The sequence below is a fragment of the Bactrocera oleae genome, chromosome X (genome assembly GCF_042242935.1).
Source record: "Bactrocera oleae isolate idBacOlea1 chromosome X, idBacOlea1, whole genome shotgun sequence".
Lineage (NCBI taxonomy): Eukaryota > Metazoa > Arthropoda > Insecta > Diptera > Tephritidae > Bactrocera > Bactrocera oleae.
The window spans coordinates 35,070,522-35,142,610 of NC_091541.1; the positions used below are offsets into that span (position 1 = coordinate 35,070,522).

Sequence of the window (72,089 nt, forward strand, 5' to 3'; positions counted from 1 at the left end):
GTGGTACATTCGTTCGAACTGATTGTACTAATTCATGTGGATCATATTCACGTTCACGTTCTAATTCTCTATTAAATGCGCCATTCATTCCGCTATCGGGCGCTGGCATTCCTAACCTGACTAACAAACTGCCGCAAATGAGGTAACACATATCTTCGATCAAGAGCAACGCCTGGTTAGCATCTCCTCATTCGCCTCAATATCGGAATTTCATGTGTTGACACGAATTCGATGTAAAATGTCTTCTGAGATGTTATCTTTGTATATGTTCCACAGGTCACGTGGGTTCGATGGAAAGCATGTCGAAATGATGATAGCAAATAACGTGCGTATCTGATTTGGAGATGCAGAAACAATTGCTTTAGTGATTGTTGTGTTCCAATTATCGTCCATTCTATTTTGTTGTGGCATTCATGTTCACCTCAATATTAATATGGATCGCTATCCAAATGTCGCAATTAAAGTTAAACGTATAGCAGCCTCAAATCCCTACATTGTTTTTTTATTCAATTTTGCTTTCATTTTGTCACTTTTTGTTTTCCACATGAGCAGTTGTGTGCACACCGATCGTAAAAAATCTAAAATTTTCCTCAATATTGTAACGGATTTCTCGATAAATCATCTACCTTATAACTCAGTCTTGAGTTCGATTACTGGATTGTTAAATAAAAGTCCCAATTTAATTGCTATATAAAAGTTCGGCACTAAAACATACTGGTAACTACGATTTAACTGTCTAGTTGCTTCTGGCAATTTATCGTTCTATCAGCCATGTTCGTCACACTGCCCTCTTCTTAAGTTTGATCGTCCCGATTAGACATATTTGCGGTGCCAAACATAAAGCACTTATGTCTCTCATCTCGTCTTTTAGTATGGTGTTAACTTCCTTAGCCGTCCTTCTCTTGTTGGAGTTAATTCCATCCGTTTTCCGGATACCGAGTTTCTGGTACATCCCTTGACTTAAAACTGACTCGAGACTCCATTCTTGATCAGAACGTTAATAAATTGGAACACCGAATTGGGTTACCCACTTGTTGATGAATACGTCCGTTACTGGTTCAGCCTCTTGCTTAGGAATTGTGTATACTGCTGGCCAGTTGTTGAAGTTCCTCGAATATGAACACATGTTTATTTTCAGATTTATTTGCGGGCAATCATGGCAATTAACTCAAATGGTGCACCCGGATTGTACTTAATCTGTCCATGACTCTTGAACCTCAATCCTGCAATGCGCTCTATGCAACGTTATTGAAGTTCAATAACATAAAGATCATTGAATATAAGCAAATATCCACTTCAACTCTAAATCGATCGATATCAACAAAGCATAAAAAGCAAGTTCTGGTGACTATTGAATGTCCGCTAAATTCTGTCGCCAATTATTCCGACGCCGCTGCAGTTGACCCACAGCTAGTGTAGGGTACTTTTAAGAAACTATTGTCAGTCACACTTTGCTATCATACTTTATATTTGCTTTTTAATTTGATAACTTTATTTGAGCTTGTGCAAGTGAAAGAGAAGACATTGATTGCTAAGATAAATAATATTTTGCTTTCAGCTCTGTGCCACATATTAAAAAAAAAGCATGGAAAACATCGATAAATGCAAAACGGAACGGATTTGGCGAATATAACCATTTGTATAAAGATTTAAGACGGTATCCACAAAAGTTTTTTCTATATACAATAAATGCGCCATTTCAGCGGGAGTCGGCGACAAAAAACGCTTCAAAACAGTTTTCTCGCATTGATCAGCTTTACGCTTGGCTTTGGTCAGCTTCCACTCTGCTCTGTCTGTGCACTTTCGTATGAAAAAGTGCGCATGCAGTTTGAAGCTTATTTCTCGCATTCGTCAGCTTTGCACTAGGCTCGGCTTTCAGCGTCTACTCTGCAGGTTAAAAACTGTTAGGGAGCCCATATTTTTAAATTGTATTGGATGAGAATATTGTTAGCACACGTCTCGATCAAATATTTTTCATAATATGACAGATAATTCATTTTTAATCATTTATTTTTAAGTAAAACCATTCACACAAAAAAATAAAATCTATTTTTCCCCAAACAAAAAAAATATACGTTCATGTTATTAATTCATTTTAAATTTTTTTAATGTTACATATTTTTATTTTTTATTCCACCTGAGATTATTCACATTTTTAGTTTAGTAAATCTTGCAGGTACACGAGTATAGGTACATACATGTGTCGACGTTAGATGGCAATAAGGCAGATAACAGACGGTGTGGCAAGACAGACAGCGAGTAGAAAGTCGAGACGAGGCAACGAGACTAGACAGGCAAGGTAAGCGCGAGTTGCATCTTATTTCATTTGATTACTATTATTAGTAAACATAAATCAAACGGGTCTAGCTGACTTAATTTGATCTACATCTCAGAAGCGGACTGTGTATCCAACGTCTACAAAAGAGAAAGTAACAGTAGTGCACGGTGTGAAAAAAGTATAAGTGCATACGTACATACGCATAGACACAAGCAAGAAGAATTTTACAACGATCCAAGGGTTCAGCAGCGCAAAACGGCGCAAAGGCAACGTCCCTTGTTCAGAAGAATTGTCAACGGCGCAGCGAAGTCTGCGAAAAGGCACCAGAGCGAAATATTAATGTCAAAGTCTTATGAAATAAGACAAACTCAGCCAGCTGAGTACACTTCTAAGAGCAAACGATTTACCACCGACGGGTACCAAGGTAATCAAGGTATTAAAACAGCAAGAGGTTCTGGGTGCCGACGAAGTAGATGCAATCGAGATTAAAGATGAAAGTTCCAGTCCTTCAAGTGATCTACAAATGCAACTCAACAGCTAAAGAGAAGCAATCGTAGGTTTAACGTCCTCTATAGTGGTGATTACCCAAAATTGAACAGCGGTACAGAATAGGGAAGAAATTCAACAAGCTGCAATTAACAATGACCAAGAGATACCAGGGTCAAGTGTATCAACATGGGAATCAGCTCACGATTTAAGAAGACCAATGCAGCGAGAGATGTCGATTCTGGATATGATAGGAATTATGCCCTAATTTGACCCAATAAAAGGTTCAACGTCAGTAACACAATTTATAATGCGAACAGAACAATTGCAACAATTCTACGGCTGGAAAGAGAACAGAGTCTTGAACGCAGTTCAACACAAAATAAAAGGCATGGACAAACATTGACTGATTACACAATCAGTTTTCCAGACCTGGTCCGTGTACTCATTTAAAGCGGATTTTCCAACAACCCACAATACAGCGGAGACACATAAATTGCTTATAAAACAAATTCAACAAGCTACAATTAACAATGACTAAGAGATACCAGGGTCAAGTGTATCAACATGGGAATCAGCTCACGATTTAAGAAGGCCATTGCAGCGAGCGATGTCGATTCAGGATATGATAGGAATTATGTTTTAATTTGACCCAATAAAAGGTTCAACGTCAGTAACACAATTTATAACGTGAACTGAACAATTGCAACAATTCTACGGCTGGAAAGGGAACAGAGTCTTGAACGCAGTTCAACACAAAATGAAAGGCATGGCCAAACATTGGCTGATTACACAATCAGTTTTCCAGACCTGGTCAGAATTTGTGTACTCATTTAAACACGTGGCGGTCACTAAAGCGACAACACCACTGCTACCGCGAGTGGCGAGGTAGGTAGGTTCACCGCGGAGGTGCAGAGAATACGTTAGCTGATTGGTTAAACAGATGTCCAACGCTCCCACCAGAATAACCTACAGCGAACGCCGAATCAATTTATCCAGCGGTGAAAATCATCAAAATTTTAAACGGCAAAGAAGCTTTTAACGCACTTCAACTGAAAGATGGCTACCAATGGCAAGGTCAGCGGTTATATCGCGAAGTACAAAGTTTTGGTCTAGATGAGACATGCGAACGATTATCCAAGGACTTTTGGTTTTCTCGTATGCGACCTTATGTGAAGTTCTATATTGCATCGTGTCCAGAATGTTGAATTAACAAGGCATCAGGTTTCAAGAAGAGGCAACGAGACCAGACAGGTAGAGCGAGCGCGAGTTGCATCTTATTTCATTTAATTACTTAATTGCTTAAGAAAGCAAACGGGTCTAGTAGACTTTATTTGATTTACACATATTACATTTAGTATCACTTTATATATGTACATATGTATATAGCACAACAAAAATTAGATGTTCTTCAGGCTTATGTGCTAAACTATATTATCACTAAACATATTAAAAGTTAATGTAAATATGCATAGCAAAGCAAAAATAAGATCAAGATCAGGAAACTATTTAGCAACGCTGCCACTGAATATGATTAGGGCGATAATAAAAAACCCTGTTTATTTATTAGACAAAGAAAATTTCCTAAAGCATTGCATTCAAAATGGACCATTTCACAAAGTGATGGACTAATCGCCTAAGAGAAAAAAAAATGCACCAAAATTGGTTCAAATGGACCAAAACGGTAACCATGTACATAAGCAAGAAAAACACGCAAGTAAGCATGAGGTGTACTCTTTGTTGCAGTTCACCGCTGCAGGTCTCTTCTATATGTTACACTTATCTATATTTCTGCAACTTAACGCTTTACTACGCATTATTCGAGTTTATAACTTCTTACTTATGTATATCGCATTTACTCTATAGACAGCTGCAATTGCAATGAATTGATAACTCTTTGTGATTGATAATATTGTGGCGAACACGAGTACGAGAACAAATCAGAATTGACGATAAACTGCCAGAAGCAACTAGACAGCGAATTCGTAGTTGCCAGAATGTTCTAGTAGCGAACTTTTGTTAAAAATTTATTATATAGGGGCCGCCGGAATGTGCAGCAGACACAGTTCTAATTAGAGTGTTTCCGTGTAAAGAGCAATTAAGCTATAAACAATAAGTTGTAAGCTCGAATAGCGAGCAATAAGTGTTAAGTTGTTGGAATTGGAAATAATGATAAGTGTATAGCATTAAATTGGGACTTTAATTTAACAATCCAGTGATCGGACTTAAGAGTGAGTTACAGTTAGACGATTTATCGAGAAATCCGTTACAATTGGTGCCAGAAGTGGGATTGTCAAATAAATTCCCAAAGATATAATTATTTGAATATGGCCAAGTTTAACGATCTAAAGATTCTACAACTGAAAAAGAAGCTGGAGCAACGTGGTTTGGCGACAAATGGATTAAAAACTGAATTACAATCACGGTTGAGAGAGGCCATGGAGGCGGAAAACATTAATGTTGAGGAATATGTCTTTCACATGGAATTAGGGGAAGAGACAACAAAGATAGAAGAAAAGGAAGAGGCTCAATGCTCGTCAAAAATTGTGGACATAAACATGATTTTTGCTGCAATATCGCAGATAGGGAAAGAGATGTCAACGCAAATATCGACACAAATAGCAGTGGTGTCATCACAAATGTTAGCACAACAATCCCAATTGTCCGCAACAATCCCAAAAAAACGCAGTTAGAATAGCAGTTCGCAGCGCAAGATGCACGTATATCAGCACAGGTGTCCACACAGTTGGAGGAACAGTTTGCAGCGCAAGATGCACGTATATCAGCACAGGTGATCTCACAAATAGCAGAAGCGTCCTCACAGATTTAGGAAGAGCGGGATAGAATTAAAAGAAGTGGATGAATTGAGAGATCTTCTCCGTGAGCTACAATTAAATCGCCCAACTGTGTCAACAGCTTCTGCCAAGGTAAAACCTACATCCTTTGATGGCACTGTTCCGTTCTACGTTTTTAAGCTTCAATTCGAAAAGACGGCATCTTCAAATAATTGGAACGCTGAAGATAAAGTAGTTGTATTGTTCGTTGCATTAAAAGGATCTGCAGCGGAGATATTACAGACCATTCAGATCTTTCAAATCGAGCAGATCTTTCAAATCGAGTTGCGAAATCGCCGCCAGAAAGCCAATGAATCCCTGCAGGAGTTTTCTACAGAGATTGAGAGGTTAGCTCACTTAGCTTATGCACATAAATCCATGGAATACATAAATCTGTGGATACGGGCGCATCACAATCCATAATTCGATCTGATCTGGTTGAGAAAGAAGTGAGACCGTTAACTGGGGCCGTTGTCTTAATACAAAATTAACCGACTTGTATTTAAACAGTTCCAATTTTAATTTCCATATAATTGGATTTACAGAAACATGGTTAAAACCTCACATTTTTGATGATGAGATTTTAAATAGCGAATTTCAAATATTTAGTTGTGATCGACTGAACAGAATCGGTGGAGGTGTTCTATTTGCCGTACATTCCTCTATCCCATCTGAAGATGTTCTTGTTCCAGAAACCGACTCATTTGAATTTAAATCTATTAGAGTCTATGTTAATAGTTGCTTTATTTATTTAACCCTGTCTTATATACCACCCCATTCAGACTTATCTGTATACATGCAGCATGCTTCTTTAATAAATAGTGTTACTTCGATGGCAAATAATGCAGATTCAATAATCGTATTAGGAGATTTCAATTTACCGTGTGCTTCGTGGAAAGCTTTCGATGACTATATCGTACCGATTTGCAATCGGTCATGTTTTCATGAGTTTTTCGAAAAAATGTCCGAGTTGGGTCTGAACCAAATTAATTTGATTCCGAATTAATTTGGTCAATGCTTAAATTTAGTATACGTTGATACCTCTTAAAGTGTCATTCATAGGATTTTTCTACCCGAGTATTCGTATCATCCTGCTTTGGAAATATCTGTCGATCATGAGCAATGTACGCGATAATAATTATCAAACTTCGTGCTGCCGTACTCGGTTCAACTTTGCAAAAGCTAATTTCAAAAATTTAAATACAGAACTTTCTGCAATATCTTGGCCTAATTATAATGGTGATATTGAAGAGTGTCTCTCATTTTAATAACATTATTACGAAATGATTTGAAAAGTATGTTCCAATGGTAATTGTTAATAAAAGTAAAAGTATAAGTCCGTGGTCGTCGAAAGAGTTACATAAATTGAAAAACAGAAAAACTCGAGCCTTTAAACATTTTAAAAAAACTGGTTCACTTGTCGACTATTCTAAATATTCTCTATTGCGTTGACAATATTTTGACCTAAACAAAAAATGTTATAATAATTATTTAAATAAAGTAAAAAAAGAATGTTATAAGTAATCCAAAATTGTTTTATGATTTCGTCAACTCCAAACGTAGGATTTCCAAATTTCCATCCGCGATGAAATACAAATCTATCATTTCAACTGACAATGTTATTATATCCAATATATTTGCAGAATTTTTCAAGCCACACTACTGTAATAATTCTTCCAAAACTTTTTCTTATCAGCACGTGCTGTGTTCGAATACTTTAATTAACGCTCCAATTATTTCTGAAGAAGACGTCCTACTTAAATTAAATAAGTTAAAACCATCCTTTAGTTACGGCCCAGACATATTTATTTACCTTTGACAAGGATATTTAATTCCTTTCTTAAACACGGTATATTTCCTTCAATATGGAAACAGTCATTTATGATTCCATTGCATAAAAGTGGATTTAGATCCAACATTGAAAACTATAGAGGTATCGCAAAACTATCACTTATACCTAAACTTTTTGAAGCTATTATCACTGACCATATAACCTTTTCGATTTCTCTGTTAATTTCCTCATCTCAGCGTGGATTTCGTAAAGGGAAATCGACTCTAACAAACTTGCTTGAATTTGTAAACCATGTATCATTGGGTTTAAGGGAACATAAGCATACGGATGTTATATACACAGACTTTATCAAAGCTTTCGATAAAGTAAACCTCTCGATTCTCATACATAAACTTGATGTACTGGGCTTTCAGCCAAGATTTCTTCAATGGGTAGCTTCCTATCTTTATAATAGAACACAACGAGTGATATTTGAGGATTGCAATTAATGTTTCTTCAGGTGTTCCGCAAGGTAGTCATCTTGCCCCGATTCTGTTTATGTTGTTTATTAACGGTATCTCTTCAGTAATTGAATTCTAAACAATTTTATTATACGCTGACGACCTAAAGCTTTTTAAATCATACACTTCAACTGAGGAAAGATGTCTGTTGCAAACAGACTTAAACAATATGGTTGCATGGTGTGATAGAAATGATTTGCCATTGAATCTGAATAAATGTAAGACGATCTGCTTTTCCCCTCTTCTTATGTAATAAACACCGTATTCTGGAGCAAGTTTTTAACTATGTTGATTTGGGAGTTAATATGGACCCTAAGCTTAATTTTTGTCATATTGACACCATGGTCTTCAAAGCAAAAGCTGTCCTTAGTTTTGTTAAACGTTGGTCTAAAGAATTTAGAGATCCGTATAACACTTAATACAACTTTGGTTTGACCTATATTGGAATATGGCTCTGTTGTATGGAACCCTAACTACCAAATCCATTCTGACAAGTTAGAGTCTATTCAAAAACAATTTTTATTTTTACCCTTTGGCGCATTTCCGATGGGATTCTAGGGTAAGTCTACCTCTAGTCGTTTACAACTTATTAATCTACCTACACTTTTTAGTCGTAGGGAAATGCTTGGCATAATATTCTTAGTGAAAATCTTGAATGGAACAGTTTGCAGTTCTTTTCTCCTGTCTGAAATTAAATTTAATATCCCGATTCGCTTTTCGAGGCAGTTTAGACCTTTACTGTTAAAATCCTGTAGATCAAATTTTGAACTAAACGAGCCATTCTGCCGTATATGTCACGATTTTAATACTCATTCCAGCATATTTGACTTATCTGACTCACTTTTCAAAATTAAAAAGACTTTATTGTTGTCTCTTAATTAATGAAAATGTAACAATTTATTATATTGTAACTATAAATCTTAGCTGTTGAAATGTTTGTTTCCGTAGCGGAGCAGTTTTAGATCTCAACACTTAAAAAACTCTCTTGCCTTTTCTGACTCGGCTAATTCCGCAGGTATGCGGACTGCGCCCCTCGCGTCGGTTGGGCGGGAGGAGGGTAATCGTTGGGTTATTATTATAAAGTTGCGTACTGCAACTGGAGAAGATACCCTAGTTTTCGGAAAGGTAACGTGCGAGATCGTAATTGAAAAGACAGCCGTGTTACACAATTTTATAGTGGCAGATATCGTTGACGAAGTCATAATTGGAGTAGACTTTCTAGTGAATCAAGGAATCAAAATTGACATGAAAAACAGGATTATGTCCTATAGAAATATGTAAGTGCCACTTATGTTCGGTTATGATAATAAGTACAATGTTAGACGAGTGATAACAACAGAGAGCCAGCAGATTCCACCAACATCAGAAGCAGTTATTTGGGCAGAAATAGATGGAGACTATGGGTCGAACAAGGGTGGATTGTTGAGGCCACAAAAGAATCTACACCAAACTTACTTATAGGCAAAACCCTGGCTATGACAAGACAAGATAAACGTGTTCCAGTAAGAGTACTTAAGGAGTGCAAGTTACCAATCAAACTCTCCAAAGGAGCTGTATTAGGGCAGTGTCAAGATTTTGAGGCCGTGATAAATTGCGAAATAGGTCTTGAGGAAGATTCCATGGACGAAAACGATATATCGAGCGAAATTAACGCGTGGACCGAGGAACTAGAGGCAAACTATCAAACTACGGCTAAACAACTTCTTCTCAGATACTCATCCATATTTGATAAAGACGATGCCAAACCAGGAAGAACCAAAGTTGTGAAACATTTTATTAACACAGGTGATGCAAGACCAATCCGCCAGGCTCCTCGGAGCATTCCTTTAGCAAAACGTGAAGTTGTCAGACCATGCATGAATTGAGCGTAAGCGGCGTAATCGAACCATCACAGAGTCCGTGGAGCTCACCTGTAGTACTTGTGAAGAAGAAAGATGGCAACATGAGATTTTGTGTGGACTATAGAAGGTTGAATGATGTAACGAAGAAAGACAGTTATCCACTACCTATAATCGATGACACACTTGACTCGTTATCAGGCACAAAATGGTTCTCAACACTTGATTTGAAAAGTGGTTATTGGCAAGTGGAGGTAAACGAAGAAGACAAAGAAAAGACGGCTTTCAGCGTTGGAGATGGTCTATGGCAATTTACCGTAATGCCGTTTGGATTATGTAACGCTCTTGCTACTTTTGAGAGACGTATGGACCTTGGTCCATATATTAAAAGGATTACACTGGAAGACCTGTTTGGTATACCTCGACGATATCATCGTGTTGGGTAAAAGCTTCGATGAACACCTTAAGAACTTGGAAGAGGTTTTCCAACGGATAGCTAGCGCTGGTCTGAAGCTGAGTCCAAAGAAGTGTTCCCTTTTCAAAAAGGAAGTAAGCTACTTAGGACACAAAGTGACAACGAAAATCGAGAAGATCGAGGCAGTAAGAGATTGGCCCACTACTAAATATGTATATGAATTGCGGAGTTTCCTTGGACTATGTACTTATTATAGACGATTCGTTCCAAATTTTGCCAGCGTAGCTAGTAGCCTCCATGAACTAACGAAAAAGAACAGAGTTTTTCAATGGAATAGAGAACAGGAAGTGGCGTCCACTCTGCAGGTTCAAAACTGTTAGGGAGCCCATATTTTTAAATTGTATTGGATGAGAATATTGTTAGCACACGTCTCGATCAAATATTTTTCATAATATGACAGATAATTCATTTTTAATCATTTATTTTTAAGTAAAACCATTCACACAAAAAAATAAAATCTATTTTTCCCCAAACAAAAAAAATATACGTTCATGTTATTAATTCATTTTAAATTTTTTTAATGTTACATATTTTTATTTTTTATTCCACCTGAGATTATTCACATTTTTAGTTTAGTAAATCTTGCAGGTACACGAGTATAGGTACATACATGTGTCGACGTTAGATGGCAATAAGGCAGATAACAGACGGTGTGGCAAGACAGACAGCGAGTAGAAAGTCGAGACGAGGCAACGAGACTAGACAGGCAAGGTAAGCGCGAGTTGCATCTTATTTCATTTGATTACTATTATTAGTAAACATAAATCAAACGGGTCTAGCTGACTTAATTTGATCTACATCTCAGAAGCGGACTGTGTATCCAACGTCTACAAAAGAGAAAGTAACAGTAGTGCACGGTGTGAAAAAAGTATAAGTGCATACGTACATACGCATAGACACAAGCAAGAAGAATTTTACAACGATCCAAGGGTTCAGCAGCGCAAAACGGCGCAAAGGCAACGTCCCTTGTTCAGAAGAATTGTCAACGGCGCAGCGAAGTCTGCGAAAAGGCACCAGAGCGAAATATTAATGTCAAAGTCTTATGAAATAAGACAAACTCAGCCAGCTGAGTACACTTCTAAGAGCAAACGATTTACCACCGACGGGTACAAAGGTAATCAAGGTATTAAAACAGCAAGAGGTTCTGGGTGCCGACGAAGTAGATGCAATCGAGATTAAAGATGAAAGTTCCAGTCCTTCAAGTGATCTACAAGTGCAACTCAACAGCTAAAGAGAAGCAATCGTAGGTTTAACGTCCTCTATAGTGGTGATTACCCAAAATTGAACAGCGGTACAGAATAGGGAAGAAATTCAACAAGCTGCAATTAACAATGACCAAGAGATACCAGGGTCAAGTGTATCAACATGGGAATCAGCTCACGATTTAAGAAGACCAATGCAGCGAGAGATGTCGATTCTGGATATGATAGGAATTATGTTTTAATTTGACCCAATAAAAGGTTCAACGTCAGTAACACAATTTATAACGTGAACTGAACAATTGCAACAATTCTACGGCTGGAAAGGGAACAGAGTCTTGAACGCAGTTCAACACAAAATGAAAGGCATGGCCAAACATTGGCTGATTACACAATCAGTTTTCCAGACCTGGTCAGAATTTGTGTACTCATTTAAACACGTGGCGGTCACTAAAGCGACAACACCACTGCTACCGCGAGTGGCGAGGTAGGTAGGTTCACCGCGGAGGTGCAGAGAATACGTTAGCTGATTGGTTAAACAGATGTCCAACGCTCCCACCAGAATAACCTACAGCGAACGCCGAATCAATTTGTCCAGCGGTGAAAATCATCAAAATTTTAAACGGCAAAGAAGCTTTTAACGCACTTCAACTGAAAGATGACTACCAATGGCAAGGTCAGCGGTTATATCGCAAAGTACAAAGTTTTGGTCTAGATAAGACATGCGAACGATTATCCAAGGACTTTTGGTTTGCTCGTATGCGACCTTATATGAAGTTCTATATTGCATCGTGTCCAGAATGTTGAATTAACAAGGCATCAGGTTTCAAGAAGAGGCAACGAGACCAGACAGGCAGAGCAAGCGCGAGTTGCATCTTATTTCATTTAATTACTTAATTGCTTAAGAAAGCAAACGGGTCTAGTAGACTTTATTTGATTTACACATATTACATTTAGTATCACTTTATATATGTACATATGTATATAACACAACAAAAATTAGATGTTCTTCAGGCTTATGTGCTAAACTATATTATCACTAAACATATTAAAAGATAATGTAAATATGCATAGCAAAACAAAAATAAGATCAAGTATTTTAAATTAAAAGATCTTAAGAGCATTTAAAAAATCTTCATTTTGAAGATATATCATCACTGCTGACAACACTGACCTTGTCCCAATTTTCACAGCTGTTTAGTGTAACCAGATTCGATAACTTGTAGTAGAGTCAGGAAACTATTCAGCAACGCTGCCACTGAATATGATTAGGGCGATAATAAAAAACCCTGTTTATTTATTAGACAAAGAAAATTTCCTAAAGCATTGCATTCAAAATGGACCATTTCACAAAGTGATGGACCAATCGCTAAAGAGAAAAAAAAATGCACCAAAATTGGTTCAAATGGACCAAAACGGTAACCATGTACATAAGCAAGAAAAACACGCAAGTAAGCATGAGGTGTACTCTTTGTTGCAGTTCACCGCTGCAGGTCTCTTCTATATGTTACACTTATCTATATTTCTGCAACTTAACGCTTTACTACGCATTATTCGAGTTTATAACTTCTTACTTATGTATATCGCATTTACTCTATAGACAGCTGCAATTGCAATGAATTGATAACTCTTTGTGATTGATAATATTGTGGCGAACACGAGTACGAGAACAAATCAGAATTGACGATAAACTGCCAGAAGCAACAAGACAGCGAATTCGTAGTTGCCAGAATGTTCTAGTAGCGAACTTTTGTTAAAAATTTATTATATAGGGGCCGCCGGAATGTGCAGCAGACACAGTTCTAATTAGAGTGTTTCCGTGTAAAGAGCAATTAAGCTATAAACAATAAGTTGTAAGCTCGAATAGCGAGCAATAAGTGTTAAGTTGTTGGAATTGGAAATAATGATAAGTGTATAGCATTAAATTGGGACTTTAATTTAACAATCCAGTGATCGGACTCAAGAGTGAGTTATAGTTATACGATTTATCGAGAAATCCGTTACAATTGGTGCCAGAAGTGGGATTGTCAAATAAATTCCCAAAGATATAATTATTTGAATATGGCCAAGTTTAACGATCTAAAGATTTCACAACTGAAAAAGAAGCTGGAGCAACGTGGTTTGGCGACAAATGGATTAAAAACTGAATTACAATCACGTTTGAGAGAGATCATGGAGGCGGAAAACATTAATGTTGAGGAATATGTCTTTCACATGGAATTAGAGGAAGAGACAACAAAGATAGAAGAAAAGGAAGAGGCTCAATTCTCGTCAAAAATTGTGGACATAAACATGATTTTTGCTGCAATATCGCAGATGGGGAAAGAGATGTCAACGCAAATATCGACACAAATAGCAGAGGTGTCATCACAAATGTTAGCACAACAATCCCAATTGTCCGCAACAATCCCAAAAAAACGCAGTTAGAAGAGCAGTTCGCAGCGCAAGATGCACGTATATCAGCACAGGTGTCCACACAGTTGGAGGAACAGTTTGCAGCGCAAGATGCACGTATATCAGCACAGGTGATCTCACAAATAGCAGAAGCGTCCTCACAGATTTAGGAAGAGCGGGATAGAATTAAAAGAAGTGGATGAATTGAGAGATCTTCTCCGTGAGCTACAATTAAATCGCCCAACTGTGTCAACAGCTTCTGCCAAGGTAAAACCTACATCCTTTGATGGCACTGTTCCGTTCTACGTTTTTAAGCTTCAATTCGAAAAGACGGCATCTTCAAACAATTGGAACGCTGAAGATAAAGTAGTTGTATTGTTCGTTGCATTAAAAGGATCTGCAGCGGAGATATTACAGACCATTCAGATCTTTCAAATCGAGCAGATCTTTCAAATCGAGTTGCGAAATCGCCGCCAGAAAGCCAATGAATCCCTGCAGGAGTTTTCTACAGAGATTGAGAGGTTAGCTCACTTAGCTTATGCACATAAATCCATGGAATACATAAATCTGTGGATACGGGCGCATCACAATCCATAATTCGATCTGATCTGGTTGAGAAAGAAGTGAGACCGTTAACTGGGGCCGTTGTCTTAATACAAAATTAACCGACTTGTATTTAAACAGTTCCAATTTTAATTTCCATATAATTGGATTTACAGAAACATGGTTAAAACCTCACATTTTTGATGATGAGATTTTAAATAGCGAATTTCAAATATTTAGTTGTGATCGACTGAACAGAATCGGTGGAGGTGTTCTATTTGCCGTACATTCCTCTATCCCATCTGAAGATGTTCTTGTTCCAGAAACCGACTCATTTGAATTTAAATCTATTAGAGTCTATGTTAATAGTTGCTTTATTTATTTAACCCTGTCTTATATACCACCCCATTCAGACTTATCTGTATACATGCAGCATGCTTCTTTAATAAATAGTGTTACTTCGATGGCAAATAATGCAGATTCAATAATCGTATTAGGAGATTTCAATTTACCGTGTGCTTCGTGGAAAGCTTTCGATGACTATATCGTACCGATTTGCAATCGGTCATGTTTTCATGAGTTTTTCGAAAAAATGTCCGAGTTGGGTCTGAACCAAATTAATTTGATTCCGAATTAATTTGGTCAATGCTTAAATTTAGTATACGTTGATACCTCTTAAAGTGTCATTCATAGGATTTTTCTACCCGAGTATTCGTATCATCCTGCTTTGGAAATATCTGTCGATCATGAGCAATGTACGCGATAATAATTATCAAACTTCGTGCTGCCGTACTCGGTTCAACTTTGCAAAAGCTAATTTCAAAAATTTAAATACAGAACTTTCTGCAATATCTTGGCCTAATTATAATGGTGATATTGAAGAGTGTCTCTCATTTTAATAACATTATTACGAAATGATTTGAAAAGTATGTTCCAATGGTAATTGTTAATAAAAGTAAAAGTATAAGTCCGTGGTCGTCGAAAGAGTTACATAAATTGAAAAACAGAAAAACTCGAGCCTTTAAACATTTTAAAAAAACTGGTTCACTTGTCGACTATTCTAAATATTCTCTATTGCGTCGACAATATTTTGACCTAAACAAAAAATGTTATAATAATTATTTAAATAAAGTAAAAAAAGAATGTTATAAGTAATCCAAAATTGTTTTATGATTTCGTCAACTCCAAACGTAGGATTTCCAAATTTCCATCCGCGATGAAATACAAATCTATCATTTCAACTGACAATGTTATTATATCCAATATATTTGCAGAATTTTTCAAGCCACACTACTGTAATAATTCTTCCAAAACTTTTTCTTATCAGCACGTGCTGTGTTCGAATACTTTAATTAACGCTCCAATTATTTCTGAAGAAGACGTACTACTTAAATTAAATAAGTTAAAACCATCCTTTAGTTACGGCCCAGACATATTTATTTACCTTTGACAAGGATATTTAATTCCTTTCTTAAACACGGTATATTTCCTTCAATATGGAAACAGTCATTTATGATTCCTTTGCATAAAAGTGGATTTAGATCCAACATTGAAAACTATAGAGGTATCGCAAAACTATCACTTATACCTAAACTTTTTGAAGCTATCATCACTGACCATATAACCTTTTCGATTTCTCCGTTAATTTCCTCATCTCAGCATGGATTTCGTAAAGGGAAATCGACTCTAACAAACTTGCTTGAATTTGTAAACCATGTATCATTGGGTTTTAGGGAACATAAGCATACGGATGTTATATACACAGACTTTATCAAAGCTTTCGATAAAGTAAACCTCTCGATTCTCATACATAAACTTGATGTACTGGGCTTTCAGCCAAGATTTCTTCAATGGGTAGCTTCCTATCTTTATAATAGAACACAACGAGTGATATTTGAGGATTGCAATTAATGTTTCTTCAGGTGTTCCGCAAGGTAGTCATCTTGCCCCGATTCTGTTTATGTTGTTTATTAACGATATCTCTTCAGTAATTGAATTCTAAACAATTTTATTATACGCTGACGACCTAAAGCTTTTTAAATCATACACTTCAACTGAGGAAAGATGTCTGTTGCAAACAGACTTAAACAATATGGTTGCATGGTGTGATAGAAATGATTTGCCATTGAATCTGAATAAATGTAAGACGATCTGCTTTTCCCCTCTTCTTATGTAATAAAACACCGTATTCTGGAGCAAGTTTTTAACTATGTTGATTTGGGAGTTAATATGGACCCTAAGCTTAATTTTTGTCATATTGACACCATGGTCTTCAGAGCAAAAGCTGTCCTTAGTTTTGTTAAACGTTGGTCTAAAGAATTTAGAGATCCGTATAACACTTAATACAACTTTGGTTTGACCTATATTGGAATATGGCTCTGTTGTATGGAACCCTAACTACCAAATCCATTCTGACAAGTTAGAGTCTATTCAAAAAAAATTTTTATTTTTACCCTTTGGCGCATTTCCGATGGGATTCTAGGGTAAGTCTACCTCTAGTCGTTTACAACTTATTAATCTACCTACACTTTTTAGTCGTAGGGAAATGCTTGGCATAATATTCTTAGTGAAAATCTTGAATGGAACAGTTTGCAGTTCTTTTCTCCTGTCTGAAATTAAATTTAATATCCCGATTCGCTTTTCGAGGCAGTTTAGACCTTTACTGTTAAAATCCTGTAGATCAAATTTTGAACTAAACGAGCCATTCCGCCGTATATGTCACGATTTTAATACTCATTCCAGCATATTTGACTTATCTGACTCACTTTTCAAAATTAAAAAGACTTTATTGTTGTCTCTTAAGGAATGAAAATGTATTTTACAATTTATTATATTGTAACTATAAATCTTAGCTGTTGAAATTTTTGTTTCTGTAGCGGAGCAGTTTTAGATCTCAACACTTAAAAAACTCTCTTGCCTTTTCTGACTCGGCTAATTCCGAACGTATGTGGACTGCGCCCCTCGCGTCGGTTGGGCGGGAGGAGGGTAATCGTTGGGTTATTATTATAAAGTTGCGTACTGCAACTGGAGAAGATACCCTAGTTTTCGGAAAGGTAACGTGCGAGATCGTAATTGGAAAGACAGCCGTGTTACACAATTTTATAGTGGCAGATATCGTTGACGAAGTCATAATTGGAGTAGACTTTCTAGCGAATCAAGGAATCAAAATTGACATGAAAAACAGGATTATGTCCTATAGAAATATGTAAGTGCCACTTATGTTCGGTTATGATAATAAGTAATGTTAGACGAGTGATAACAACAGAGAGCCAGCAGATTCCACCAACATTAGAAGCAGTTATTTGGGCAGAAATAGATGGAGACTATGGGTCGAACAAGGGTGGGTTGTTGAGGCCACAAAAGAATCTACACCAAACTTACTTATAGGCAAAACCCTGGCTATGACAAGACAAGATAAACGTGTTCCAGTAAGAGTACTTAAGGAGTGCAAGTTACCAATCAAACTCTCCAAAGGAGCTGTATTAGGGCAGTGTCAAGAGATTGAGGCCGTGATAAATTGCGAAATAGGTCTTGAGGAAGATTCCATGGACGAAAACGATATATCGAGCGAAATTAACGCGTGGACCGAGGAACTAGAGGCAAACTATCAAACTACGGCTAAACAACTTCTTCTCAGATACTCATCCATATTTGATAAAGACGATGCCAAACCAGGAAGAACCAAAGTTGTGAAACATTTTATTAACACAGGTGATGCAAGACCAATCCGCCAGGCTCCTCGGAGCATTCCTTTAGCAAAACGTGAAGTTGTCAGACCATACATGAAATGAGCGAAAGCGGCGTAATCGAACCATCACAGAGTCCGTGGAGCTCACCTGTAGTACTTGTGAAGAAGAAAGATGGCAACATGAGATTTTGTGTGGACTATAGAAGGTTGAATGATGTAACGAAGAAAGACAGTTATCCACTACCTATAATCGATGACACACTTGACTCGTTATCAGGCACAAAATGGTTCTCAACACTTGATTTGAAAAGTGGTTATTGGCAAGTGGAGGTAAACGAAGAAGACAAAGAAAAGACGGCTTTCAGCGTTGGAGATGGTCTATGGCAATTTACCGTAATGCCGTTTGGATTTTGTAACGCTCCTGCTACTTTTGAGAGACGTATGGACCTTGGTCCATATATTAAAAGGATTACACTGGAAGACCTGTTTGGTATACCTCGACGATATCATCGTGTTGGGTAAAGGCTTCGATGAACACCTTAAGAACTTGGAAGAGGTTTTCCAACGGATAGCTAGCGCTGGTCTGAAGCTGAGTCCAAAGAAGTGTTCCCTTTTCAAAAAGGAAGTAAGCTACTTAGGACACAAAGTAACAACGAAAATCGAGAAGATCGAGGCAGTAAGAGATTAGCCCACTACTAAAAATGTATATGAATTGCTGAGTTTCCTTGGACTATGTACTTATTTTAGACGATTCGTTCCAAATTTTGCCTCCATGAACTAACGAAAAAGAACAGGAAGTGGCTTTCCAAACTTTGAAGAAACGGTTAAGTACTGCACCAATGTTAGCATACCCGGTCCCAGGATCACCGTTTATTTTGGATACGGATGCTAGTGGATTTGCAGTAGGAGGCGTTCTATCACAAGTCATTGATGGGCATGAGAAAGTGGTTGCTTATGGTCTATAAACAAGCCAGAGAGAAATTATTGTGTTACTCGGAGGGAATTACTGGCGTTGGTGAAGTGCATCAAACATTTTCATAAGTACCTTTATGGCCATCGATTTCGGGTAAAGACAGATCATGCAGCATTAAAATGGCTTCTACAATTCAGGAACCCAGAAGGACAGTTGGCACGGTGGATTGAGAGCCTCCAAATTTACGAATTCTCTATAGAACATCGCAAAGGTAGTAGTCATGGCAATGCTGATGCCATGTCCTGCCGTCCCTGTAATCTGGAATGCAGACATTACTCAAAAGCTGAGGCTAAAGAAGACATTATAGATATTCGATTAATGACTCTAACATCAGACTGGAATCCGGAGGAGCTACGGAAATGTCAGCAAGAGGATCCAGATTTGAAAAGTGTAATACACGGATTGGAGATGAATAAACGTCCAACGAGAGAAGAAATAGCTGCAGAAAGCCCAGTCGAAAAGGCTTATTGGGCACAATGGAATAGTTTTAAGTTTGTATCTGGCTGCTTGCATCGCGTATGGGAAAGCGAAGATGGGCAAAATTCCCGAGCTCTGATGATTGCTCCGAAAGTCAGAATTCTCGAAGTTCTCAGATTCTCTTTTCAGAGAATTGGTCAGATGAAGCCGTACAATTCAGGTGCGCCGTTTAAGCGAATTGTCATTGATGTAGGTTGTACATTTCCTATCAGTAAATTAGGAAACTAATATGTTTTGGTAGTCATAGACTATTTCAGCAAATGACCAAAGGGACGCAATTACTAACCAAAAGGCACAAATAGTAGCGGATGCATTCATCAACAACTAGATATCGAGATATGGTGTTCCAATAAAATTATATTCTGACCAAGGGAGAAATTTTGAATCATCTCTACTTCAGGAGATATGCCAGAAACTGGGTATCCGGAAAACTCGTACCACTGCACTACATCCGGAGCCCGATGGCATGGTAAAACGATTCAATCGAACTTTGGAAGAATATTTGAGGGAAGTTGTAGACAAGTACCAAAAAGATTGGGATACCCCTATATTCTTGTTCCTGATGGCTTATCGTACTGCTGTACATGAAACAATCGAGCAGCCTGTGCCAGCCCAAAGGCTCCGATTTTGATTTGTTTCACCCAACGGCGGCACACAAATCTATGTCGCACTTTATCTGGCGGCGCACATTTCTCGCATGTTGAGACTAGCACGCGCGTCTTGTTTCCTCAGTAGTACATTGAGTGCTTACTTTGCAAATTGTGTGGCTCGTACCGTTTTGTATATCCTGACCATAGATACAAGTAGTACACGCCGCCCGATGGCGCAATCAAGCGCGTATCACCGGTGGTACACGCCGCTCGATGAGGCGGTCTAGCGCCGGCGTGAATGTGTTAAGCTGAATTTTTTAAAACGGCCGTCAGCAAGAAAACGGAAATTTTGTGGTAATGTTGCTTCTTCTCATTAAGTATAAAAAAACCAAATGATTCCTTACTTAAACGAAAATAACTTATGGATCTGCAACAAACAATATTTAAAGCCATTTAACATAATTGTCAATAAAAATTATTATAATAAAACGTAAAATCATCTAAAATTGTTTCTAAAGTTTTGGTTGACTCGAAAAGCTAAGAATTCCAGCTTTCCATTTGAAAAACTTCGCGGACCCGAAAGTTTTGATGTTTGGCGTCGAAATGCCTAATCGTATTTATTCCAGCAACTTAGAACATTACGCAAAACGGCTTATCCGAAAAATCATCAGAAAAAGATTGCGGCAGTAATGAACATTCATTGGAGGAGATTACGCTCATGCTGGAGCCGAAGAATTTCTCGCATATAGCAGTGATGACAAATGACGCATGGGATTCGTTAATGGCGGTGTATGAAGACAGTGGTCGAACTCGCAAGGTAGAGCTTTTGAAAAATCTGATGCAGTTAAAGCTGGAGCAGTTTCAATCCGTACAGGATTATGTGAACGAGGTGGTCATGACGTCAATCAAGTTGAAAAATGCAGGTATAAACGTAGGTTATTTGAATTAGTTGCATAAATATTGCTTACTGGGTTGACTAATAAGTACCAAGCACTCGTTGTGGCTGTGGAAAATTCGAAAGCGAAGTTAACCGTAGAACATATGCGTAAAGAGTTTCGCAAGTCTTCGCAATCGAAGAATGTAACCGAGAATGAAGGTAAAAGTAAGACGGCAACGTTTTCAAATTCGTTCTTTGCGTGTTTGCATTCTCAGAGCGGCGACAGTATATGGTACGTCGTCTCCGGCGCAACGTCACATGTGACGAACGATCAGAAATTATTATAGTTGAGAGCGGCAGAGCATAATAAAGTAATTATGGCGAACAGAGAGCGAGTTCCTGTTAAAAGTATAGGTGAAATCAGCATAGTTTTAAATGTGAACAACCAAAAAGTCGAAACCAATATTAGAAATGTGGAATATGTTCTCATCCTTTGTGCTAGTTTTCTTTTCAGTGTGGCAAATATCAAAGCAAAATAAAAAGGTGGCGTTCGAAGGCAATGTATGTAAGGTTTTTGATGCGAAAAACAGATTAATTGCAAAAGACATCGAAGGTTGGCACATATTTGCAAGAACAGCATAAAGCAGGTGCAGAATTCAACGCAATGGAGTTAATTTCAAGGGCGCAAGTGAGAAAGGATGCATTGTATGCTGTAAGGGTAAAAAAAAGAATAGAAAACATATTCTGCTAATACGGCAGCGTACTTAGTAAATCGCATTCCGCGTAGAGGTAATAGTCGAAGTCCGGAGGAAATATGGTCTAGTGTGAAGCCGAATTTGAAGCTAGATGCAAAATCAGATGAGGGTGTTTTTGTTGGAAGTTGCGTTTTATCAAAAGCGTATCTCCTTTACCGAAAATCTGACAACAAGTTTTTTGTGTGTCGTGATGTTACATTTTTAGAAAATATCAGCAGTAAATTCAAGCGCGCAGAGCCAAATCTATTTGTTGCCATTATTAATGAAAAAGAAGCTAACAGCATTAACAATTCAGGGGAGGTGAATTAGGGCGAGTTGTCTGATGTAAGTAAATCTTCGGAAATTGAGAACGATACTCCTGATGAAAGTAAAGCAGGTGATCAGCGTAACCACAAGTGTACAATTGGTCGATCGGAGCGTATTGCAAACAAGGCAAAAGGAAGTTTGTTGTTGAGCGTAGTGTCTGATGCTGATGATCCTGTGAATCTTGAAGAGGCATTGAATAGTCCAAAAGCAGGTGACTAGAAACGCGCAATAGAAGAGGAGATAGATTCTCACAATTAACACAACTTGAGTGCATACGAAATTACCTGAAGGTAAACGAGCAATACATTTGAAGTGGGTTTTAAGACTAAGTGCAATGCTGAAGGTACGCTTGTTCGTTATAAACTAAGGCTCGTAGTTAAGGGTTGCCCGCAGAAAGAAGACGAAATTCATACGGGAGAGGCTGCAAGATAAGTCATTACAGCTGGAATATATTTCTACACGTGAAATGTTAGCAGATGGTTAAACAAAGGCGATACCTGCTGTTAAGAATGAATTTATTGATGTTAAATTAGGCTTAAAGTAAAGTCCTGTAACATTTAACATATTTTAAATTTTAACAAACATACATAATTTTAGTGCTGTCAGATGTTCTATTAAAGGGAAGTGTTATAAAATAATATAAATCTGGCATCACTAAATTTAATTTTCTTTTTACACTGTTCTTATGTATAATATATTGATTAAAGTCAGTCGCCATCATACATTGAAACTGCGTGTACATATTTTGGCTCAACAAGTTCCCACCAAAAATTTTAAGTGATTAATCGAAGCGGCGGCCTTTTTCTCGCCACAACTCTATTGGATCGGCTTCGGTAGCCTAACTTCGCATTACTCTCCTTTTTTAGATACTATTTTCTGCTATATTCACTTATTTACTTGACATTGCTTCAATTTTTTACTTCTTATTTTATTTGTTTGTTTATTTTTGCCCTCCTTTGACAGTTTATGTTGTGGGTAATGGTAAATTCCTCAACTGACAAACAGATGGCCCTAAATCAAAGTCGCACAGATAAATTTCGAGTAGATTAGCTTCGAATCTCCTCGTTGACGAGTTTAACAAGTGAAATTTTTGTATGGCGAAATCTTGCTTAATTTTGTAGATTAGTGAGATTTTACTCAAGAGCCAAAATCTCGTGATAAAGTGTCGGTTGGAACATAGTATTAACTTCAATTTAACTGAGTAGAGTGGAAAACCGTAATAGGGGTATTAGTTTTTATTTCTTCCATTTTAGCATTTGTATTCATAATCTGGGTTATTGGCTGTATGGGGTCTATTACTGTTATCATCTGTGCGTTCAATTATTTAGTGTTGTTCTGATTGTATTAGTTGTATTTCGGGATATGTACCTAAATTTGGTAATTTTCTATATTGCAACATACAAATTTAACACTTACTGTTTGTTTATGTGTTAAGTTTGATGGCAGATAAGCGTTTATTGTTTATGATAGTTTTTTCTTGATCAGTTAATCTTTGCGCTATTACTAGGTTCTTAAAATGCGGGATGAGACACCGCTGCGGTTTCCCACCTTCCGAAACACGTTAAGCTGATTGAACATGTGTTGGTCGGTGGACATCTTGTTCAGGCTTTTTATTTCCGCACTAATTTCGATATGCTGATCTTGGCGGTGCTCGTCCGAAGCCCGGTCTTCTTGCTGAAACAGTTGGTTTTTCCCAATGTTGCAAAAAATGCATTGAAAAAGTAATTGAATTAACATTTGAATTAAAATATATTTCTTTCTTTCGTAATCCTAAATACGGGATTAAAACAGGAAATTTTTCGTACCAAATACTGTATTAAAAATAATTTTTAAAAATTTACTCCCAAATACGGGTTGAAACAAAATAAGATAGATAGATAGAAATAAAATTGAAGTTTGCACCGCGACCTAAGGTCTATTATACCCTCCCCTCAGTCACAACGACCCATATAGACCTAGCATGGATCCTGATAAATTCCAGTATTCTGCTAGGTACTACTTGGATACATTGATCAAAGGACCATTTAGATGCTCGGTAATTTCCGGCTCCATGTCGTCAAACCGGCAGTTTGGAATGCGAAAAGTAGCGGGAACTTGTCTCTCGGGAGATTGATTACATTTTTAAATCTAGTGAGGCTTTAACCACCTATTAGCAACTTAGCCTGGCGCCAAGACATGCGCCATGCAGTTATTGCCAATATTTCTCCCAGCCTACTCTTTCCTCTTAAAAAGAAATCTTTTATGTATGGGGACGGACCGTAATATAGGGTTCCAGTCCTACCATTCTAGTGGCAGCTGCAGAGCGAGCAAGCTCGTCAGTCAGTTCATTTCCGGCTATACCCTAGTGACCTCGCACGCAAATAAGGTGCACTTGGTTACGAGCTGCTAGGCTATTTAGCCGTTTTATGCACCCCAAAACCAGTAGCGATTTAATCTCGTAAGTTGAAATCGCTATAAGTGCGGCTTGGCTATCGCTGAGTATGGCGGCACTGTCGGTGCTGTAGTTCCGTTAGAGGTTTATTCCTACACACCGACTTATAGCAAAGACATCTGCTTGGAAAACGTCCCGTAGGTAAGATAATTTTAGTACGCCGTCCTGCGAGTCTCGGAGCAATTCCCGCCGACGTTTTTGAGCCGTCGTTGCACCACTTAATTGTGATTTCCTCTTGCAAAATGTCAAGCGTGGAATCAATCCATTCAGCCTTACCTTCTGAAGTTTACCTATTTAGTAATGCTATCCCTTGCGAAAGGGACCATTGGTGTTTCATCACTTAGAGTCTTCATTTGTTGGGACGAGATTACCTTCCCTACCAAACCCATCTGCTGACATTTGAAGCATTGTTTGTTTGGCTGTTTGATTGCTTGCTAGCTGAAGCAGTGTGAGTTCCAGCATGGCTTCAAATGCTGCCGCCGAGCACGTACGCGATGCACATGATGCGCAGATGCAGGCAAGTCCTTGCAGTTTCGATAGTTGTAGTCCTGCCGAAATCTGCGATGCTTTCGAAGCTCAAGCCACCGCTCCAAATGTAACAATCGGTCTCACGATCATGGTGTACATTCATCTAATAACCCTTAGCTTGCAGCCCCAGCAAGTCGATTGCACGCCATGAGTGCTTTTGTAGCTTTAACTGTGGTCAGAGCCATATGCTGCTTTCACCGAAGAGTGGAATCAAGAGTGAGACCCAGCTATTTGAAAATCATAAGTCATCTCGAACTCTCTGCCGCCAAGGGATAAGTTCCTCAGTCCCGGCAGGGACCTTCTTGTGATGAAAGAGACGATGGTCGTTTTCGAAGGGTTGATGGTCAATCCAAACCTACTGCACCACTCCTTTGACATGCCTAGTCCCCTTTCCAAGATATCATGGAAAGTATTCTCAAATTTGCCTCTTGGCTAGGTGACTTCGCCAGTGAATAGTCCTTCCTTCCTACTCCGGGTATAAAGATTACCCTATTAGGCTATCTCTCATATGCCAAACATGGTGGAGCAGTAAGGCTTGTACAACCTATTGCAGAAGTGTTGAAAGGATTCCATCCGCCCCCAGGGACTTATATTTCGAAATAGAAGCCATAGTCCACTTGATTGAGTCTGCGGTAAAAAGATGTTGACATTGGTCTTCCCGTATTGTCTCCATGAAAGGCGCAAGCTCTTTCTTCTGCAATGGGTGTATAGGTCCCATCCGATCTTTTAACAGCTAATAATGTGTCGTTCTTACCTCTAGCTGCTTCCGGTATTGAGGAAACATTTTCATAGAATTTCCTAAACCTTTACTATTACAGACCTAATCTCTTTATTGTGAAGCGTTAGGTTGTATTTATACTCCTCCCAGTTCTCTGTATGCTTGGCTTTGTTAAAAAGCCTACGTACTGTCTTCCCAAGTTCTTGGAATCTTCCGGACCATCAAAGACAGCTACGCGTTTTGGTGATCGCCTTTAGGAGACAGCCGCAATGATACGCAGGAATTGGTTAATTGCAGTTAGCTGCACCACTCTACTTATATTCAACCCTTACGTATCCCGAAGACAACCAAATCTGTGTTCCTAGGAATACATCTGGAATGGAGTTTCTTCACTTCTACTTTTAGTGCGAACTTATGATTCTGTGATCTGATATGGAGGGCTCTGATGACACCCTCCATTGTGAGACTAGTCTAGTCATAAGCTCGTTACTGAAATTGATGTCCAGCTCTTCCCTTCTGTTCAAAATGTCGGGGTACTCGACGTTGAGTTTGCCGGTGTGCCAAATAAAATAAAATGTTAATTCAAATTCAACAAAATGTAACTTTAATTACTTTTAGTATATAGGGTAGAAATATAGACAATTTATGTGGGTTAATTGTACAATATTTATGTGTGTGTATGTTAAGTGTTATATGTATAATTCAAATTATATGTTATTTACAGGTTAGGCTTAAATAATATAAATAACTAGCTGACCCGACAGACTTCGTCCTGTCAAAAAGATTTGTAATTTGGCATTTTTTTCGCCTACGTATTTTAAAAAATTCTCCTGAACAGAACCGTCACCCTGGTGATAGGGCGTTGTGAATAAAAAATAATTAAATAAAACATATATAAGGATTTAAAAATAAGTAATCGCTTTATTGTTAATCATGTGAATCATAATTATTATTATTATCATTGTAGTGCCTTGTGGTATACGATGTCTTTTGTTTGATTACCTGGCGCATAGATAAACAAATCTGATGGTTTTCCAACACGGGAACAGGCAACATACAATTGACCATGTGAGAAACATGGGTTTTCTAGATTAATACCACAAACACTTAATGATTGCCCCTGGGACTTGTTTATAGTCATAGCAAAAGCAAGCCGCACTGGAAACTGTAGTCGTTTAAACTCAAATGGCACATCAGTCGGAATCATTGGGATGCGCGGTATAAGAACATCTTCGCCTTTATACTTTCCTTTGAGTATAGTTGCTTCTATCACATTGTTTAGTAATTTTTTTATCGCTAACCGTGTACCGTTGCAAAGACGCGGTTGGTTGATATTTCGCAACATTATAACCACCGATCCAACCTTTAATTGAAGATTGTGAGGTGGCAATCCTGGCAAATCCAGCGAGTTTAAAAATTCCGGTGGATAGTTGACTACATCATCTTGATTAGTAGCCGAATCAACTGATTTATATATCCTCAATTCGCCTGTAATTTGTTCTTAAATTTTGAAATTTAATTCATTTACATCTATGTTTTTTGCAGCCAGTATAGCTCGTTCGCTCAACCAATCATGGTTTCTGTAATTTTGAGAAACATCTGGAAACACCTTCTGAATAAGTTCATCTTTTGATCGAGTTAACTGACAAAAACTTTGAGGAAAGTTAATGCAGCCAGTCAACATGTCTATAGGAAATTTGCCATTACCAATGTCAATGAGTTGTTTAGAGAATATGTTTCCAGATTGGTCATTTTGCAATTCGACACGCATATTCTTACTTAAATGAAGTACTTTGACATGTTTCCACAAATTGGAGGACTTTAGACATGCATTGAGTTCATCAGCTGGCGTTGATCGTGGAATCACTGGCAATGTTTGACGAAAATCTCCTGCTAATAAAATCATTGCACCACCAAATTGGTTATTATTGCTCCGTAGATCTTTTAAGGTTCTGTCTAAAGCCTCCAAAGATTTTTTATGTGCCATCGTGCATTCATCCCAAACAATCAATTTACATTGCTGCAAAACCTTTGCCATTGCAGAGTTCTTCGAAACGTTGCAGGTTGGAGTTTCATTGCTTTGCATATTTAATGGCAATTTTAGTGCTGAATGGGCTGTTAGACCACCTTCAAGCAAAGTTGCTGCGATTCCCGACGAAGCGAGTGCAAGTGCAATTTTATTTTGTGAGCGAATTGTTGCTAATATTAATGAAATCAAAAAAGTTTTTCCTGTACCACCAGGTGCATCTAAGAAGTAAATGCCTCCAGTTTCATCATTTGTTACTTTCATAAGAGTTTCAAATACATACTTCTGTTGTTCATTTAACAGTGGAAGATTTGTTTGAATTAATTCTTTCAAAGAGTTGAGATCATACAGTTTTTCTCGATGCAGCTCTTGGTTAAAAGCGTCATGCATTGGACGATTGGGCGCGGTCAGGCCTAATTGAATTAATAGTTTGTTTGACATTATCAAGCACATGTCCTCAATTGAAATCAATACTTCATTGTAAATTTCTTCACTGATTTGTATATTTGGATTTCCCATTCTATTCCGTATTTGATACAAAATATCATCACACATATAATCTTTGTACTTGATCCACAAATCAATTGGGTTTGATGGGAAGCATGTAGATATGATTATAGAAAACAATGTTCGTATTTGGTGAGCGTGTGATGATATTACAGCATCATTGAGAGTTTGATCCCAATGAGCGTCATTTTCAAGCAATTGCAAACGTTGACAGGCTTCTCTGTAGGATCCACACAATTCACCATCAACAGTTCGTAACTGTTGGAATGATGTTGGGCCACGTACATTGACTAATAGCAGTCGTAAGTAAAAACATTCATCATTGCTTGGATGTACTGAATAAATCCGGCCAATCGCATCGGTGGAATATACATCTGTATATCCTGGAACTGGTTAATGTAGTAGATGGTGGCTGAGCAGCTCTTTGTACTGCGTTCTGTGCTGTAAAATACACTCTTTGTCCATTTTCTAAATGCACAGCTAAGTGAACAACAGAAGGGTGTCTCTCATGAATAGGAAATGAAAATATTCGCCAAACTGCTTCATTACTACTGACGTAGCGGCCCATTTGGTATTGGGTAACTTCATCATTGGAATTCTCTGCACCAATTCCAATCACAGCCATATCACTCCCTTTGGTTACATATTTGCAAATGTATTTAATAGATTTCACTGAATGGCAAGATTCAACGTTGATGTGTGCTTTGAATGTCTTTGATAAAATGGGTGAATATGGAACAATCCAACGATTATCTATTTCAATATCTTGTTGATTTAATTTGACAATTGTTGATTTTCCATTGTCTGCTGTCGATCTGCGACGATACAATGGATAACCGTCATTACCAGTAATTGTTTCCGATATTAATGTCCGTGGATATCGTTTTGAACATTTACCATCCATCATACACGGTGAATTTTGATTAAGAGTTCCACAGGGACCATGTATCATGTTTTTGATAACTACCTCATGCAATCCAGGATCTACTTGTACATTAGGGATTTCAGCTGATATCACTGCATCAACTTCATTTGGCCTTATCTTTTCAACCAACCAAATCAAAATGTGTGCATGTGGCAATCCTCGTTTCTGCCACTCCACAGAATACATCCAGCAGCGTGTCTCACCAAACACATTATGTTTTACGATGAAATCCATTAAAGATTTCAACTTTTGTCTAAAGACTCTGGCTGTAATATCATGACGATCAATGGGTGATTGCCCAGGGAATAACTCCTGCTTGATTTCTATCCATTGTGGATTGCATGTAAATGTGATGAACAAATCTGCTGTACCATAATGACGAACATACGACATGGCATCTTGAGCATATTCGTGCATATGCCGAGGGCTTCCGATGTATGTTGCTGGAAGAATAGTCATCCGACCGACATTCTGTGCATTTCCATCAGTATTAATCGCATCTCGAAGGTGAACATACTCTTCAGATCGGAGTTTAGTTTGATTCAACCTGATGAATGTTAATCTCTCCGTTTCAATTTTAACATACATATCAACAACATATTTGTGATATAATCGCCGACATTTCAATATGTGATTATCTTCATTTTCCCGAATCATTAGGCGGTATGAATAATAGTTCATTGAACTGACTTTTTTGTTGGTTTCAGAACCTGTAAATAGATTTTATTTTAATAACATTCAAAATACATAATATAATGACTGAGATATTTTAGTTACCTGTAATGGGATTTATCATTTTTATTGAGAAATCGTAGCCATCTTCACCTTGCCATAATATAATGGGATATTGCAGTGCATCATATGAGCGGTGTGTTTCCTTTATACGTTGTAATTGATCATTCCGACGATGTAAAACAATATCACGGGATTCCAAGTTTTCTCCAACTACAACGATAGCAACTTCATCAATAGTTGGTGCATTAAAACGTCTTGTATGTTGACCTGCAGGTGTTTTATCAGCTCTGATTACAATTTTGTGATTATCGGATGGCATCAGATCCAAGGCAGTTTTAAACAATATAATCAATTGATTGTGTTGATGAAATAAAGTTTGTAATTGTTCTACAATAGACCTCTTTACTAAATTGTTATGTGCACAACGCAGATCAATTTCTTGTGGTGAATTGCCCATAAAATAAATTTGCAGGAATTTGTTGTCGTTATCTGACACTGGTAACAGTGAACCTGCTCTGTGATATATTTGCCCTTGTATCTGTAAATAAAAAAAAAATATTATGGTGTGGTATAAATTAATGGATTGGATGTATATATTTAGTTTTAACTAATATCTATTAAATATAAAATATAATAAAAGTGTCACTGAAACTAAATCCCCATATAATATGATGACTAAGTGATATATAAGTGATTAAGAAATTGAAGATTAGTGACACATCTTAACTTTGGTGCCAAAAAATTTTGTTCGCTAAAATAATTATGAGTAACTGCTATAATACATACCTTGAAAGTTGGCATAAAATTTTCCCGAACTACATTTGTTGCCCCAAATGAAGTCATTTGAAAGCAATTGTTATATTGTTGGATATGTGTCAAAAAGTGTATAGAATCTGTTCCTATTCCTGAAACCAATGAGTACAATGGTTCTGGTGGTGGATCCAATGGTATCAATTTCACTTTACCATTTGCGCAACACAATCCATTGGCTTCGTTTTTGTATTTTAATGCCTTACAGTGTGAGCAAACCGAGTTCATAGAACCAATAACAACACATTGGTAGTTACTGTAGTCAATTGACACATCGTAACTGAAAGCAGCTCGATTCAAACTTGCGCGATTATTAGTTGAATGTCGCGCTCGCGCTTCACGCGTTTGTGATATCCGAATTCTTTCACGTTCATTTCCGTCGTCACGTTCTTGTGCAGTACGATTAGATCGGTAATTAGCTTGGTTTGTAGCATTTCTGGTTCTTCTACCTAAATTGCTTCGTCTTATAGGAGGCATATCAAATATAAATTATTTTTTCACTAATCACGAACTAAACAAACACTAACTAAGTAAACACTCTGCACAAAAAACTATATACGAATTTGTTTCGTGTATCAGTCGTCAAAAGCAAACTCAGTAGATTAGGTAACACACAACTTTTTTCTTTTTAAATTTTATATGACTTGAAGTCAAATCCTTTTAAGCCGTACTTAAAATTTGGATATTAAAAATAATAAAACACTGTTGGTCCGCGAGTTTCGGAACGCCACATTAAACTCCTCCAACTATATATTCTGAGCTCCAACGCACACACGCACATTGTTTTGATAGATATGATCTTTGACGTTAGGAACACACCTACATTGCTTAGACAACAGTGAGTGCTTGTAATTTAATATGAACTTTATACCATAGCAATAAAGCTCAAATTGACTACGTTTTAGTTACAAATCATTTGTATGGGAGAAAAGGGCTATTTTTAGGGTTTTTCCAGCAATAATTCTAATTTTTATCGCCGTAAAAACCATCCTTGAACTTCAACGAAAATTTAAAAAAAAGATTTAGCTAAATTGGTCCAGGCGTTGTTGAGTTATGCGCTTACCAACACATTTTGCGATTCATTTTTATATTATAGAAGATTTAAATATACATTTAGTTACAACCTGATGTGGCTTAAATAATCCCTCGTAGATTTTTGTGATGCTGCTGTTGTTGTTTTTATGTTGCTGGGGCGATCTAATTTTCGCGCCTTTTCTGTCCGTCCGATTTGATGTCTGCTCCTTGGTATGCTGACTAATTCCAATTGGAATTTATGAGCGATGTTGGTGCTGTTGAGCCTTTTGCATTGTCCTCTAATTCGTATTTATACGAGTTAGGAGAACAATGCAGGGATGTGTTCATTTGGTATGAACATCCCGGCCGCCTTGCAGGGTCTGCGAATAAAAAAGTTATTAGATCTATTTCGCTTTGGGTTAATGAATATTGTTTTAAGATGGGTTGAGTGGTTACTTAGGGTTTAAATCGCACAAGCACCGGTTAGAGTCCAACCGAGTGCGGTGTTTTGTGCGATCACGGTGCTGTTGTCTGGGTTGAATATTCCGGGTTTCATTATCCTTGGGTAGATGTCTGCTCCCAGTTCCATCATGATTTTGTCATCCTTGTGGAACATAGGGTCGGCTAGGACTAAGTGGTCGAATCTCTTAACGATTTCGCCACCTATATCACGATTGTAGGGTCGGGTCGGTAATTCCTGCGTCATAAGGCAGTTAACTTCGACATGCCAGTCGGGATCAGTTAGTGACCCTATGACGAGTTTACATATGCGGTGAGAGTCAAGGTACGTTTTCGGTAACCTCAATCTCTGAACTAGCTCCGAGGCTATAATTGTCACCTTTCGGGTCGGGTTAATTATGGCACGTATTTTATTCCATTTGCCATCGTGTTTTATTTTTATCATGGCAGTGGGTATAAGGGTCGGCTTGGCCAGTAGTGTTGGAATCTCTTGATCTTTGTGCAGTCGTTCGTCGCTCTTTGTTGGTTTGGTTTTCTCTTTGCAGAACAACCTGGGGTGTCCATGTAGAGTTGAATGGTGCTCCCCGTTACACATGTTGCATCGTTTTGAGCTTGTGCATCTTTGTGTTGAGTGCGATCTGGCCAAGCAGTTGACGCAGTACTTATACTTAGTTACTGCGTCAAACTTTTCGTGAATGTTCATTTTTGTAAATTTTGAACATGTCACTAATCGGTGATCCTTTTTACACAATCCACAGGCGACGTGTTTATGTATGCGTTTTGATGAATGGGTGATAGTTCGTCGGGCCGTGCGGTGGGTACTTCCTCTTTCTTCTCGAATGGGGGAGAGGGTCGCTTTAAAGCGATGTAAGCGTCTAGCCAGGGTCCCATTGTCGGAGAGTGGGGTGATGCTTCGGGTGACGCTGAGTGAACGTATGGTGAAGGCTGGGCTACTCTGTCGGCTGCAGATAGATTTGTTGCTATTTTGAGGAGCCATGTCACTATAAAGAAATGAGATTAGTTATTTGGTAAGGTGACTATTTTGGTTATTGGGCGGGTAATTGTTCCCTGAGAAGTACGTATGTCAACTACTCTGGTCTTATTGTCTGCACCGAGATAGGTTTTTTCGATGCGACCAAGTTTCCATTCATTTGGGGATAGAGTTTCTTGGCGTATAACTACCATATCATTGACCTCTATATTGCGTTGAGGGTATTTCCACTTATACCGTTTGTGGAGTTCTTTTAGATATTCTTCTTTCCATCGTTTGCAGAAGTGTTGATGGAGTATCTTTAACTTTTGCCATCTATGTGCGATGCTTAGTTGTGTATCTTCTAAGTTGGGTTCTGCTGGGGTTAATAAAGGGGTACCTATTAAGAAATGGCCTGGAGTTAAAGGTTCTATATTCCTGGGGTCTTCACTTAGTGGGCTTAAAGGTCGAGAATTCAAGCAGCTTTCGATTCGGGTTAGAAGGGTAGATAATTCTTCGAAAGTGAATTTTTGGATCTGAGACACCTTTTTTAAGTGGCTCTTTAAACTTTTCACTCCTGCTTCCCAGAGTCCACCCATGTGTGGAGCTCCTGGAGGATTAAAGTGCCAGTTGATGTTTTGGTGTGCTTCACTTGTTGTTACTTGTGTTTTTAGTAATTTTATGAATTCTCGTCGATCTTTGATTAAGAGTTTAGAGGCTCCCACGAAATTAGTGCCGTTGTCAGAATAAAGATCGGCGGGACATCCGCGCCTGGAAAAAAATCGTGCGAATGCGGCCATGAATGCTTGGGTGGTGAGATCGCTTGCTGCCTCCAGGTGTATTGCTTTGGTTGCAAAACAAACAAATACGCATACATAACCTTTTGTGATCAAGCACGCTCTGCCGGTGTAATTTTTTATGTCATAGGGACCGGCGAAGTCCATTCCTGTTGCTGCGAATGGGCGGGTTAGGGTGGTACGTTCCGCTGGAAGAGCTGCCATGATTTGAGTAGTTTCTCTCTTCTTGTGTAAGACGCAAGTTTTGCACTGATGGATAATGGACTTGATGAGCGTTTTAAGCTTCGGTATCCAAAATTCCGTACGCATGAGTCGTAAAATTAGCTGGTTGCCACCATGTAGGGTAATTGAGTGGGTAAATTGGGTGAGTAGTTTTGTTAATCGACTGCTATAGGGTAGTATAATCGGATGACGCTCGTTATATGATAGTGCGGCTGAATTGCTCAATCGGCCATTGACTCGCATTATTCCTTTGGGATCGATTAAAGGGTTTAGGGTCAGAATTGTACTATTTCTGTGTATGCTGGTTTTTTGAGTTAAAGCTTCATACTCCTCCTGGAAGTGCTTTCTTTGGGTTAAAATAATTAACTTCGTACGGGTAGTTTTGAACTCGTCTGGAGTTATTTCCAACGTTGTGTATGGCTGTTGTGATCTGTTGGGTGACGCATTCGAGCAGAATCTGAATAAATATGCTATGACTCGAATTGCTTTGGGTAGTGATGAAAATCTATCCAGTATATCCTCTTGTGTTGTGTTGACGAAAGTCTTGATTGGCCGCAGTTCCAGTGTTGTATCGATTGATTTTCGGGTAATTGGCCAATGTTTCGGGTCGAGTTTTAACCATTGGGGTCCGTGCCACCAGAGGTCATTGTTAACCATCTCCAGAGGTGTGCATCCGCGACTACCCAGATCTGCTGGATTGTCCTGGCTTTCGATGTGACGCCAGTTTTCGGTTCCAACTTTTTCTGCAATTGTGGCAACTCGATGGGATACAAAGGTTGTCCATGAGCATGGGGGTTTGCTTAACCAAGAAAGGACAATTGTAGAATCCGTCCAAAGGTGAGTGCGGTACTGAGTAATGTTTAATTGGGGTAGGGTCGCATCCACTAGATTTGCCAGAAGAACCGCTCCGCAAAGTTCTAGCCTTGGTAAGTATATACTTTTTATTGGGGATACACGAGTCTTGGATATCAAAAGAGTTGTCCAGGTGTTTGTATTTGTAGAAACACTGATGTATAGATTTGCTGCGTAAGCTTTTTCTGATGCGTCAGAGAATCCGTGGAAATTGATGATCGCGGATGTTGAGAAGTGGGTCCACCGAGGAATTTCAATCAGATTTAGGGTTTCGTAATCCTTTATGAAGGTTTTCCAGCGATGGAGAGTTAAGGGTTTTAAACTTTCATCCCAATCGGATTTATCGAGCCATATTTGTTGCATTATTATTTTGGCTGTGACTACAACGGGACTGAGCCAACCAGCTGGGTCGAACAATTTTGCTATAATCGATAATACTTCTCTTTTAGTAAACGATGTCTTATCGTGAATAGGGTTGATGAGAAAAAAGAATGTATCTTTTTTTGCATTCCATCTGATCCCCAGTGTTTTTGTGCTATTGGATTCCGGTAAACTGAGTAAATTGGTATCCAACAGGTGTTCTTGTGAGATTCCAGATAAGATTTTTGGGTCATTTGAGGTCCATTTGCGTAGAGCAAATCCTGCGGACTCCAAAGATGAAGTAAGTTCATCTCGTGCCATCTTCGCAGTTGCTACGTCATGTGCTCCTGCAAGTACATCATCGACGTACATTCCGTTGCGAAGTATCTCTGCTGCCAGTGGGTGGGTTCCTTGTACATCATCCGCTAATTTGAGGAGGGTACGGATAGCTAAATATGGGGCACAGTTAATACCAAACGTAACAGTTTGTAGTTCAAAATCTTCTATGGGGTCGTTAGGCGATCTTCTAAATAAGATTCTTTGAAATGGAGTGTGTTTGCTTTCAACAAGTATTTGACGATACATTTTTTGAATATCTGCATTGAATACGATTCGAAACATACGCCATTTTACCACTAGGATTACCAGGTCTGCTTGCAGAATAGGTCCAGTGTGTAATACATCGTTGAGGCTGTTTCTATTTGAGGTGGGGCATGATGCGTTGAATACCACTCGTAGTTGGGTCGTTAAGCGATCGGGTTTGATGACTGCGTGATGTGGTAGATAATATGTTTTCGTATTCTCTGCGGGGTCATATTCTTTTTTTGTCATATGACCGAGTTCCAGGTACTCGTTGATGGCCTTGTCGTATTCTGTTTTTATTTCAGGTTTTCTAGATAGGGATTTTTCATTTCTTAGAAACTGAGCTAAAGCTATATGTCTTGAGTTGCCCAAGTCTATTTTTTCTGGGGTTTTAAAGGGTAATGTTATCACGTAGCGCCCAGTTGAGTGTCTTCGGGTTGTTTTTTGATAATGTTGCTCACACAGTATATCCGAAGTTGAGGGTAGAGGCTTTTTCGGAACTTCTTCGACTTCCCAAAATTGTGTGAGCAACTTGTCTGGGGTCGTCTTATTGAAAAATGACAATATTGAGGGTGAGATGGGTTTTTCAGGTGTGGGTCCGGAAAGAATCCAACCGAATTCTGTTTCTTGGGCTAGTAATGACCCGAGTACATTTCTCTGTACGCCACTGAGAATTATTTGTGGGTACAGATCACTTCCGATAAGGATGTCGACAGGTCTGGGTTTATAGAAGTGAGGGTCAGCTAAACTAAAACCGAATTCTTTATTAGAAATTATTCTATCAAGTGAGTGAGTGGGTAAGTTATCGGTTAAAGTTTTTAAGATAAACGCGTGGGTTGTTATCTTAAATTCCCTTTTTGTTGGTGAACGAAGGGTGAGTTCGCAAGTTTTGGTAGCTGTTGCGGAGACTGTGTTGTTCAATCCGGTCACTTGTGCGTTTTTCTTGAATGTGGGTATGTCCAATTTTCTGTGTAACTTCTCGGAAATGAACGTAGCTTCTGACCCAGAGTCGATTAGTGCTCGAGCTGTATATAATTGCCCTTTGTAAGAAACTTGCACTATGGCAGTACCTAGCAAAACCTGCTTCCTACTTGAGTTGTGTGGGTCTTGAGTTTTATTTTCAGTGGACTGTAAGAGGGTTGTGTAGGCTTGCGGATTTGTATTGGGATTATGGGTTTGGGAGGTACTACTATTGGTAGAGTCAAGAGGCGGGTTCGAGGCTCTTGATCCTTGCGGGAGGGTTTGGGAGCGATATGGGGCATCCCTATGCAGAAGAGTGTTATGTTTCTTTCTACATATTCTGCATGAGTATTTGCTCTTGCAATCCTTGAAACTATGCGATAATGCAAGGCAATTAAAACAGTAACCATTATTTTTTATTACGTTTATTCGGGTCTCAACATTCATTTGTAAAAACTTTGGGCATTCTCGAATGGAATGTTGGGTTCTACATAACTTACAACTCTCAATATCTTGGGGTTTTCTTGAGATGATGTTGTTTCTTACAGGGTTTTCACTAGCGTGTGGAAAACTCAATTTCGAAGTTCCAGAGACGTTCGCGTGAAAGGTATTAAATTTCCTGTCTTTTCCTTTTCTATAAGGCCCACTGTCGGGTTGGGTAACTGGAACGGGGTCAGTTAGATTTCCTACTGCTTCCAAAGATTTGTATCTATGGGTGAGAAATGCGTCGAAAGTTTTCCATGATGGTATTTCGGAGTTGTCTTCTAGGGTATCCTCAAATTGATGAAGTAAAGTCTTAGGCAATTTCAATCCACATAAGAAGATTAAGATTGGGTCCCAACTAGTCGTGTCTATGTATACATTATGAAGATTTGTAAGACAATTGTTGACGGTCCTCTGAAGGTGTTTAATAGCGCTTCCACTTTCCTGGTTTGCTTGGGGTAAATTAAACAAAATTTTTAATTGCGCGTTGACTTGAACTCGTTTGTTTTCGTATTGCGATACCAGGTCCCTCCATGCCATCAAGAAACCATCATTTGTTAATGGTGCGTTTTTCACTATTGATCTTGCTTCTCCTCGGGTTTTTTGAATTAGGTGAAACAGTCTCTCCACGTTACTAATTTTGTGATTATTTACATATATGGCCGTAAACATGTCTCTGAATGAGGGCCAGGTTACGAAGTCGCCATAAAATATGTCCGTGTCACAAGGGGGTAGATGAATTGAAGATCCTATGTCCCGCGATGTGTTTTCATCTGAAGCTCGTTCCTTTATTGTGGGGGTTGGGGTCTTAAGAGCATCTATAGCTTGGTTAATGGATCCCAAACATTTCAAATATAATTGATGACCTGTTTTAAATTTTTCTTTAACCTTTGAGAAGTCAATAGTCTCACCGGGTTTTTGTGGGGTTCTACGAAAGGCATCGTACGACTTGTTTGCCTTATCGTAAATAGCGTTAAGTTCAACTCTTTTTATTTCCAGAGTATAAACGGATTCATCTTCCGGGTGGGTCTCGTAATGTTCTTCGATATATTCGAACAAATCCGAAATACAGAACTTAAATTCTTCCATTTTCGATAGAAATTTTATTTATTTCTTTATTATATAGATAGGTATGTATATATCGCAACAATTTATAAACTTTAAATGAAACAAATAATAACTTTCAAATAATTTTTCTTTATTTAAATTTTAAAAAGCAAATTCCCGAATGCTGGCGAATTTCCAAAAAAAAAAATTTTTTTTTTTGTATGTGTCTTATATTATATATGCACAATATTTAAAATTCCGATGCACGAAAAATTTCCTACTGGGTTATTTGAATTTTTTCCTACAGGGTTTTTTGCTTGCTCGCAATGCACCAGCAATGAATATTTAAGAGAGCGGGTAATGCAATTTGAATATATATATACGTGTATGTACGAATAGATACCAAGAGTAACGCTGCTTGGCTCTCAAAAATTGTATATTATATTGTAAGTACGTACTTATGAGAAATTTGAATATATATTATATATGTTAAGTGTATATACGAATTGGTACCAAGAGTAACGCTACTTGGCTCTCAAAAAATATATATTATATATTGTAAGTACGTACTTGAGTATGTATTATGAGTAATGTGCTAAACGGAATATGGCAATAATAAATTCGCAAATACTTTGCACTTAATATTTGTTAAGCACAAGATTTATTTTATTATATATTTGTTTTCACTTTGCACTTTTATTCCGTATTGCACTGATATATTATATTTTTTAAAAATTTGGGTTTATGTACTCACAATTTTTTCCACGTATGTAATCCTTGTTGCTGATCTGATTCAAGTTTATGGTTGATTGGGTGGGCGAATATATTATTTTTGATGATCCAAACGGTGGTTGATTGGGTGGGTGAATGTATAATATATAAGCGCTGATTAATTGGGTGGGTTTTATTTTATCGGGAACGGATCCGGCTCGAAGGACCAAAATGTCGGGGTACTCGACGTTGAGTTTGCCGGTGTGCCAAAGAAAATAAAATGTTAATTCAAATTCAACAAAATGTAACTTTAATTACTTTTAGTATATAGGGTAGAAATATAGACAATTTATGTGGGTTAATTGTACAATATTTATGTGTGTGTATGTTAAGTGTTATATGTATAATTCAAATTATATGTTATTTACAGGTTAGGCTTAAATAATATAAATAATTTAAATATACATTTAATTACAACCTGATGTGGCTTAAATAATCCCTCGTAGATTTTTGTGATGCTGCTGTTGTTGTTTTTATGTTGCTGGGGCGATCTAATTTTCGCGCCTTTTCTGTCCGTCCGATTTGATGTCTGCTCCTTGGTATGCTGACTAATTCCAATTGGAATTTATGAGCGATGTTGGTGCTGTTGAGCCTTTTGCATTGTCCTCTAATTCGTATTTATACGAGTTAGGAGAACAATGCAGGGATGTGTTCATTTGGTATGAACAAACGTGGGTTTTGTGTTGCAAACCGTGCTGCCCCATTTCGTGGAGTGAGGGTTCGCGACACACCCTGAGATAAGGGGCAGCTTGTTCCTACTGCAGTAATCCACTAGGCCACTGGGGGCGATGTGGTTGTCTTCCACCGCGACCAAGACCTGCGTTGGGAACTCTGAAATACAGGAGAAATCAGTATCGTTCAGAACTAGTATACAAGGTCTCTCACTAGAAAAATCCCCCCTCTGTAGACCCTTGGTTCCCGGATAAGTAAGATGCGCAGGTTATCCGGTATGAACCTGCTCGCAACGACAACCGAGGCTAACGCCGCATGATGCAGGTTCACCTGGGTAACTTGCGCGTTGGCTACCAATACAGAACCGGTACCATGAGGTGCTGCTCCCCATCCTTACCGTTTCCAGTGTGGCTATCCACTAGGGGTTTTAGTCCCTCCAGGAGCTCCTGCGTAGAGGATAGTACCCTCCTTGTGGGTCTGTCGTCTCGATGGAGACTCCCCCCTTGGCCTCAGCAGTGGCATTTTATTACTTGTTCCGGCGCTATCAACTGTAGTCTTAGGCTTCTAGGGCCTCATGTCCTATCAAAGCTCTCCTTATGGAATCCTTGACGCTGCTGTCAACAAATCACCAGAAGGAGGTATTTATGCAATTGATTTGATTTCTGACGAGACCGAAATCGTATGACTTGTCTGCACTTCTGGGGAGGAGCACTGTCATGCTATGCATGGACAGAATATCAATTCCCCTTTTTGCGCAGAGGATAAAACCTTTCCAGCTTGTGAGCGATCTTCCTTAACCAGGTAGCAGTCTTATCGTCCTTATAATCCACAAGTAGCGTTCCTGCTCTGAAGTACACACCATGGTACTGGGTACCCACATATATCACTTCCATGATGAGATCCTGAAGAACGGTAAGCTTCTCCGCCTCCACCTTTCCGCCGGACAATTGCGAGGCAGCATTACTATTCGTATGCCTTTCAGAGCATTCGCGTATTTTTGCTGTCCTTCCACTACCTTGGGGGGATTTCGAGCAGAGTGTTAACCTCCGTTCTTTTGTGTGTAATTACTTTTCTGTCTTTTGAAATTTGGTGGCTCTTGTGACGTTATTTGCCCGCTCTGGTTTAAGTGGACGGAGACGCTGCCTTTTCGCATGGAAGGATGCTGCGCGCCTAGACCCACTGTATACTTATTCCAGGAGGAGATCCTGATCCGACCCCAGCGTCTCCGCCGGATATTTGAGAGGCAGCACAGCCATACGTATGTTTTTTAGAGCACTCGCATATCTGCGTAGTACCTCCACTGCTTGGTGGGGACTCGGGGCGGAGTGATGTCGTCCGGTCGCCTGTGCTTTATAGCCCCTTTAGCCTTTTGGAGGTTGGCAGCTTATGTGGTGTTAACTCACCGCTTTTACGTTTTGCAGTTTGGGTTGTCGGAGGCGCTGCCCCGCCTTACGGTCTGGGTGGCGTTGACCGGACATCGGCTTCGATTTGCGCTACCCCTTTTAGGATCAGACGCGGTATGGCCACTCTTCAGGCTCTCAGAGGCAGAGGAGGCACTGCTGCTTCTCACTCTGTGGCGGGCGAACTTTTCGGTTTCCTCAGGAGTTCTTTCCTCCTGGAGGTGCCTTAAGTACCACTTTAGACTGGCTCCGCTCACACTCCTCCTGCGTTGATCATCTTGTCCTCCGCGACAGGCAGCCGGTGCTAAAGGGGGCAATCTACCTTCCCTCTTTGTTTTTCGAGCAACTCCGATACAAGCCCGCTATAACTCACCCGAATCCGAGCAGCTGAGCCTACTGGAGGGAGTTTTCACAGGGTTCGCATTGTCATTGTTGGTGTTGTTGTGTTTAAATTTCCCATCTTGTTTTTACGGCTCAACGCGGTGAGGTGTCGGATCAACGTTTGGGAAGGGGAAAACAACGCCCCACTACGCGGTAATGCCACCGTTACTTCCCTACGCTGAACGGTGTTGGGAAGGCTCTGTTAGAATACAGGCGAATTAACCTCCTGGCTGTTATTTAGCCAATAGGAATGGGAGTCGCATAACACCTTGAATTAGGAGGTAGCAGCTCCTAGTTGTCAACCGAATGCAGCCTCTGGCCACTCGCATGAGGAGTGTCATGCAGCACCACCTACACCAGTTGGGAAGAACCGAGATTGCCAAGGTGCACCATTAAAATATTGTTACGGATTTCTCGATAAATCGTCTAACTATAACTTACTCTTGAGTTCGACCACTGGATTGTCCCAATTTAATGGCTATACACTTATCTTGATTTCTAGTTCAAACAACTTAACACTTATTACTAGTTATTCGAGCTTACAACTTATTGTTTAATTGCTCTTTACACAGCAACACTCTTGTTAGAACTGGCCGTGGTGCACAGTCTGGCAGCCCATATATACAAGGTGCGTTCCAAAGTAAACAGTAAAATAGTAACAAAGTAAACTCTAGTGGCGCCATCTATATGTCGACTAGTGCGTTAGAATCTGTTATCCTTTATCGACTTCCAGTAAAAATTTCATGACATTTCATCTATTGGAAGTGAAGTTATTGCGTTTTAAGTGTCGGTATGTTTTTGTCATCGGTGCGTAAATGAGCTTCGAACAAAGGGCCAACATTAAATTTTGTTTTAAAATTGGTAAAACTTTTACCGAAACGTTTCAATTGATGAAACAAGTTTATGGCGATGATTGCCTATCCCGTAGCAGGGTGCACGAGTGGTTTCAACGTTTTCAAATTGGTCGTGAGGACATAAATGAGAAATGAGACGAAACCTAAAAAATCGCGACTGGAGAAGTCAAAAGTGAAGACAATGGTGATTTGTATGTATGATTTCAAGGGTATTGTCCACAAAGAATTTGTTCCACCCGGCCACAACGTTAATGCGGTATTCTACCTTGGAGTTTTGAATCGTTTGGTGCACCGTATTTGACGTGTTCGGCCCGAATATCGCGAAGATGGAAGTTGGAGTTTGTTGCACGATAATGCGCCGTCTCATCGATTGACGTTTGTGGCCGATTATTTTACCGAAAATCCCATTTTAACAATCAACCACTCCCCTGATATGGCACCGTGCGACTTCTACCTTTTCAGAAAAACGCATTTGCCGATGAAAGGAAAGCGTTATGCAGACGTGGAGCCCATTCAAAAGGCTTGCACCGGCATACTGGCGGCCATACCGGGCAACGAGCTAAAACACTCGTTCGACATGCTTTTGGACCGTGCAAAAAGCTGAATTAAAGCAGAAGGAGACTATTTTGAATAAAATTAATTGTTTTTGTCGATAAAACCATTTGTTCTGTTTTTTTTTTTAAGTCCTGTTTACTTTGGAATGCATCTTTTAGTAGAACTTCGCCAAAACTTCGTCTCTAGAACATTCTGGCAACTTCGAATTCGCTATCTAGTTGCTTCTGGCAATTTAACGTCGATTTGATTTTATTCTATCATCCGTGTTCACCACAATATTAACCATACATATACATACATACGTATTAAGTTACTAAAGGCACAAACAGTCACCGACGCAAAACCGTGTCCCTAATCAGCTGATACGACCTATCTTATGAAAGTACAATGTAAATGATCAGTCACCACCGCTTCTACCGTCCGCTTCAACAGACCGTACGTTAGGATATCCGCGAAAATTGGATTTTGCCGTAGAAACGAGTAAGCTGAGAATGAGAGAGAAATCTCCCTCAACGCAGGGTTTTTCGATATTTTGTAGTAACTAAAATATTAACTTGAATATATTGAAAATATTCTTAATATAACTCAAAATCACAGTCGAATACACTTATTTATAAATAGGTAAACTATTTTTATGCTCTCGCAACCTGTTGCTACAGAGTATAATAGTTTTGTTCACCTAACGGTTGTTTGTATCACCTAAAACTAATCGAGCTAGACATAGGGTTATGTATATATAAATGATCAGGATGAAGAGACGAGTTGAAATCCGGGTGACTGTCTGTCTGTCCGTCCGTCCGTCTGTGCGTCCGTGCAAGCTGTAATGAGTAAAAATTGAGATATCTTTATGAAACTTGATAGACATATTTCTTGGTACTGTGAGACGGTTGGTATTGCAGATGGGCGTAATCGGACCACTGCCACGCCCACAAAACGCCATTATTCAAAAACAAATAAATTGCCATAACTAAGCTCCGCAATAAGATACAATACTGTTATTTGGTACACAGGATCACATTAGGGAGGGGCATCTGCAGTTAAAAATTTTTTTTAAAAGTGGGCGTGGTCACTGGAAGCAAATGTTTTTAGCACTTCTATTGACGGTGTGAAAATAGTTGAAATCGGGTGGCAACTCCGCCCACTGCCCATATAACGGTACTGTTAAAAACTACTAAAAGCGCGATAAATCAAGCTCTAAACACGCCAGAGACATTAAATTTTATCTCTGGGATGGTATGAGATGACTTTATTGGAACCGCGTTCAAAATTAGACAGTGGGCGTGGCACAGCCCACTTTTAGGTGAAAACCCATATTTGGGAACCGATTTCAACCAAATTCGGTGCATTACGTTCTTTTCATATTTCTATGTTATAGTGCGAAAATGTGCGAAATCGAACTACAACCACGTCTATTTCCCATATAACACCATTTTCAATTCCATCTGATTCTTTCACTTTCCACTATGCATATCAAGCAACAATGATTATATCGGGGTAAAACTTTGCGTGAATAATACGTTTAAAGTATGCCACCTTGTGACCCAAAATTGTCTAAATCGAACCAAAACTGTTCAAGCCCCTAAGTACTAATTATGTGGACCCCAGTGCCTATAGTTGACTTTCTCCCGAAAATATCAGCCAATCCACAAAGAAATCTCAAACGAGTATACCATTTAACTTTGCGAGAGTATAAAATGTTCGGTTACATCCGAACTTAGCCCCTCCTTACTTGTTAATTGTTGGATTTTAGTTTTGAGCTTTTACATTATGAAAAATTATAACTAAAAAACTAAATGTATGCAAAATTGTGTATACCAATAGAACAATGGCAACATTGGTGAAATGAAAACATAAGAGAACAACCGATTTCTGCGTTGCAACTACGGGTATAACTTTTGACAAATTACGGTCGGTAAATACGGAAGGGAGGAATATCGTATCATGCGACCGAAATCAATGAAAACCGCTTTGTCAAACCACCAAAATGACAGTTCCTTCCTTGTAATAGATGGAAATATATATATTTAGACATATATTCCTAAACAGTAGCAATTAGCAGTCTCAATTGGCATAATTGCTAGCAATCCAGACTTTTGGATATTAATATATTGCGTGTCGAGATGTACCATTAGTTCGTAATATATTACACGTTCAATATATATTGACAGCGATTAACGATTGCGTTTTTTATTGAACGTGTAGCGTGAAATATTGATTGATTACGATTCATATCACAAAATATATAAATATTTTAAAATCTAGAATGCGGATGGTAGATCCTGCGTTAAACGTTCAATATTGATAGCGCGATCCAATAGATGTTGTATGTTTAGCTCATTCAAAGATCCGGTCTTCATGCTTCGCAATGGTAGCTAGAATATTTTTAGTCCTATACATACTTTGAATTTATTTCATCAATGGCATAGAAACTTTTCTGCAGTTTTCCTTCAACATTTAAAAAAAAAAGCAGACGAAAAATTTAATAAACATAACTAATTTTAAACATAGTTGTTCCAAAAACTCGATTTATTTAGAATAAGTACTGTCGTGATAATTATTGAACGTATAGCATTCACTTTCGATTCATCAATCATCAATATGGATTATGATCCAAATATTACAATAAATATTGAACGTGTGACAGGCACCATTGATTTAGATAGTTGGATTTTAATTTTACTGATTCTGTATTCGACCGTAAACTGTTTGTTAAACAAACATTTGTTGGAAGATATATCTTATATTTGAAATAATATTAAAAAATTTTAATTGCAAAAATATCTATATTGTCATATTGTGATTTGATTTAATCAACGAGGACTGTTAAAATTTTTGGAAATGTCATCCGGTGCCGGTATAAGTGACGCATTGTCCGGACAGAATATACAGCTTTCTCCTTTACGAAGTTTAGATGACTTTTTATTTGGGTCTGCTCGTTTTCAAATACCAAATCTAAAAGATGTTGAGAAGTGGGGAAATCGTGTAGTAAAAAATTTACTATATTATCAAACAAACTATTTTCTCCTATTTTTGGTGATTTATGGTTTGATGATAATATTAAACCCTCAGAAAATTGTTTGCGGAGTGACGGTACAAGCACTAATAATTGTGGTTTGGTTTCGATTTTTTTTAAAGAAGCCAAATTCAAAATTTAAGCTTCTTGCCAATTGGTCTAATAATACCCGAGAAAACCCACAGCAGAAATGGTATTTCTTAGCCGGTGTTGTTTTATGTGGCTATCTTATTTTGCGCTGGTTAAATGCAATTTTATTGTCAAGTTTTGCTCTACTTTTTCCTATATCGTGTAAGTATAAGTTAGTTATTGACGAACTAGTTTTGGCTGAGATTTAGAATAACATCTCCCGAGTTTGGAGTTAAAATGACTCTACGGATAGAGAAAGTTATTAAGAATAAGAAAATATGCCACGATTACGATTTCTTTGGTGACGCGATCTCATAATATAGACGGATGGAGGAAGAGGTCCTCAGTATTAAAAAATGTATGCACATACAGTGAGCGCCAATATAAAGTATACAATTTTTTTGTTTTTAATTGTGGCATTTATTTTTTCTTATTTTTCATATTATTTGTTTTAAGGTTGGGTTTTTTAGAACAATATTTAATGGGCTTAAAGTATAGAAAAAAATAAAAACAATATAGAAGAATTCACGAAATTCGTTGTAACCTCTGATGAAATTTTTTGCCACTCTTCAACCAGAACTGATCTTAACATATCCTGACTGGTTATGGTTCTTTTTCGGATTTGTTTGTCAAGATGTTCCCACAAATGTTCAATAGGGTTCAGATCCGGGGACTGGGGGGGATGATCGAGCTGTTTTGGGGTGCGGTTCAGTAACCATTCCTTCACCAGCTTAGCAGTATGCTTCGGATCATTGTCTTGTTGAAAGACCCAAGATTGATTCAAGCCTAATTTTTCAACGCTGGGTGACAAATTATCCCTTAAAATCTTAAGGTAGTCATCCTTATTCATTGTCCCCTCAATGAACACTAAGTTTCCGACTTCACCTGCGGCCATACAACCCCACACCATTACCGAGCCACCACCATGCTTAACGGTCGGAATCAAATTTTGTTCTGCAAATGCCTGGTTTTTGGCTCTCCAAATTTTTACAGCTTTTTTTTTTGCCAAATATCTCAAATTTGCTTTCGTCGCTAAACAGGATATTGCTCCAGAAAGAAAAATCTTTGTTTTCATATTTTTTTTGCATATTCAAGGCGTCGCTTTTGGTTGGTCTCTGTAATGTATGGTTTCTTTCTGGGCTTTCGACCATAGATGCTATTTTCATGCAGGGCCCTACGTACTGTACTGGCACTTACGCTTTTGCCTGATAATTCTGACACATTTTTCGCTATTTGCACAACACTTTCAAAAGGATTCGCTTTCACCGTTCGTACTTCGAATTTGGGTATTATTGAGCCGTCGTGGTCTTCGACGATGATCAATATTCTGCAATTTTCCACTCCTATTGTATTTGTCGACAATTTTTTTTACGGTGTTGTGATTTCTGCTGATTAAGTCTCCAATTTTTCTCAAAGTTATTCCTTCCTTGTGTAATTTTATAACAAGTTCACGCGTGTCCACAGAGGTTTGTTTACCCATTTTTATGGAAAAAAATATTTGCACAAAAAAAGCTTGGTTACAAGCACGTGTGAAAAGTGATTCTTAAAATGACCAACTGAAACTAATAATAAAATATAAAGGTAAATTTTTTGCTCCCGCTGCTTTCCACTGCGCTTTTTACAAAAACAACACGGCTGTATACTTTATATTGACGCGTTAAATATGAGATGCATTTTGTTTTTGCTGCTGAACTCAAATTGTTGTTGGAATTTTGAGTTTTTTTTTGTATAAAATGGAGATTATTAAATATTGCTTGAGAAAAGAGCATCTTTTTAAAAAGAAGAGGAGTTAAAAACTAAAAAAAATGTATGTGACGATTTGAGATGGACTTGTATACTTTATATTGACGCTGACTGTATACGCAGACTTATAATCTTCGAGATATTTGTAATTAAAGTTCAAAAATTGTAAAAGTAATGAACTCTATATATAAAGCATTTTGGGTAAATGTATAGTTTAGGTCCCCCAACTAAGGAGGCCTCAAAAATGAAAACTTTTTTTTTTTAATCGTCTTATTTTGACGCGAATATTACAAATCCGTGAGCGGAAAGTGAATTTTTTCAATAATTTAGGTATATATTAGGTAAAGTAAAAAGTTCGTTTGGTTTTTTTTTTTTTATTGATTTTTCAAAAGATAACTTTGTGTACATTTGTCCGATTTTAGTCAAATATGCGCCGTTTTGTTCGTAAACTTGTTGCCAACGAGATGCCAACTTCATTATACTCCTTTCGTAGAAGGCTGCGTCCCTATTGGCAAAAGAACTTGGAGAGCCAATTTTCACAGGCCTCTCTTGAGGCCAACTTCTCACCATTAAGCGCGTTCGCCATGGACAGGAAAAGATGGTAATCACTTGGTGCCAGGTCCGGACTATAAGGTGCATTAGAACCTCCCATCCGAGCTCCAGGAGCTTCTGGCGAGCCACCAAAGCCGTGTGTGGCCTGGCGTTGACCTGATGGAACACAATTCGGCCTCTGTTGATCAAAGATGGCCTCTTCTGGATGAGTGCTGCCTTCAAGCGGTCCAGTTGTTGGCAGTAGAGGGCCGAATTAAGCGTTTGGCCATAGGGGAGCAGCTCGCAGTAGATGATTCCTTGCCCATCCCACCAAACACACAGCAAAACCTTCCTGGCCGTCAATCAGGTCTTGGCCACCATCTGGGCCGCTTCCCCGAGCTTTGACCACGACCGTTTGCGCTCGATGTTATCATAAGTGACCCATTTTTCATCGCCAGTCACAATCCGCTTCAGAAACGGTTCGATTTTGTTGCGATTCTGAAGCGATTTGCAGATGGAAATTCGGTTCATCATGTTTTTTGCGTTAGTTCGTGTGACACCCAAACATCGAGCTCCTTTTTGAATCCAAGGTTATGCAAATGGTTCCAAACGGTTTTCTGGCTTATCTTTAGTTCCTCAGCAATTAAATAAGTGCTCACGTGACGGTCTGTTTCCACTATTTCCATGATTTTATCGCAATTTTCGACGACAGGCCTCCCGACGCGTGGTGCATCTTTGACCGGAACATAAACTAAATTAATGTTTTCAGCCGGCTTGGCTGCTTTTTCGATTTGATTGGAGAAAAATTGTAAAATATAGCGAACATTCTCTTTGTTGGTGTCAATCTTTGACGAGCGCTCACAACGAACTGAGTAAATCAATCGAAAAACTGTCAAAGATAAACTTTTAGCGCGAATAAACACGTTTTCAGCGCCGTATAGTATGACATGATGCGACGCGTAACACTAGTACTATTGACAATAATGCCATCTCTTAGATAAAAACCGAACGAACTTTTTACTTGACCTAATATATACAAATATATTTAACGCACTTTGCACATATTTTTCAAATCATTTAGTTGTTAGCGGCAAAATTCTTCGGAATTCATATCAAATACCTGTAATTACAAGTTCAGCGAGTTAACCATATTCTTGTCAAAAAAAATACTGAAGAAATGAAACAGTCTTAAAAAAAATAACCCTGGTCGGTCCAACACCGGAGTGTTCATAATTAAGATGTACTGGTGGCCTTCGGCCGCGCTTCAACAAAATTACCCTGGTCGGTCCAACACCGGGGTGTTCATAGTTCTTTTGCACCAAACTCCTTTCAGCAGCGGAAAAAATAAAAGAATTAGTTTTAATGTATCACAATTTTTTATTTTTAATGCATATATATTAAAAATTAAAAAAAAAAAAAAAATATTGAAAAGATTCACTTTCCGCTCACGGATTTGTAATACTCGCGTCAAAATAAGACGATTTAAAAAAAAAAATTAATTTTTGAGGTATGCTTAGTTGGGGGACCTAAACTATACATTTACCGCATTTTGCACACGTTCTTTCTCGTCGAACTATTTTCTACACTGGCGGCTTTCGGCCGCGCTTCACAAAAAAAAACTGGCGGCGTCCGGCCGTGCTTCAGAAAGACAACCCTGGTCGGTCCAACACCAGGGTGTTCGTGGTTCTTTCGGCTCGAACTCCTTTTTACACTGGTGACCTTCGGCCACAATGTGGCACTGGTATTTGTCATAAATGTTAACACATAAATCCGTTGAAACTATGTGTGTGTCAAGTAATATTAATTTTCTTTAAAAACGCACCTTTAATATATATATCGGATATATTTCAATTTGTACCGATTAATTAAAAAGTGTGCAAAGGGTGTTAAACATAGTTCAAACTATACCTCTATCCGTACATACAAACAAAGAAATTGTTATATTTCCGTAACTATAAATATATATATAGTTGCCGCTGACTTATGGTTTTTGAGATATTTGCATTTAAAGTTCAAAAATTCAACTGTTTAATGTACGTGTTTCTTTGATTTATAATGAATTTTACACTTATATTTTAAATTTTTATATCCACTAACACTTCATTAATTCGTTTCTACACATTTGTTCTGTTTTAAATAGGGTAAAACTATAGGTGCGTTCGAGATGGCAATCACGACAGCAGTGTTGCAAATTTGTCAAAGTATCACGGTCTGCGTGAATTTTTGGCAACACTTGCAACAGCATCACGTTCTACTTTTTGCACGCAATTTATGCAAATAATCGGCAACACTTAATTTTTGTCTACATATCAGCAGAGTATCAGCAAATATGTAATACAGAAGCTGTACTGCTGCAATTATTAGGTAGCTCGAACGCACCCTATCTTTAATTTAATATTTAACTTTGGTTCAAATCTATTTATTCATACAATAACAAAATGGTTGCAAGCAAACAAAAAATGTTTTACCATATATTGCAAATGAATAAACATAAATAAAAAGAAGGATTATACCGTCAACTCGAAATTCATAATCGTATTATGAGTAAAGGCACAAACAGTCACCGACGCAAAACCGTGGACCGAATCAGCTGATACGACCTACCAACAACAACAACAACAACCTGTCTTAGCTCAATGTACAATAAATGAGCAGTCACCACCGCTTCTACTGTCCGCTTTAACAGACCGTACGGTAGGATATCCGCGAAAATTGGATTTTTCCCGTAGAAACGGGTAAGCTGAGAGAGAGAGCAATCTCTGCCAATCTCGATATTTTGTAATAATTAAAAAATAAACTTGAATATATTGAAAATATTCTTAAAATTACTCAAAATCACAGTCGAATACACTTATTTATAAATAGGTAAATAATTTTTAATAGTTGGAGTTTAGCTTTGAGCTTTTACATTAAGAAAAATTATAACGAAAAAACTAAATGTGTCAAAAATCGTGTATACAATAGAACAATGGCAACATTGGTGAAATGAAAACAAAAGAGAACAACTGATTTCTGCGTTGCAACTACGGGCATAACAATAATTTGGTTTGATACGGGCGGTAAGTAAGGAAGGGAGGAATGTCGGTGACTGTTTGGGTACTAACGCAAACTCTTTCAGAAGGCGGTCGTAGGCTGCCAATGCAAAAAGAAGTTCTACGCGAAAGAACTGAGGACATGCCGGTGTTTAACCGACCAGGGTTTTTCTTTTGAAACGCCACCGAGGACCACCAATGCAAAAAGGAGTTCTACGTGAATGAACTGAAGACACCCCTGTGCTGGACCGACCAGGGTAATGTTTTAGAAGCACGGCCAAAGGCCGCCATTGAAAAAGGAGTTATACGTAAAACACCAGACTAGACAGAAAAAAATTCTACGCGATAAACGAATAATTTGTTATTTATTTCCTGCCATTTGGACAATATTTGTTTTCTTTATTTCTCTTGGTTCATCTTAAAAATATGTAGATAAGGTAACAATGATTATTTGTCAGAGTGCAACCCTTATTTTTATTGTGTGAATAAAAATATTTGAATTAAAGGGAATTGTGTGGAAACGAGTTAGTGAAATGTTAATGGATATAAAAGTTGAAATAATATGTGCAAAATTCATTATAAATCAAAGAAACACGCACTTTAAATAGTTGAATTTTTGAATTTTAATTGCAAATATCTCAAAAACCATAAGTGAGCGGAAAATATATATTTTCTTAATCTGAAGAACCTCCTCTATCCGTACATACCCATTTTAACCCCGAATTCCTGGGGTGCTGTTTTAAAATTTAGCTCTCGTTTTTAGTCCCTGAACATGATATATATAGCTTGCCACGAAGTTTGTAACACCCCGAAAAAAACGTCCGAGTCCCTATAAAATGTATATAAACATTACGAGCTGAGTCGATTTAGCTATGTCGGAACCGCCGATATCAGGACCGCTATAGCATATAGCTGCCATGCAAACTGAACGATGGGAATCAAGTGCTTGTATGAAAAACTTCATTTCAGGAGATATCTTCACGAAATTTTACATGTATGATTGTCTAAGGCAACGGTGCAGTCTCCGAAGAAATTGTTCAGATCGAACTATAGTATATAGGTGCCATACAAACTGAACAATCAAAATCATGTCCATGTATGGAAATATTTTCCATTTGAGAAGATGTCTACAAAATTTGGCATAGATTATTGTCCAAGGCAACTCAACAATCTCTGCAGAAATTGTTCAGATCGGACCAATAAAGCATATATCTAAGGCAAATCTCCACAGAAGCTGTTCAGTTTGGACCTCAATAGCATATGCTGTCATACAAACTGACCGATCAAATTCAAGTTCGTGTATGGAATCTTTTGTATTTGTGAAGGGTATTATTGTTTCGGTGCAACCGAAGTTAACGTTTTTCCCTGGTTTTTTGTGTTTAATGTTGAAAACTTTTAAAGTTGGTACATCAACACTAGTAGAATATTCTCATATTTATTATACTCGTATTATAGCTCGGATGCAATCGGAGTTAAGGTTTTACTAGCTTTTTTGTGTTTAATGTTGGAAACTTTTGAGATTGGTACATCAATACTATTGTAGGATATTCTCATATTTAAGTTAAAAGTAATTACCAATGAACTATCTATAGTGTTTTATTTCTTTATTTTTAATATAGTGACGTTTATACATGCTTCATTACGTTTGAGAAATATCAAAAACAAGATGGTAAATACAATGGAAAGCTTCAATCCTTCAACACCAATGGGAGTATTTCTAGAATTGCTAAATATTACGATGGACAATTGAATATATCAATCTTTTATTGTTAAACTTATCTTGTAAATATTCTAAAATATGACAAAACAAAATCATAGCTGTAAAATATTTTTTTTATAGATTCCGCTTAAACTTTGAATTTACGACATACGTGATTCATAGTTAAAAAAACATATATTATATTATCCCTGTAAAATTTATTGGTTTTTATATCTACATATACATATATTCAGGAAATATATTAAAGCTCATGTAAAATGTTCATAAATATTATTTGCGGATAAATTTTAGAATACTATCCCCCGAATTCGAGTTAAAAATTGGTATGAGTTGATAAAAGAGGATCCAGATTAAGAATATACATCCATATACATAGCTGCCGCTGAATAATGGTGTTAAGATATTTGTATTTAGGTAAAATTTATAAATTCAAATGTGTACTATTTTATATTATATTAAGTTTTACACTTCTATAGTGCACTTTTCATTTGATAACACGTCACTAAATTGCTTCTACATATTTATTTAGGAATAATTATTGCTTCAATTCAATATTTTACGTTTTATTCACACAATAACAAAAGTGTTGAATACTAACAAATAACCAGTGCTACCACTGTGAATAGTTTGCTAATGAACAGATTATACTCCAATTTCCGGAAACAAATACCCACACTTTAAGTTAGTCACGTAGAACTCGTTTATGCATTGGCGGCCTTTGGTCGCGCTACAAAAAAATAACCCTGGTAGAGGCAAAAAAATAAGAACAGTATCTGTTAAAGACAAAAATCCATAAAAAAGTTCTATATGAACCGGTGATTTCAAATAATATGTATTACTATCTGATGAGACAAACGTTTTTCACTATAAGTTAGTGAGGGATGTACATAATTATAATTGAAAGAGGAATGAACATGAAATATATATTAAATTACAATTATTAATAGTTACCTATATATCGTTCCTGTTTGTTCTTCTAATTATTTCAATTAATAATAAACAAAGAGTAATCTGTCAACGCAATGAAGTGTACAATATTTTTAATTCGTTGATATTTAGCAAATACAAACAAACTGGACGGTTTCACTGTCTGTTTTATTTTTTTTAAGCAAACCTTGAAGTGTCTGTCTGAAATCACCTGAAAAGAGTAACCGTGCCGTAAGAGTGCCGCAAAACAATTCCTACAACAGCCGGTTCTACGTTACTGGAATTGACCCGGATTTTATCCGGCCAAAGGCTGTTATTTCAACGATCTAACCCTGTTTGGATCGGGAAGTGTTTAAGTTTGTCGTCAATAGAGCAACACCTTGCAGCAGGGTTGCTCCGTATACTCTTAACCCGTTCTGGCATCGAGTCCAACTCGGACCCCGAGGATTTCTTTGCATATGCGCTAAAAGGCTCCATCCAAACTCCACCTAATACATGCAATGGATGGATGGTTAGGTGCAATACATGCAATGGATGGAGCCATCTTAAGACCTGCTCTGGCCTTAAGACCCATAGGGAGTGGACCACGAGTTACGTGGCCCCATGCTGCCAACGCAATACTGCGACACCGGCCTTAACGGCTGTGCAATCTGTACCATTGTTCGCGCACTGCGCCGCCACTCCAGTCGAGTGGCCAAGAAAGGACCTCTACGGTCCTAATGAGCTCTAGGCTGCATTAATCCTAGTCTGACCAACCCCGGCTCTACCTTCATATCACTCCAATCTCCGTGCGAGAACCACTTAGCAACTCCTGGCTCCTCGCACAGTCTGTTCCGTGTGTCAGACCGTAATACGCCGGAACGTCACATCAGTCAAGTGCAATTCTTGCACTGGCTGTTGTCACTTTCTGTCGTGTTCCGGCCTGCGCACCACACCTGAGTGGAGTGCGTCGTATGTTGCCCTATGCTGTAGGAGTCTGGCCCCGCAATTCCATTTAGTGGCGTCGCCAAACAACACCACAGAGCGAAAACCTTCCATGCGGATATTACAGCTGCAACAACCACCACCTACACGTACCTCCCTCATTCAGAAGACCACAACCGACACTCTCGACAATCGCGAATTCTACAATTTAACTGCAACGGACTCCAGAGTAAGATCGAGGAGATAGTTGCATATATGAGCTGGGAACGCGTATCGATAGCTGCGGTCCAAGAAACCAAGTTAAACAGCCGCTCAGGTCGTCTGAGTTGTGCAGGTTTCAACGTTCTGCGTAAGGATTGCGAGCGAGATAATGGTGGAGGCCTAGCCTTCATACTGCACAACACCGTGCAATATTGTTTATTTTTTTAGATGTTGCTCAACAGGTGGTGAAAACCGTTTGGTGCTAGGCGACTTTAACGCGCACCACGATGTTTGACACTCCTGCTTGTCAAACGATCGTAGGGGGATGGAACTGGCGGAACAGATTGACGATTCGACATTCTGCACGTTAACGAATAACGAAGCCCCCACCAGAATTATGGGCACCTGTAATAGCTCGCCTGATATTACAATCGCTAGCGGTGGTCTGATAAATAGTATAACCTGGCGACCTATGCTAACTCTCGCATCAGACCATCTGCCCATGATCGCTGCTGCTACTGCTCGCTTCATACCGGCTGGAAGAGTCGCGGATCTCCGCCATAGTTTCCCTGCCGGAGCAGCTGTATTAGCAAACGAGCGCGACCCCTTACGTCATGCCGATCCCTGTTATCCCTAAATAAGGGATCTTAATTTGGAGATTCGACAAATCGTAAATCAACATAAGCGGACAAAATGGATAGAGCACCTGAAGTCCAGCAATCTCTCCACCGGTGTGAGTAAGCTTTGGACTACTGGCAAGGCCTTCTCTAATCCGAGGAGACATGACGACCGGGTTGAAATTCAATTCGATAGCCATGGCTTCTCGAACCCGAAGAAGTGCGCGAGCTATTTTAGCCGGCAGTTTACACTGCACCCTTCGACCGACAAGGCCAAACTATGTGTTACCCGACGGCTGCGCAAAATACCGAAAGACTGCGCAACACTTACTTTCACTGATGGGGAGATTCAGAGTGTCATCAAAAAGGCAAAATCGTCTAAATCCATAGACCTTGACGGAATAAGCATGCTGATGCTAAAACATCTAGGTTCAACGGGAGTAAGCTACATCAGCAAGGTCCTCAACTTGTCGATGTCCACTCTTCAAATACCCGATGTGTGGAAAGTCGGAAGAGTGGTCACTACTGAAACCTGGGAAACCCGCCAACAAAGGGGAGTCTTATCGCCCGATAACTCCTTCCCCAGTAGTGAAGACACTTCAGGCCTTGCTACTCCCGACATTCACTCACCACCTGAGTCTAGCAGACCATCAGCATGGCTTCCGAAAAGTGCACAGCACCACCAAAGCACTTAGCGTCATAAACGCCCAGATAGTTCATGACCTAAACCAGAAGCCACCCTGCGATAGGACGATCCTCGTAGCGTTGGACTTGTCAACAGCTTTTGACACAGTCAATCACACAACGCTACTTGAGGACCTAGAACAATCAACGTTCCCTCCAGGGCTCAGCGGTGAACTATGAACTGCCTGAGCGGTCGGCATTCATCCGTACTGTTTCGAGGTTAAAACTCCAAAGTCAGAAGAATTAAACAAGGGGTTCCGCAGGGCGGTGTCCTCTCCCCACTACTGTTTGATTTCTACATTTCGAAACTTCCTCAACCACCAGCGGGAATTTCCGTGACCTCGTACGCTGATGACTGCATGATATTAACGTCGGGCAATGGAATCGATGGCATGTACTTAAAAGTTAACAGCTACCGCTCCGACCTTTCTCGCTTCTCTGCAAGGAGTCTGACACTCTCCCCAACTAAATGCAGAGCGACCATTTTCACAAACTGGATGAAGGAGTACAGAATGGATCTGAACATTTCAGTCGATGGCACAAAAATTCGCAACATACAAGGCAATCGTCTGTTTGAAGCGGAACCGCCTCCTAGGAACATCAAGAGGTCCTTGATTACGTCAACGACATCAGACAGTACGCCGACCGGACTTCGGACAACCTCGTGCAACTTCGTTCTAGATATTGTAACAGGTTAAACTCCTACTTATCCAGAATAGACCCCGACATTCCAAACATATGCCCTGCGTGCGATGAGTCTCCGCATGATATTAACCACCTCTTTGCATGCCCAAGAAACCCAACTAATCTAACAACCTTTTCTAGGGGGTCTAGATAACCATTACAACAACAACAACAACAACAGTGGCGCCAAATAGTTTTTCATTATCATTATTACTTTTTGAAGTGAAACTTTGCTCTCATTGGGCTTTAGTTCTAGTATTGAATGAAACGAAAAAGCGACAGGAAAAGGGAGGGAAGGCGCGCGTGGTGGGGTAGTCGGACGGAGGGAGACATGGGAAAGAAACGAAAACGCGACAGATTCGGAGTAATGTTAATGTTAGGGATAATGTAAATGGTAAGGTTAATGTTAAAGTTAATGTTAATGTAAATAATAAAATAATTAATGTTAATGTTTAAACTAATGTTAATGTTAACGTAAATGTTAATGTAAAGGTTAATGTTAGTGTTAAATCGCATTATTCTCCCTGAATTGCCAAAGTTTACGGGTTCACGCAGTAGACTTGACGAACACAGTAGCCCAACGAGCGATAATTTTATTATTGTCAGAAACATGGATAAACAATGAAGACGCTGTGGATGTGCCGAACTTCGAATGTGTCGTCCATTTCAAACGTCCCAATGTAAGAGCTGGTGGGGTAACTGTCTATCATGACTCGACTGACAGAATAAATATTGTTTACAACAAATTAACTGATTCGCTGTGAATGCTGTTGCAGTTGAAGATATTTGCGCGGCCGAATGTGTCATAGAAAGCGGACAGAGCGTGGCAATGATTGTTCTCTACATCACTCCGAACTAGAGAATTAACGATATAATAAAATTCAGAGGACCACAACCGACACTCTCGACAATCGCGAATTCTACAATTTAACTGCAACGGACTCCAGAGTAAGATCGAGGAGATAGTTGCATATATGAGCTGGGAACTCGTATCGATAGCTGCGGTCCAAGAAACCAAGTTAAACAGCCGCTCAGGTCTTCTGAGTTGTGCAGGTTTCAACGTTCTGCGTAAGGATTGCGAGCGAGATAATGGTGGAGGCCTAGCCTTCATACTGCAAAACACCGTGCAATATTGTTTATTTTTTTACATGTTGCTCAACAGGTGGTGAAAACCGTTTGGTGCTAGGCGACTTTAACGCGCACCACGATGTTTGACACTCCTGCTTGTCAAACGATCGTAGGGGGATGGAACTGGCGGAACAGATTGACGATTCGACATTCTGCACGTTAACGAATAACGAAGCCCCCACCAGAATTATGGGCACCTGTAATAGCTCGCCTGATATTACAATCGCTAGCGCTGGTCTGATAAATAGTATAACCTGGCGACCTATGCTAACTCTCGCATCAGACCATCTGCCCATGATCGCTGCTGCTACTGCTCGCTTCATACCGGCTGGAAGAGTCGCGGATCTCCGCCATAGTTTTCCTGCCGGAGCAGCTGTATTAGCAAACGAGCGCGACCCCTTACGTCATGCCGATCCCTGTTATCCCTAAATAAGGGATCTCAATTTGGAGATTCGACAAATCGTAAATCAACATAAGCGGACAAAATGGATAGAGCACCTGAAGTCCAGCAATCTCTCCACCGGTGTGAGTAAGCTTTGGACTACTGGCAAGGCCTTCTCTAATCCGAGGAGACATGACGACCGGGTTGAAATTCAATTCGATAGCCATGGCTTCTCGAACCCGAAGAAGTGCGCGAGCTATTTTAGCCGGCAGTTTACACTGCACCCTTCGACCGACAAGGCCAAACTATGTGTTACCCGACGGCTGCGCAAAATACCGCAAGACTGCGCAACACTTACTTTCACTGATGGGGAGATTCAGAGTGTCATCAAAAAGGCAAAATCGTCTAAATCCATAGACCTTGACGGAATAAGCATGCTGATGCTAAAACATCTAGGTTCAACGGGAGTAAGCTACATCAGCAAGGTCCTCAACTTGTCGATGTCCACTCTTCAAATACCCGATGTGTGGAAAGTCGGAAGAGTGGTCACTACTGAAACCTGGGAAACCCGCCAACAAAGGGGAGTCTTATCGCCCGATAACTCCCTCCCCAGTAGTGAAGACACTTCAGGCCTTGCTACTCCCGACATTCACTCACCACCTGAGTCTAGCAGACCATCAGCATGGCTTCCGAAAAGTGCACAGCACCACCAAAGCACTTAGCGTCATAAACGCCCAGATAGTTCATGACCTAAACCAGAAGCCACCCTGCGATAGGACGATCCTCGTAGCGTTGGACTTGTCAACAGCTTTTGACACAGTCAATCACACAACGCTACTTGAGGACCTAGAACAATCAACGTTCCCTCCAGGGCTCAGCGGTGAACTATGAACTGCCTGAGCGGTCGGCATTCATCCGTACTGTTTCGAGGTTAAAACTCCAAAGTCAGAAGAATTAAACAAGGGGTTCCGCAGGGCGGTGTCCTCTCCCCACTACTGTTTGATTTCTACATTTCGAAACTTCCTCAACCACCAGCGGGAATTTCCGTGACCTCGTACGCTGATGACTGCATGATATTAACGTCGGGCAATGGAATCGATGGCATGTACTTAAAAGTTAACAGCTACCGCTCCGACCTTTCTCGCTTCTCTGCAAGGAGTCTGACACTCTCCCCAACTAAATGCAGAGCGACCATTTTCACAAACTGGATGAAGGAGTACAGAATGGATCTGAACATTTCAGTCGATGGCACAAAAATTCGCAACATACAAGGCAATCGTCTGTTTGAAGCGGAACCGCCTCCTAGGAACATCAAGAGGTCCTTGATTACGTCAACGACATCAGACAGTACGCCGACCGGACTTCGGACAACCTCGTGCAACTTCGTTCTAGATATTGTAACAGGTTAAACTCCTACTTATCCAGAATAGACCCCGACATTCCAAACATATGCCCTGCGTGCGATGAGTCTCCGCATGATATTAACCACCTCTTTGCATGCCCAAGAAACCCAACTAATCTAACAACCTTTTCTAGGGGGTCTAGATAACCATTACAACAACAACAACAACAACAGTGGCGCCAAATAGTTTTTCATTATCATTATTACTTTTTGAAGTGAAACTTTGCTCTCATTGGGCTTTAGTTCTAGTATTGAATGAAACGAAAAAGCGACAGGAAAAGGGAGGGAAGGCGCGCGTGGTGGGGTAGTCGGACGGAGGGAGACATGGGAAAGAAACGAAAACGCGACAGATTCGGAGTAATGTTAATGTTAGGGATAATGTAAATGGTAAGGTTAATGTTAAAGTTAATGTTAATGTAAATAATAAAATAATTAATGTTAATGTTTAAACTAATGTTAATGTTAACGTAAATGTTAATGTAAAGGTTAATGTTAGTGTTAAATCGCATTATTCTCCCTGAATTGCCAAAGTTTACGGGTTCACGCAGTAGACTTGACGAACACAGTAGCCCAACGAGCGATAATTTTATTATTGTCAGAAACATGGATAAACAATGAAGACGCTGTGGATGTGCCGAACTTCGAATGTGTCGTCCATTTCAAACGTCCCAATGTAAGAGCTGGTGGGGTAACTGTCTATCATGACTCGACTGACAGAATAAATATTGTTTACAACAAATTAACTGATTCGCTGTGAATGCTGTTGCAGTTGAAGATATTTGCGCGGCCGAATGTGTCATAGAAAGCGGACAGAGCGTGGCAATGATTGTTCTCTACATCACTCCGAACTAGAGAATTAACGATATAATAAAATTCAGAGGACCACAACCGACACTCTCGACAATCGCGAATTCTACAATTTAACTGCAACGGACTCCAGAGTAAGATCGAGGAGATAGTTGCATATATGAGCTGGGAACTCGTATCGATAGCTGCGGTCCAAGAAACCAAGTTAAACAGCCGCTCAGGTCTTCTGAGTTGTGCAGGTTTCAACGTTCTGCGTAAGGATTGCGAGCGAGATAATGGTGGAGGCCTAGCCTTCATACTGCAAAACACCGTGCAATATTGTTTATTTTTTTACATGTTGCTCAACAGGTGGTGAAAACCGTTTGGTGCTAGGCGACTTTAACGCGCACCACGATGTTTGACACTCCTGCTTGTCAAACGATCGTAGGGGGATGGAACTGGCGGAACAGATTGACGATTCGACATTCTGCACGTTAACGAATAACGAAGCCCCCACCAGAATTATGGGCACCTGTAATAGCTCGCCTGATATTACAATCGCTAGCGCTGGTCTGATAAATAGTATAACCTGGCGACCTATGCTAACTCTCGCATCAGACCATCTGCCCATGATCGCTGCTGCTACTGCTCGCTTCATACCGGCTGGAAGAGTCGCGGATCTCCGCCATAGTTTTCCTGCCGGAGCAGCTGTATTAGCAAACGAGCGCGACCCCTTACGTCATGCCGATCCCTGTTATCCCTAAATAAGGGATCTCAATTTGGAGATTCGACAAATCGTAAATCAACATAAGCGGACAAAATGGATAGAGCACCTGAAGTCCAGCAATCTCTCCACCGGTGTGAGTAAGCTTTGGACTACTGGCAAGGCCTTCTCTAATCCGAGGAGACATGACGACCGGGTTGAAATTCAATTCGATAGCCATGGCTTCTCGAACCCGAAGAAGTGCGCGAGCTATTTTAGCCGGCAGTTTACACTGCACCCTTCGACCGACAAGGCCAAACTATGTGTTACCCGACGGCTGCGCAAAATACCGCAAGACTGCGCAACACTTACTTTCACTGATGGGGAGATTCAGAGTGTCATCAAAAAGGCAAAATCGTCTAAATCCATAGACCTTGACGGAATAAGCATGCTGATGCTAAAACATCTAGGTTCAACGGGAGTAAGCTACATCAGCAAGGTCCTCAACTTGTCGATGTCCACTCTTCAAATACCCGATGTGTGGAAAGTCGGAAGAGTGGTCACTACTGAAACCTGGGAAACCCGCCAACAAAGGGGAGTCTTATCGCCCGATAACTCCCTCCCCAGTAGTGAAGACACTTCAGGCCTTGCTACTCCCGACATTCACTCACCACCTGAGTCTAGCAGACCATCAGCATGGCTTCCGAAAAGTGCACAGCACCACCAAAGCACTTAGCGTCATAAACGCCCAGATAGTTCATGACCTAAACCAGAAGCCACCCTGCGATAGGACGATCCTCGTAGCGTTGGACTTGTCAACAGCTTTTGACACAGTCAATCAAACAACGCTACTTGAGGACCTAGAACAATCAACGTTCCCTCCAGGGCTCAGCGGTGAACTATGAACTGCCTGAGCGGTCGGCATTTATCCGTACTGTTTCGAGGTTAAAACTCCAAACTCAGAAGAATTAAACAGGGGGTTCCGCAGGGCGGTGTCCTCTCCCCACTACTGTTTGATTTCTACATTTCGAAACTTCCTCAACCACCAGCGGGAATTTCCGTGACCTCGTACGCTGATGACTGCATGATATTAACGTCGGGCAATGGAATCGATGGCATGTACTTAAAAGTTAACAGCTACCTCTCCGACCTTTCTCGCTTCTCTGCAAGGAGTCTGACACTCTCCCCAACTAAATGCACAGCGACCATTTTCACAAACTGGACGAAGGAGTACAGAATGGATCTGAACATTTCAGTCGATGACACAAAAATTCGCAACATACAATGCAATCGTCTGTTTAAAGCGGAACCGCCTCCTAGGAACATCAAGAGGTCCTTGATTACGTCAACGACATCAGACAGTACGCCGACCGGACTTCGGACAACCTCGCGCAACTTCGTTCTGGATATTGTAACAGGTTAAACTCCTACTTATCCAGAATAGACCCCGACATTCCAAACATATGCCCTGCGTGCGATGAGTCTCCGCATGATATTAACCACTTCTTTGCATGCCCAAGAAACCCAACTAATCTAACAACCTTTTCTAGGGGGTCTAGATAACCATTACAACAACAATAACAACAACAGTGGCGCCAAATAGTTTTTCATTATCATTATTACTTTTTGAAGTGAAACTTTGCTCTTATTGGGCTTTAGTTCTAGTATTGAATGAAACGAAAAAGCGACAGGAAAAGGGAGGGATGGCGCGCGTGGTGGGGTAGTCGGACGGAGGGAGACATGGGAAAGAAACGAAAACGCGACAGATTCGGAGTAATGTTAATGTTAGGGATAATGTAAATGGTAAGGTTAATGTTAAAGTTAATGTTAATGTAAATAATAAAATAATTAATGTTAATGTTTAAACTAATGTTAATGTTAACGTAAATGTTAATGTAAAGGTTAATGTTAAATCTCATTATTCTCCCTGAATTGCCAAAGTTTACGGGTTCACGCAGTAGACTTGACGAACACAGTAGCCCAACGAGCGATAATTTTATTATTGTCAGAAACATGGATAAACAATGAAGACGCTGTGGATATGCCGAACTTCGAATGTGTCGTCCATTTCAAACGTCCCAATGTAAGAGCTGGTGGGGTAACTGTCTATCATAACTCGACTGACAGAATAAATATTGTTAACAACAAATTAACTGATTCGCTGTGAATGCTGTTGCAGTTGAAGATATTTGTGCGGCCGAATGTGTCATAGAAAGCGGACCGAGCGTGGCAATGATTGTTCTCTACATCACTCCGAACTAGAGAATTAACGATATAATAAAATTCAGAGGACCACAACCGACACTCTCGACAATCGCGAATTCTACAATTTAACTGCAACGGACTCCAGAGTAAGATCGAGGAGATAGTTGCATATATGAGCTGGGAACTCGTATCGATAGCTGCGGTCCAAGAAACCAAGTTAAACAGCCGCTCAGGTCTTCTGAGTTGTGCAGGTTTCAACGTTCTGCGTAAGGATTGCGAGCGAGATAATGGTGGAGGCCTAGCCTTCATACTGCAAAACACCGTGCAATATTGTTTATTTTTTTACATGTTGCTCAACAGGTGGTGAAAACCGTTTGGTGCTAGGCGACTTTAACGCGCACCACGATGTTTGACACTCCTGCTTGTCAAACGATCGTAGGGGGATGGAACTGGCGGAACAGATTGACGATTCGACATTCTGCACGTTAACGAATAACGAAGCCCCCACCAGAATTATGGGCACCTGTAATAGCTCGCCTGATATTACAATCGCTAGCGCTGGTCTGATAAATAGTATAACCTGGCGACCTATGCTAACTCTCGCATCAGACCATCTGCCCATGATCGCTGCTGCTACTGCTCGCTTCATACCGGCTGGAAGAGTCGCGGATCTCCGCCATAGTTTCCCTGCCGGAGCAGCTGTATTAGCAAACGAGCGCGACCCCTTACGTCATGCCGATCCCTGTTATCCCTAAATAAGGGATCTCAATTTGGAGATTCGACAAATCGTAAATCAACATAAGCGGACAAAATGGATAGAGCACCTGAAGTCCAGCAATCTCTCCACCGGTGTGAGCAAGCTTTGGACTACTGGCAAGGCCTTCTCTAATCCGAGGAGACATGACGACCGGGTTGAAATTCAATTCGATAGCCATGGCTTCTCGAACCCGAAGAAGTGCGCGAGCTATTTTAGCCGGCAGTTTACACTGCACCCTTCGACCGACAAGGCCAAACTATGTGTTACCCGACGGCTGCGCAAAATACCGCAAGACTGCGCAACACTTACTTTCACTGATGGGGAGATTCAGAGTGTCATCAAAAAGGCAAAATCGTCTAAATCCATAGACCTTGACGGAATAAGCATGCTGATGCTAAAACATCTAGGTTCAACGGGAGTAAGCTACATCAGCAAGGTCCTCAACTTGTCGATGTCCACTCTTCAAATACCCGATGCCCAAGAAACCCAACTAATCTAACAACCTTTTCTAGGGGGTCTAGATAACCATTACAACAACAACAGTGGCGCCAAATAGTTTTTCATTATCATTATTACTTTTTGAAGTGAAACTTTGCTCTCATTGGGCTTTAGTTCTAGTATTGAATGAAACGAAAAAGCGACAGGAAAAGGGAGGGATTGCGCGCGTGGTGGGGTAGTCGGACGGAGGGAGACATGGGAAAGAAACGAAAACGCGACAGATTCGGAGTAATGTTAATGTTAGGGATAATGTAAATGGTAAGGTTAATGTTAAAGTTAATGTTAATGTAAATAATAAAATAATTAATGTTAATGTTTAAACTAATGTTAATGTTAACGTAAATGTTAATGTAAAGGTTAATGTTAAATCTCATTATTCTCCCTGAATTGCCAAAGTTTACGGGTTCACGCAGTAGACTTGACGAACACAGTAGCCCAACGAGCGATAATTTTATTATTGTCAGAAACATGGATAAACAATGAAGACGCTGTGGATATGCCGAACTTCGAATGTGTCGTCCATTTCAAACGTCCCAATGTAAGAGCTGGTGGGGTAACTGTCTATCATAACTCGACTGACAGAATAAATATTGTTAACAACAAATTAACTGATTCGCTGTGAATGCTGTTGCAGTTGAAGATATTTGTGCGGCCGAATGTGTCATAGAAAGCGGACCGAGCGTGGCAATGATTGTTCTCTACATCACTCCGAACTAGAGAATTAACGATATAATAAAATTCAGAGGACCACAACCGACACTCTCGACAATCGCGAATTCTACAATTTAACTGCAACGGACTCCAGAGTAAGATCGAGGAGATAGTTGCATATATGAGCTGGGAACTCGTATCGATAGCTGCGGTCCAAGAAACCAAGTTAAACAGCCGCTCAGGTCTTCTGAGTTGTGCAGGTTTCAACGTTCTGCGTAAGGATTGCGAGCGAGATAATGGTGGAGGCCTAGCCTTCATACTGCAAAACACCGTGCAATATTGTTTATTTTTTTACATGTTGCTCAACAGGTGGTGAAAACCGTTTGGTGCTAGGCGACTTTAACGCGCACCACGATGTTTGACACTCCTGCTTGTCAAACGATCGTAGGGGGATGGAACTGGCGGAACAGATTGACGATTCGACATTCTGCACGTTAACGAATAACGAAGCCCCCACCAGAATTATGGGCACCTGTAATAGCTCGCCTGATATTACAATCGCTAGCGCTGGTCTGATAAATAGTATAACCTGGCGACCTATGCTAACTCTCGCATCAGACCATCTGCTCATGATCGCTGCTGCTACTGCTCGCTTCATACCGGCTGGAAGAGTCGCGGATCTCCGCCATAGTTTCCCTGCCGGAGCAGCTGTATTAGCAAACGAGCGCGACCCCTTACGTCATGCCGATCCCTGTTATCCCTAAATAAGGGATCTCAATTTGGAGATTCGACAAATCGTAAATCAACATAAGCGGACAAAATGGATAGAGCACCTGAAGTCCAGCAATCTCTCCGCCGGTGTGAGTAAGCTTTGGACTACTGGCAATTCCTTCTCTAATCCGAGGAGACATGACGACCGGGTTGAAATTCAATTCGATAGCCATGGCTTCTCGAACCCGAAGAAGTGCGCGAGCTATTTTAGCCGGCAGTTTACACTGCACCCTTCGACCGACAAGGCCAAACTATGTGTTACCCGACGGCTGCGCAAAATACCGCAAGACTGCGCAACACTTACTTTCACTGATGGGGAGATTCAGAGTGTCATCAAAAAGGCAAAATCGTCTAAATCCATAGACCTTGACGGAATAAGCATGCTGATGCTAAAACATCTAGGTTCAACGGGAGTAAGCTACATCAGCAAGGTCCTCAACTTGTCGATGTCCACTCTTCAAATACCCGATGGGTGGAAAGTCGGAAGAGTGGTCACTACTGAAACCTGGGAAACCCGCCAACAAAGGGGAGTCTTATCGCCCGATAACTCCCTCCCCAGTAGTGAAGACACTTCAGGCCTTGCTACTCCCGACATTCACTCACCACCTGAGTCTAGCAGACCATCAGCATGGCTTCCGAAAAGTGCACAGCACCACCAAAGCACTTAGCGTCATAAACGCCCAGATAGTTCATGACCTAAACCAGAAGCCACCCTGCGATAGGACGATCCTCGTAGCGTTGGACTTGTCAACAGCTTTTGACACAGTCAATCACACAACGCTACTTGAGGACCTAGAACAATCAACGTTCCCTCCAGGGCTCAGCGGTGAACTATGAACTGCCTGAGCGGTCGGCATTTATCCGTACTGTTTCGAGGTTAAAACTCCAAACTCAGAAGAATTAAACAGGGGGTTCCGCAGGGCGGTGTCCTCTCCCCACTACTGTTTGATTTCTACATTTCGAAACTTCCTCAACCACCAGCGGGAATTTCCGTGACCTCGTACGCTGATGACTGCATGATATTAACGTCGGGCAATGGAATCGATGGCATGTACTTAAAAGTTAACCTCTCCGACCTTTCTCGCTTCTCTGCAAGGAGTCTGACACTCTCCCCAACTAAATGCACAGCGACCATTTTCACAAACTGGACGAAGGAGTACAGAATGGATCTGAACATTTCAGTCGATGACACAAAAATTCGCAACATACAAGGCAATCGTCTGTTTGAAGCGGAACCGCCTCCTAGGAACATCAAGAGGTCCTTGATTACGTCAACGACATCAGACAGTACGCCGACCGGACTTCGGACAACCTCGCGCAACTTCGTTCTGGATATTGTAACAGGTTAAACTCCTACTTATCCAGAATAGACCCCGACATTCCAAACATATGCCCTGCGTGCGATGAGTCTCCGCATGATATTAACCACCTCTTTGCATGCCCAAGAAACCCAACTAATCTAACAACCTTTTCTAGGGGGTCTAGATAACCATTACAACAACAACAGTGGCGCCAAATAGTTTTTCATTATCATTATTACTTTTTGAAGTGAAACTTTGCTCTCATTGGGCTTTAGTTCTAGTATTGAATGAAACGAAAAAGCGACAGGAAAAGGGAGGGATTGCGCGCGTGGTGGGGTAGTCGGACGGAGGGAGACATGGGAAAGAAACGAAAACGCGACAGATTCGGAGTAATGTTAATGTTAGGGATAATGTAAATGGTAAGGTTAATGTTAAAGTTAATGTTAATGTAAATAATAAAATAATTAATGTTAATGTTTAAACTAATGTTAATGTTAACGTAAATGTTAATGTAAAGGTTAATGTTAAATCTCATTATTCTCCCTGAATTGCCAAAGTTTACGGGTTCACGCAGTAGACTTGACGAACACAGTAGCCCAACGAGCGATAATTTTATTATTGTCAGAAACATGGATAAACAATGAAGACGCTGTGGATATGCCGAACTTCGAATGTGTCGTCCATTTCAAACGTCCCAATGTAAGAGCTGGTGGGGTAACTGTCTATCATAACTCGACTGACAGAATAAATATTGTTAACAACAAATTAACTGATTCGCTGTGAATGCTGTTGCAGTTGAAGATATTTGTGCGGCCGAATGTGTCATAGAAAGCGGACCGAGCGTGGCAATGATTGTTCTCTACATCACTCCGAACTAGAGAATTAACGATATAATAAAATTCAGAGGACCACAACCGACACTCTCGACAATCGCGAATTCTACAATTTAACTGCAACGGACTCCAGAGTAAGATCGAGGAGATAGTTGCATATATGAGCTGGGAACTCGTATCGATAGCTGCGGTCCAAGAAACCAAGTTAAACAGCCGCTCAGGTCTTCTGAGTTGTGCAGGTTTCAACGTTCTGCGTAAGGATTGCGAGCGAGATAATGGTGGAGGCCTAGCCTTCATACTGCAAAACACCGTGCAATATTGTTTATTTTTTTACATGTTGCTCAACAGGTGGTGAAAACCGTTTGGTGCTAGGCGACTTTAACGCGCACCACGATGTTTGACACTCCTGCTTGTCAAACGATCGTAGGGGGATGGAACTGGCGGAACAGATTGACGATTCGACATTCTGCACGTTAACGAATAACGAAGCCCCCACCAGAATTATGGGCACCTGTAATAGCTCGCCTGATATTACAATCGCTAGCGCTGGTCTGATAAATAGTATAACCTGGCGACCTATGCTAACTCTCGCATCAGACCATCTGCTCATGATCGCTGCTGCTACTGCTCGCTTCATACCGGCTGGAAGAGTCGCGGATCTCCGCCATAGTTTCCCTGCCGGAGCAGCTGTATTAGCAAACGAGCGCGACCCCTTACGTCATGCCGATCCCTGTTATCCCTAAATAAGGGATCTCAATTTGGAGATTCGACAAATCGTAAATCAACATAAGCGGACAAAATGGATAGAGCACCTGAAGTCCAGCAATCTCTCCGCCGGTGTGAGTAAGCTTTGGACTACTGGCAATTCCTTCTCTAATCCGAGGAGACATGACGACCGGGTTGAAATTCAATTCGATAGCCATGGCTTCTCGAACCCGAAGAAGTGCGCGAGCTATTTTAGCCGGCAGTTTACACTGCACCCTTCGACCGACAAGGCCAAACTATGTGTTACCCGACGGCTGCGCAAAATACCGAAAGACTGCGCAACACTTACTTTCACTGATGGGGAGATTCAGAGTGCCATCAAAAAGGCCAAATCGTCTAAATTCATAGGCCTTGACGGAATAAGATGCTAAAACATCTAGGTTCAACGGGAGTAAGCTACATCAGCAAGGTCCTCAACTTGTCGATGTCCACTCTTCAAATACCCGATGGGTGGAAAGTCGGAAGAGTGGTCACTACTGAAACCTGGGAAACCCGCCAACAAAGGGGAGTCTTATCGCCCGATAACTCCTTTCCCCAGTAGTGAAGACACTTCAGGCTTTGCTACTTCCGACATTCACTCACCACCTGAGTCTAGCAGGCCATCAGCATGGCTTCCGAAAAGTGCACAGCACCATCAAAGCACTTAGCGTCATAAACGCCCAGATAGTTCATGACCTAAACCAGAAGCCACCCTGCGATAGGACGATCCTCGTAGAGTTGGACTTGTCAACAGCTTTTGACACAGTCAATCACACAACGCTACTTGAGGACCTAGAACAATCAACGTTCCCTCCAGGGCTTAGCGGTAAACTATGAACTGCCTGAGCGGTCGGCATTCATCCGTACTGTTTCGAGGTTAAAACTCCAAAGTCAGAAGAATTAAACAGGGGGTTCCGCAGGGCGGTGTCCTCTCCCCACTACTGTTTGATTTCTACATTTCGAAACTTCCTCAACCACCAGCGGGAATTTCCGTGACCTCGTACGCTGATGACTGCATGATATTAACGTCGGGCAATGGAATCGATGGCATGTACTTAAAAGTTAACCTCTCCGACCTTTCTCGCTTCTCTGCAAGGAGTCTGACACTCTCCCCAACTAAATGCACAGCGACCATTTTCACAAACTGGACGAAGGAGTACAGAATGGATCTGAACATTTCAGTCGATGACACAAAAATTCGCAACATACAAGGCAATCGTCTGTTTGAAGCGGAACCGCCTCCTAGGAACATCAAGAGGTCCTTGATTACGTCAACGACATCAGACAGTACGCCGACCGGACTTCGGACAACCTCGCGCAACTTCGTTCTGGATATTGTAACAGGTTAAACTCCTACTTATCCAGAATAGACCCCGACATTCCAAACATATGCCCTGCGTGCGATGAGTCTCCGCATGATATTAACCACCTCTTTGCATGCCCAAGAAACCCAACTAATCTAACAACCTTTTCTAGGGGGTCTAGATAACCATTACAACAACAACAACAACAACAGTGGCGCCAAATAGTTTTTCATTATCATTATTACTTTTTGAAGTGAAACTTTGCTCTCATTGGGCTTTAGTTCTAGTATTGAATGAAACGAAAAAGCGACAGGAAAAGGGAGGGATGGCGCGCGTGGTGGGGTAGTCGGACGGAGGGAGACATGGGAAAGAAACGAAAACGCGACAGATTCGGAGTAATGTTAATGTTAGGGATAATGTAAATGGTAAGGTTAATGTTAAAGTTAATGTTAATGTAAATAATAAAATAATTAATGTTAATGTTTAAACTAATGTTAATGTTAACGTAAATGTTAATGTAAAGGTTAATGTTAATGTTAAATCTCATTATTCTCCCTGAATTGCCAAAGTTTACGGGTTCACGCAGTAGACTTGACGAACACAGTAGCCCAACGAGCGATAATTTTATTATTGTCAGAAACATGGATAAACAATGAAGACGCTGTGGATATGCCGAACTTCGAATGTGTCGTCCATTTCAAACGTCCCAATGTAAGAGCTGGTGGGGTAACTGTCTATCATAACTCGACTGACAGAATAAATATTGTTTACAACAAATTAACTGATTCGCTGTGAATGCTGTTGCAGTTGAAGATATTTGTGCGGCCGAATGTGTCATAGAAAGCGGACAGAGCGTGGCAATGATTGTTCTCTACATCACTCCGAACTAGAGAATTAACGATATAATAAAATTCAGAGGACCACAACCGACACTCTCGACAATCGCGAATTCTACAATTTAACTGCAACGGACTCCAGAGTAAGATCGAGGAGATAGTTGCATATATGAGCTGGGAACTCGTATCGATAGCTGCGGTCCAAGAAACCAAGTTAAACAGCCGCTCAGGTCTTCTGAGTTGTGCAGGTTTCAACGTTCTGCGTAAGGATTGCGAGCGAGATAATGGTGGAGGCCTAGCCTTCATACTGCACAACACCGAGCAATATTGTTTATTTTTTTACATGTTGCCCAACAGGTGGTTAAAACCGTTTGGTGCTAGGCGACTTTAACGCGCACCACGATGTTTGACACTCCTGCTTGTCAAACGATCGTAGGGGGATGGAACTGGCGGAACAGATTGACGATTCGACATTCTGCACGTTAACGAATAACGAAGCCCCCACCAGAATTATGGGCA

At 39.9% G+C, this 72,089-nt stretch overlaps 3 protein-coding genes across 5 annotated transcripts; 1 reads left to right on the forward strand and 2 right to left on the reverse strand.

The window, feature by feature from the left end:
* Window positions 1-26,640: 26,640 nt before the first annotated feature.
* On the reverse strand, window positions 26,641-29,843 carry LOC106621587 (uncharacterized). The gene is made up of 3 exons (XM_070112742.1): window positions 28,588-29,843; window positions 27,390-28,505; window positions 26,641-27,170 (listed from the first exon to the last, which is right to left on the reverse strand). Exons 1-3 carry the CDS (start codon window positions 29,819-29,821, stop codon window positions 26,641-26,643), a joined length of 2,880 nt encoding a protein of 959 aa, XP_069968843.1. The 5' UTR covers window positions 29,822-29,843.
* Window positions 29,844-31,794: 1,951 nt separating this feature from the next.
* Window positions 31,795-40,016, reverse strand: LOC138857978 (uncharacterized). 3 transcript variants are annotated; one of them, XM_070112337.1, is made up of 3 exons: window positions 39,186-40,016; window positions 32,156-33,159; window positions 31,797-32,079 (listed from the first exon to the last, which is right to left on the reverse strand). In XM_070112337.1, the coding sequence occupies exon 2, from the start codon at window positions 33,153-33,155 to the stop codon at window positions 32,163-32,165; it is 993 nt and encodes a 330-aa protein (XP_069968438.1). In that variant the 5' UTR covers window positions 33,156-33,159; window positions 39,186-40,016; the 3' UTR covers window positions 31,797-32,079; window positions 32,156-32,162. The 3 variants fall into 3 exon arrangements, with proteins under 3 accessions (XP_069968436.1, XP_069968437.1, XP_069968438.1); XM_070112335.1 differs by having other exon boundaries at window positions 31,795-33,159; XM_070112336.1 differs by lacking the exon at window positions 39,186-40,016 and having other exon boundaries at window positions 31,795-34,566.
* A 5,701-nt stretch (window positions 40,017-45,717) lies between these two features.
* Jwa (PRA1 family protein Jwa) lies at window positions 45,718-54,259 on the forward strand. Its single transcript, XM_014239607.3, has 2 exons — window positions 45,718-46,368; window positions 53,132-54,259. The coding sequence occupies exons 1-2, from the start codon at window positions 45,903-45,905 to the stop codon at window positions 53,260-53,262; spliced, it is 597 nt and encodes a 198-aa protein (XP_014095082.2). The 5' UTR covers window positions 45,718-45,902; the 3' UTR covers window positions 53,263-54,259.
* The last annotated feature ends 17,830 nt before the right edge of the window (window positions 54,260-72,089 follow it).

Coding starts and splice junctions, on each gene's coding strand:
- LOC106621587 (XM_070112742.1), bottom strand. CDS start 29,821: ATGAACTATTATTCATACCGCCTAATGATTCGGGAAAATGAAGATAAT. Junction 28,506..28,587: donor CAGTTCCAGGATATACAGAT/GTATATTCCACC, acceptor GACTGCTATTAG/TCAATGTACGTGGCCCAACA. Junction 27,171..27,389: donor TAAACAACTCATTGACATTG/GTAATGGCAAAT, acceptor AACAAATTACAG/GCGAATTGAGGATATATAAA.
- LOC138857978 (XM_070112335.1), bottom strand. CDS start 33,155: ATGGCTCCTCAAAATAGCAACAAATCTATCTGCAGCCGACAGAGTAGC.
- Jwa (XM_014239607.3), top strand. CDS start 45,903: ATGTCATCCGGTGCCGGTATAAGTGACGCATTGTCCGGACAGAATATA. Junction 46,369..53,131: donor TCTACTTTTTCCTATATCGT/GTAAGTATAAGT, acceptor TTTTTAATATAG/TGACGTTTATACATGCTTCA.